Source organism: Bidens hawaiensis, unplaced genomic scaffold, assembly GCF_021521415.1.
Source record: "Bidens hawaiensis isolate Kalapana, Puna unplaced genomic scaffold, B.hawaiensis_p1.1 tig00028598_1, whole genome shotgun sequence".
NCBI lineage: Eukaryota > Viridiplantae > Streptophyta > Magnoliopsida > Asterales > Asteraceae > Bidens > Bidens hawaiensis.
Genome location: NW_027505126.1, coordinates 67,864 through 125,685, shown reverse-complemented (window position 1 = coordinate 125,685; position 57,822 = coordinate 67,864). Strand labels below are relative to the sequence as shown.

General features: G+C 35.8%; 5 protein-coding genes and 1 pseudogene across 6 annotated transcripts; 3 read left to right on the top strand and 3 right to left on the bottom strand.

The window, feature by feature from the left end:
• Positions 1-3,006: 3,006 nt before the first annotated feature.
• Positions 3,007-10,086, top strand: LOC143610892 (sodium/proton antiporter 1-like). The gene is made up of 10 exons (XM_077085247.1): positions 3,007-3,275; positions 4,076-4,249; positions 5,155-5,283; positions 5,360-5,536; positions 6,268-6,374; positions 6,533-6,653; positions 6,761-6,822; positions 7,671-7,973; positions 8,679-8,973; positions 9,708-10,086. Exons 1-10 carry the CDS (start codon positions 3,015-3,017, stop codon positions 9,822-9,824), a joined length of 1,746 nt encoding a protein of 581 aa, XP_076941362.1. The 5' UTR covers positions 3,007-3,014; the 3' UTR covers positions 9,825-10,086.
• A 104-nt stretch (positions 10,087-10,190) lies between these two features.
• Positions 10,191-18,310, bottom strand: LOC143610890 (D-3-phosphoglycerate dehydrogenase 3, chloroplastic-like; annotated as a pseudogene). Its single transcript, XR_013149668.1, has 6 exons — positions 17,774-18,310; positions 15,874-16,250; positions 15,652-15,762; positions 12,667-12,762; positions 11,417-11,880; positions 10,191-10,491 (listed from the first exon to the last, which is right to left on the bottom strand). The product of XR_013149668.1 is annotated as a D-3-phosphoglycerate dehydrogenase 3, chloroplastic-like (transcript).
• Positions 18,311-29,051: 10,741 nt separating this feature from the next.
• LOC143610901 (replication protein A 70 kDa DNA-binding subunit A-like) lies at positions 29,052-31,978 on the top strand. Its single transcript, XM_077085252.1, has 11 exons — positions 29,052-29,072; positions 29,175-29,442; positions 29,560-29,659; positions 29,736-29,852; positions 30,147-30,282; positions 30,360-30,535; positions 30,647-30,767; positions 31,125-31,304; positions 31,405-31,464; positions 31,573-31,658; positions 31,873-31,978. The coding sequence occupies exons 1-11, from the start codon at positions 29,052-29,054 to the stop codon at positions 31,976-31,978; spliced, it is 1,371 nt and encodes a 456-aa protein (XP_076941367.1).
• Positions 31,979-34,494: 2,516 nt separating this feature from the next.
• On the bottom strand, positions 34,495-39,315 carry LOC143610888 (reticulon-like protein B11). Its single transcript, XM_077085244.1, has 6 exons — positions 39,176-39,315; positions 38,870-39,050; positions 37,858-37,999; positions 37,300-37,369; positions 36,079-36,263; positions 34,495-34,732 (listed from the first exon to the last, which is right to left on the bottom strand). The coding sequence occupies exons 1-5, from the start codon at positions 39,225-39,227 to the stop codon at positions 36,103-36,105; spliced, it is 606 nt and encodes a 201-aa protein (XP_076941359.1). The 5' UTR covers positions 39,228-39,315; the 3' UTR covers positions 34,495-34,732; positions 36,079-36,102.
• Positions 39,316-40,364: 1,049 nt separating this feature from the next.
• LOC143610887 (uncharacterized) lies at positions 40,365-48,378 on the top strand. Its single transcript, XM_077085243.1, has 10 exons — positions 40,365-40,556; positions 41,875-41,942; positions 43,209-43,234; positions 43,527-43,617; positions 44,209-44,304; positions 44,763-44,831; positions 44,919-44,977; positions 45,702-45,824; positions 47,502-47,573; positions 48,101-48,378. Exons 1-10 carry the CDS (start codon positions 40,476-40,478, stop codon positions 48,157-48,159), a joined length of 744 nt encoding a protein of 247 aa, XP_076941358.1. The 5' UTR covers positions 40,365-40,475; the 3' UTR covers positions 48,160-48,378.
• A 6,035-nt stretch (positions 48,379-54,413) lies between these two features.
• Positions 54,414-56,462, bottom strand: LOC143610889 (cinnamyl alcohol dehydrogenase 1-like). The gene is made up of 5 exons (XM_077085245.1): positions 56,308-56,462; positions 56,086-56,199; positions 55,400-55,627; positions 54,872-55,311; positions 54,414-54,761 (listed from the first exon to the last, which is right to left on the bottom strand). The coding sequence occupies exons 1-5, from the start codon at positions 56,394-56,396 to the stop codon at positions 54,556-54,558; spliced, it is 1,077 nt and encodes a 358-aa protein (XP_076941360.1). The 5' UTR covers positions 56,397-56,462; the 3' UTR covers positions 54,414-54,555.
• Positions 56,463-57,822: the final 1,360 nt, after the last annotated feature.

The window sequence follows — 57,822 nt, the reverse complement described above, 5'->3', positions numbered from 1 at the left end:
CTTCATCGAATGGCACCGCAACTTGAGACTTGTTCTCACCATGGCAAAACGCCTGTATGTTCTCGATGGACCTGTTCCAACCGAGCCTGAAAACAACTCAGCCGCTGCTCGAAAAGTTCTTGAGAAGCATAAGGATGACTCGGCTGATGTCTCCTGCATTATGCTAGCCACCATGACTTCTGAGCTTTCTAAAGGCTTAGAAGACTTTGGTGCCTATGAGATGCTTGAGCAACTCAAGGGCATGTTCCAGAAACAAGCCCGTCAAGAACGTTTCGACACCATGAAACAACTCATAAGTTGCAAGATGGCAGAAGGGTCTCCCGTCAGTGCGCATGTTCTTAAGATGAAGGGGCACATCGATCAGCTCAAGAAACTTGATTATCCCATGTCCGATGAGATGGCATCTGATTTCATTATCAACTCTCTCCCCAACTCATACGACCAGTTCGTAATGAATTTCAATATGAATGGTTGGGTGAAGACAGTGTCGGAGCTTCATAACATGCTCAAGACGGCTTAGACGAACATTCCTTCTAGGACCAATCAAGTTCTGATAATTCGATCTGCTGGTGTCAAGAAACCAAAACCAAAGAATCGGGGTTTTAAGGGAAAAGGCAAGAAGAAAGTTACTGTTGTTGCCAAGGTTGCCACCAACACTAACAAGAAGGTTGCAAAGCCACCACCGCCGCCTTTTGAGGAGCGCCAGTGCTACAAATGCAACCAGATGGGGCACTGGATGCGTAACTGCCCCGAATACCTAGCTGAGATCAAGAAGAAGAGAGCCAATGGTGAAGGCTCTTCTCGAGGTATTTCCATATACGTTATTGAACTTTTCACTGTATGACGACATATACAGTTTACAACACAAAATTTTTGGCCATTTATGTTGAAATAAGTGTATTTTTATCAAAAGTACGACTATAATTTGATGCAACGACAAAATAGCAATGCCCGGCAACGAAAAACTCTGTGATGATATCGCCGGCGAGAGAGAGAGAGGGGGGGGGGGGAGTTATTCCATGGACGCTAGACCGTAATTGCTAAGATACAAGAATATAACAAGATAATCATTATTGGCTTATATATTTGTCTTAAAGATTCTAAACAATAAGTTGAACAAAACAAATGAAGCATAATAAATACAAATCATATAATTTACTGAAAACAAGAAATGCTGAAATAAACAGTTATAATTATACAAATTCACTTTTTAAAAGAAACACAAAGTACAAATTAACATCTTATTCATAGTAAGTCAAAATAAATGTGATGATTATAATTTATAAACATAAACTGAAAATCATTTTGAATATTATTTTATTAAAGTTACTTGAATTTTTGTCAATATTAACAAGTGTTTAAGTTGCTTGTTCTTTTATTTATTTATTTTAAAGTAAACTTGTAAGAGTAATTTAGTGTTTAAGTTGCTTGTTCTTTTATTTATTTATTTTTGTCAATATGTATTTTGATTTTTATACATAGTTATACATAGGATTTAAAAATATATGAAAGTGATCTAATCGTATAAATAAAAGCAAGTCAGGTAGTTTGTCGAGTTTGAAATTCAAAGTGGTTTGGTTTTAACAGTTTAATATTTAGTCCGGTTTAATTTGTTTAAACCTTAAATATATATATATATATATATATACTTTTTCACATGATTATGTAGTTAACCATAAACCATATTTAGTTCTCTTATGTTTTAAACATTACTATACATATGAATGCAATTACGCCTCCTTCACAACACCACTAGAAAATTATGCATTTTCTAACAATTTTCTAACAAAAATGTTAGTTGGAAAAACACATGTTTGAAAAATCATTTTCAACCTTTTTCCAACAACGTTTCTAATAAAATTGTTACAAAAATATGTTGTTGCAAACTTCCTACAATATTCCTACAAAAATGTTTGCTACAACATTCCAACGAAATTCCAACAAAAAAACTAATTTTAACAAAAAAAAATCAAATATGCAATATAAATTCCAAAAGAATATGATATATATATAGCTTTTATTGGATTTTGTTGGAAAGCTAGCAACAATTTTCCACCGGAAAATTGTGTTGTCACTATGTTGTTGCAAAATTGTAGCAAAACTATAGATTGTTTTTTTGTTTGTTGAAAAGTCGTTTGAAATTTGTTAAAGTTACGTGTTGTAAGAAATTTGTAAGAACTTTTTGTAGTAAAATTAATTGTTCTCTAGTAGTGCAAAACATTATTCAAAATTTCATTATAGGTGTTTCCACCAATATATTCAAATAATCAATAACAGCTGATACCTCCACTCTATAATTAAATAATTTGTAACATTTAATGAATATAAACATGACAAATAAAAATATAAATAAAAAGTTTAAACGTCTCATTTTTTTCTCATATCTATATTACGTTCTTTTTTAAATTAGAATCAAGTCGTCGCACGAAACAAACAAATGTAAATATCTTGTTTTCGATTGAACAGTCTCATCACAAACACGGGGCAGTCCTAAATACTAGTTTTAATACCTAAAACGGGGTTTAAAAACGAGCCAAATACGACCTGTATAAATCACATATATTGTATATATGGTCATCATTTTTTTTAAAAAAAAGGTGTCTATACGGCCGTATAGGCCTATACGACCCGTATAGAGCTATACGCCCCGTATAGGCCTACGAGGCACAATAAACGATGACAGACAACCTCTGACACGATTCAGGTCCTATACGACTGTATAGCCCTATACAAGCCGTATAAAACAAAAAATTGTGTATGAAGATCCATGATAGTGTGGGAGGACCCTTGCCTTTCAAAATTGTTGTCACTGGTTAGACTCAATATTTATACACTTACACGTGTCCTGTTCCTAGTCATTCATCTTCAAGGATATGATGACTTGCCATATTGGACCTGTAATAAACCATAGTTTTAACTACTACTTTATTATCCATTATCCATTATTATACTTTGAACATGCAAAAGTCTTCACTAAACAACATCTTTGTATCCACTAGCTAACAACAATCATAATGTCTACCAATATGCTGCAGCTTCCATTTAAAACTCACCACTTCACTCACTCTCTTGATACCCAGTTCAGAAAACGTGATATATTATTATTATTATCATCTCCGGTACCGGATAAGTTAACATCCGCTGGTGGTTCTAAATTATTATTGCATAGGAAGAATGGAGTGTTGGCACGTGCTGAAGATAAGGCACGTGCTCAGTCTTCTTCACTTGAACAACCCAATCATTTGGATAATAATAATAATAATAATCAGTTTCAGGTTATAAGTTTTAGTTACTAATTAAATACTTTACAAATTATGCTTGGTTGGGATGAGTCAGTACCGTACCAAAGATTTCGAACTCTTTTAATAAAGTTTGTATAGTACCTTAAACGAGCCGGCTAGTGAGTTGATTTTTCAAGCTTTATAGTTTATTAATTATTATTATTTTTGTTTTACTTTTTCAATTATTTTTATATAAAGTTTGTATAGTACCTTAAACGAGCCAGCTAGTGAGTTGATTTTTCAAGCTTTATAGTTTATTAATTATTGTTATTTTTGTTTTACTTTTTCAATTATTTTTATATAGATTTCAGAAAACCGTTAAATGAGCCTAAGCTTGGCTCAAGCTCATGTAGTACCTTAAACGAGCCAAAGCTTGGCTCGAGCTCAGCTGTACAGTGTGGACTTAAAACATAGAACTCCAAAATAGGTAAAACTTAAAAAAAATGTAAGGCTCGTTAAGACTCGACGAGCCTAAACAAGTTTCTGATACAAGGCTCGAGCTCGGGCTTGATAAATAAATGAACTTATTTGAGGCTTGACTCGTTTTGAGCTTTTTAATGATCCGATTTCGAGTAACTCGCGAGCAGCTCGGCTCGTTTACATCATAATGCTCAAAAGGGTACGGTACCGGTATTTAGTAAAAAAAGTTGTTCATCCCTAATGTTTTTTGTTGTGTAATTAATCAATTTAATTGTGAAAAATTTAATGAGTACATGACAATAAATCATAGGAGTATCAAATACTATGTTGGGTACGTAAGACAAAGTCCTAAGATGTTTTAGTTTGGTGGTTAGGATTTGACATCATCAGGAGCTTGTGATCCTTTATGTTCAGTGGATGAAACAAGCTCAGAACAATATGAAGCTAATTACCAGCCAAAAACCGATTTCTTGAAAGCTTTGGCAGTATTTGGAGCAGCTGCGACAGGAGCGGTTGCAATTAATCATTCATGGGGGGCTGCAAATCAGGTTGTTACTGTTAACTGAGTTTATTATCTATTAGACTATATGCAGTGGTTTAACTAAAAAATAGAAAGAAAAAAAAATCTAACCGCCACATCACAGCCATGTAGGCAGGGATCTCTGGCTCACTTTTTTTTCACTTTTGTGTGTAATGGTTTCACTAGTAAACTAAAAAAAAAAAGAAAGAAAAAATATGAAGTGTGTGCGTGTGATTGGTAAAAATTTGGTTGACCGCAACTTCTTTTGGCCTTGAGCCCGTTAGGCTATGCGTAATGGGGCGATTTTGAGGGGCGAATTGGGCGATTTTTGAAGGGAACACCCCCCCCCCCCTAGGTGATAAATGGGGCGATGGGGGAGGGAGCGAGTATTATTTGTCGCTGGCTTGTGTTTTTGTTTTTATTATTATTATATTGTGTGTGAGATATATATATATAGATAGATATATCACTATACCGGCTACAATACCATTACACTCCAAAAACAAAAGGCCAGTAAAGGCTAGCTGGGCGCCACATGGCACAAAGCGCCCATTTTGTAGCCCCTCCACTACACATAGCCTTACACAATAGCACCCAAAGGATCTCATGCCCTTGGCGCGCATTGAAGAAATAGCGTTTAACGCCCCTGCATGGTGATGTGGCAGGGGTGTTACTCCACAACACTTGGTCTTATAGTTACTAATATTTGATTCATCACTTATTTTTAAGTTTCTTCGTTAGTCATTATTACGTCTCTAGTTTAGATATTAGGATAGTTATTGACGATTTACCATCATTTTTTTTATTGTAACCTTTCTATATAAAGAAACTATTATTGATCACTAATATTGTTTTGTTCTTTCATTTCAATTCTATGAGTTACATTGATGAAGATAATGAATTTGACATTAATAAACTTTAATCATGGTACAGGATCTTGCAATGGCATTGTTGTTTGGAATAGGGTACGCCGGCATAGTTTTTGAAGAGTCCCTTGCCTTCAATAAAAGTGGAGTCGGTTTACTGATGGCGGTTAGCTTGTGGGTTGTTCGGAGCATTGGAGTAAGACGTTAACCTTGTTTTAGTTATTATTTAAGTTAAATTTAAAGTTAAGTCTGGGTCTTAATTTCCAATGCAGGCCCCCTCAACTGATATAGCTGTCGCAGAGTTAACGCACGCGTCAACAGAAGTTAGTGAAATAGTATTTTTCTTGCTTGGTGCAATGACAATAGTGGAGATAGTTGATGCTCATCAAGGATTTAAGCTTGTGACTGACAATATTACCACTCGCAAACCACGTACCCTTCTTTGGGTGGTTAGTGATTCATTTCAAATTCGTTAGCGGTTATAATCTCGTTCAAATAACTTTTTATTATACGAACCAACGTTCCCTTCTCCTATTGCATTAATATTTTTATGAACTTGTATACACTTTGTTATTTTCTAAAGGTGTATTGGTTTTTACTGATCCCAGCTATCATCTTTTGGTCGCTGCCAGTCCCAGCTAACGATTTGCTTGCTGACGGTCCCATCTTTTAACATATGTGTTCCCAATGGTCCGCGACTAACAGAATCCTAGCGTCCACCAGAAAAACGTTTTTGGCCTGAAAACTCACATTTTTCCTGAAAGCTCAACATTTTTGTCCCAAACATCTTCGTAACCTTGGATCAGACCTTCAGGAACCTTTTTCGAGTAAAGCCCCAATTATTGAGGTTTCCGGAATCCCAGAACCATCGTTGGAATCGGTTGGTGGTGGCAGTGTTCAGGTGGTGTTTTATGGCAAAAAAAAATGTGACTTTTCCTGCCAAAAGCGTTTTTCCGGTGACTTGCAAGTAACGGTGTTAGGATTTTGTTAGTCGTGGATCGTTGGGAACAAATACGTTAAAATATGGGACCGTGAATTCGTTAGTTGGGACCAACAACGGCCAAAAGATGATAGTTGGGATTAATAAAAACCAATATACCTTTTCTAAAATAATATTTAAATTACGTCAATGAATTATATTCCGCTATAATGATTTTTTATAAATTTATGATGATTGCAGATTGGTTTTGTGACTTTTTTCCTAAGCTCGATTCTTGACAACCTTACATCGACAATAGTTATGGTTTCCTTGTTGAGGAAACTCGTACCTCCATCAGAATACAGGAAGTAAGCATAATAGAATTGAACACGATGAAGTTCTTTAGTAAATTTTTTTTTTATGAATCATTTAATTTATTTTTAATAATATTAACACAAACCAAGCTACATCTGGATAATGGGTAAGCGAGCAACAAGCTGCGATTAAAAATTGTAGAATTTGACAGGTTACTTGGTGCAGTAGTTGTAATAGCAGCAAATGCAGGTGGAGCATGGACTCCTATTGGTGATGTAACAACTACTATGCTTTGGATACATGGCCAAATATCCACATTGCCGACAATGACGGTTTTTTCCCTCTTGTTTAATTTTTGTAGAAAGTATAAGTAGTTATTTAGTTAGTTTGGTGTCGTACATAAACGACTAGTGTTGATGATATATTCTGTTATTAACAGGGCCTATTTGTGCCTAGTGTGACTTCTCTCGCCGTGCCTTTGGCTCTCATGTCCTTCTCAAGGTAACAACTTGTGATGAAAAACAAAACAAAAACATAGATCTCTTCGGAACTCTAAAAAGTTTAAGAACTTCTAATAACAATCGTTTTATTTATTTATTTTAGATATTTGATATTGTTTTACGAAATTTTTGTTATTTATTATATGTGATTTTTTATTACATATATGTAATCACAAGTTTAGATATGTGTTATAAACAATTTGCATATATATAAGTGTTGCAAAAATCTCGACTAGTCACCGATTAATCCCCGATTAATCGCTAGTCTCCACTTAACTGATTAATTTTGGGCTAGTTGGCTAATTAATCGGTCAATGGTCAAATCCGGCCAAATCGACAGTTTCCGGACAAATCTGGCCAAATCGGCGGTTTCCGGCAAGATTCCGACCAAAATCATCGGTTTCCATCGAGATTCCGACCAAAAGCAGCGGTTTTAAGAGAGATTCCAGCCAAAATATGTATGTGTATATATAAAACTGAAAATTACATATAAAAATATGTGTGTATATAAAACTAGAAATTATACATTAAAGTCCGATCCGATTAATCCCGATTAATCGCTAGTCCCCACCCCACCGCCTGACTAGCGATTTTTACAACATTGTATATAATCATAAAACTGCATACAATAAATGACATAATCACCCTCAAATAATATTAAATGTATAATAATAAATAAAATGATAGGTTGTTAGAAGTTTTTAAAGATTTTTATGGAAAGAAGGGTGGTTTATATGTGTTAAATATAGATATTAATATTGCATACAGTTTGCAACAGAAAGTCAACTATGATTGTTTAAAAAGTCAACCACTCAACACATTCATTGACCAATGTTTTTCTTACTTCAGTGAAGTTAATGGCAAAGGACATAACACAGACAATGTTTTGGCTTCAGAACAAATGGCGCCACGCGGGCAGCTTGTTTTTGCAGTAGGAATTGGTGCATTAGTGTTTGTTCCGGTTTTCAAATCCTTAACGGGCTTGCCTCCGTATTTGGGCATGTTACTCGGTCTTGGGGTTTTGTGGATCCTAACGGATGCTATCCACTATGGGGAATCAGAAAGACAGCGGTTAAAAGTACCGCAGGCTTTATCCCGTATTGATACTCAAGGAGCTCTTTTCTTCCTTGGGATCCTTTTATCTGTTAGTAGGTACGCGTTAATATCACCTTTTTCAATGTTTTTGCTACTTAAAAAAATATCTTTTTTTTGTATAAGTGGTTAATGGGTCGATTAACATGTTAATGGTTAACCTGTACAAGTTAGGCAAAAATATAAAGAATGACTAAAAAGGACACGGGTAAAAATCGAGTATTTTTCTAGCGGGTCGAACATAAAATAGCTAAAAGGGAAACGGGTTACATGTTTATAACGAATAATCGTTTTTTTTTATGGGTAAAATGAAAAACTAGCTAAAACGGGAACGGGCCAATTGTTTAAAATAAAACATTTTTTTTCTAGTGGGTAAAAGTTAAAATGTAGCTAAAAACGGAAACGGGTCAAATGTTTGAAATAAAATAAAACGGGTTTTGTAGCGGGTAAAAACAAAACAATAGCTAAAAAGGAAACAGGTCAAATGTCATCCAACGTGTATTGTTAATACATGCAACCTACTAAATTGCTATATTCGAAAAGTTAATTTATTGTTTCGAATATGATCACATATATTTTTACATAACCATAACTAACAAAAAATATTTTTAAATATGTTTAAAATATTCGACAAAAAACGTTTCGGGTCAACCCAACCTGTTTTAAAGAAAGAACTTGCATGATTTTAATGATAAGGGTAAAATGGGAAAAGTAGCATATTATGACTTTGTCTTATTTTTCATGAAAATCTTGAAACCTTAATAGCTTGGAAGCAGCAGGGCTTCTTAAAGAACTGGCAAGTTACCTTGATGCCCATATTCCGAGTAGTGAGCTGATTGCAAGCGCGATAGGGGTAGTTTCGGCAATTATAGATAACGTTCCGTTAGTGGCTGCAACCATGGGGATGTATGATCTTTCAACTTATCCCCAAGACTCCCAGTTCTGGCAGCTGGTAGCATTTTGTGCTGGCACTGGTGGGTCCATGCTTGTTATTGGATCGGCTGCGGGTGTTGCGTTGATGGGAATGGAGAAAGTAGACTTCTTTTGGTATTTGAGAAAGGTATGTTCTTCATTTGGTTTTACTGTTTCCTTGACGGGTAATTAGTATACTGTGTTTCTTTCCAATTATCCATTTGCTAATTAGTAGGTAGATTCTGTGTGTGTTTTAATCTCAAAAGCGACAAATTGGTTAGATTAAAGTTGGTTAAAATGGAAACGTTTCAAATGTACATTGTTAAAAGTCGGCTAAAGTCTCTTTTTATTGCACAAAATCTCCTAAATCATTTAATCTAAAGTGTTAGATTGTTATTGTAAGAATATTGTAGCAGATATGATAATAACTGAACTGCAGGACACTCAAATATTCGGGCCAAAACATGTTTGAATATTGTAAAATGACAAAAACACCTTATCTTTTATATTCAATAAGGATTATTCATTTTTTACAAAAATTTTTATCAGCTTATTCTTCGTTATGCGAGATTTTGGCTGAATTTGGTATAATCGAAGACAAGAAATCTTCGATGACCTATAGGCTATATGTATGGCTTTATAAAAAAAAGGTTGAATACATCGGTGGCCTTGTATGCATTATCCTAAAATCATAATTAACATACATACTATTAACAAAACTTTTTTGTCTTCTAATATTGAATGAAAAGTTGTTTGTGGGTCGATTTGGCTGATGTGACTAGTTCGACTTCTGACAACTCGCTCATCTGACCACCTCTGATAAAACTTGTATACAAGTTTATACTTACAAATTTGTATTAACACATCTTTTTTCTGGTTCAGGTAAGTGGTTTTGCTTTTGCTGGTTATGCTGCAGGGATTGCAGCATATATAGCAACTCAGAACCTACACTTCTCTCCTACAACTATAGCCAATCTTCCATTTATCTCGGGTTCATGAGCGGTTATTACCCAGGTTTAAAACTATGATGGCTGGCTCAAATGACCATTTTAGAATATATTAAGGTGGTGGGGATAAACTTTAAAAAACCGACCATCTATAGAATCGTCGAGATGTTTATAGAACTTGAGGTTGTTGAGATTTTGCATGAATGCAGCTTTGCTCAAAACATGCAAGGGAGATTATTAAGCTTAGAGATTGGTATGTATGAGCAGCATTGTGTGTTTGTTCTGAAACATTTATTCGTCGTGTCGTGTGTAGTCCGAGGTGACAATTTTAACTTATTTACTACAATTTTAATAAGTGGTTTGGGAATAAAATGGACGAAAAATTGTTTAGGATTTAACCGAACTCTAATGTATCAAATGTACCGAAGAATTAAACCAACCCCTTTAACGTGACCATCTTACCCCTCCCCAATTGTCTGTTTGTGTTGAAACAACTCAATGCCAGTCAAGGCTATAAAGCAAGAAAAACAAACTCCTCAACAGCCGGAATATCACCAATTTTCTTCAATGCCTCTTTACTCGGTTTCTCATCAACGCCGAGTGTCATAATTGCTTGCTTTCTCCTGGCGGTTCGACCAACGCTCATAAAACTCACATTCACATTCTCTTCGCCCAATATGCTTCCAACTGCCCCGATCAATCCCGGCTGGTCAACCTGCCTGCAAAATTTAATATTTCCCACCAAATTCACAATCAGTTGCTATCACTAATAAAATGTAGCTTTGCTGATGTGGCACTAGTTGTTGTAATCCAGTCATAACAAAAACTAAGAGTAAATGCTTAAAATCTAAATAGTCGAATTCAATGCCACGTCATCAAAGTTTATAAGAATCGTCAAAATACTGAATTAGTCAACTTGGTTACTATAAACATTAAACAGTAACAAAAAAGTAGAGTAAACTACGGTTTTCGGCCCCCCGCGTTAAGTCTGATCGTTAAACCCATCAACACGCCCCTCCCGTGAGGGTCAATTTTGTCCTTTGTTTCTCCAAATACACCTCAGTCCCTCACGCGAGGGGGCTTGTGAATTAGGCTTGGGGTTTATTTGGGGAGAAAAAGGACAAAACTGCCCCTCACGTGAGAGGCACGCTGATGGATTTAACGATCTGACTTAACGGAGTTAGTGGGGTCGGATTTAATTGCAAGTGAAATAAAACCACAGGGACGGAAATCGCAGATTTAAAACTATTGGACTAAAATCGTAGATTCGGACAAACCACATGGACTAAAACCGCAATTTACTATAAAAAGTATGTTGAATTCTATTTTATGTCAAATCAAATGTCACAACTCACAAGCAATACAGGCATTAAATCACTAATGTGTCACTAGTTAGCGTCATGCGAGCGCCATCACATTAGATGCCACATGCGCAAAAATGTTAATGGAAACAAAACTATTTACGGGTTTGAAAAATGTATTTTTTTATTTTAACTCAGGTTAAGAAAAGTTATTAAAATTTAAAACCAACATGCAAAATAACAAGCCATACAGCACTTACAAAATAACGGAAAATTTTAAAAAGTTAAAAAAATCAAAATGTTTATCTAGCATACCGGTTTCCTCAAAGAAAAAAAGGTGTACCTGCAAAGTATAATATTTCCTTCCAAACTCACATCAACTCCAAAATCACCAACTTTAGTCAACCGAGGAATCCCGTCTTTAACCCGACCCTCAACTTTAATCTCTCCCAAGTCAGAAATGGCACTCGCAAATCTAGACTCGACATTAGCAATCTGGACCCGAATGGCCTCAAGCGGCTTCTCAGGGGACCCGTCTAAGATGGCTCGTTCTTCACTGATCCTTATTCCTCTTTGTTTGGCTGTGAAATCTGCATTTACTAAGTTCACGAATACACTAGAAATAGGCTCGATTAGACCTTTTGTGATCATAGCACGAAATAGTCTAGTGTCCAGGTCATCAGGAGCTCGGGCTGATGTGTATGTGACTTTTACTGATTTTACACCACTTCCTCCTGCTACTAGTTGTACAGGCAAGCGCCCAAGTTTTTCAGCCAGTGTAACATAAGGCTTTAGTTCTGTAAGCACCTGAAGCAAACAATACATGAGCATGTCAGTTATATAAATATAATAAATTAATAATACCTGAGTTTGTTCAATAAACAAACTTCAGCCCGAGCTCGATTAGACTCGCAAGCCTAAACGAGCATATTGGTTATATAAATATAATTAACATATATACCAATATATAACAACATAGTAAATATTTCTATATGTATAATTATAATATAAAATTTTAATAATAGATATTATATAAATATATCCTTCTAGTAATTATTATTATATAAAATTATCATAGAAATATGTATATATACAGAATTCGGATCAAAAAGGAACCCAAGTGGATTTAAAATTTTGTATTTGGATTCTGTAAGCCGGCAAATTCACAAAGTCTACAATCATTATATCTTCGTTTAAGTGTTTTATTAGTTTTTCGAAACGTTTTCTGTTGAAGAATGTTGACAAAAATACAGATTCAGCGAGTGTATCTGCAACTTTCGATGAAATTCTTCAATAGAAAATGTTTTGAAACCTTATGAAACACTTCAACGAAGATATACTTACTACGCACTATACACATATGTGAGCGTGCATGATCTGAATTCAGTTTGCACGTCAAATTTAAAAATCATAACAATAACTGCACCCGTTAAACTTCATAAAAAAGGCCAGTGACCTAGGTGGAATAGTGGCATTTTGCCCTTTGAACTATGTGTTCTCTGACTCTCAAATATGCCAGTTTTCAGGAAACAATAAAGCCCGTGGTAATAAATTTGTAAAAAGAAATTATGATAATAAGATCTGAGTGGGTACCTCAGAAGGAACCATGGGAGCATTTACTGCAGTCGCAGCAAGCTCGCCTCTTAATGCTCCAACGACAGCTTCAGCAATTTCTATAGCCACTCCTTCCTGCAAAAAGTTTGAATGTGAGAGCTAATCATCATAAATCCAATGGGTGCAAATCTCTTATACGGGACAAAGCAGGTAGGATTGTGAAGAATTAATCTTGATAAAGGTTTAAAGTTTAAAGAGTTTGAATTTGAGTCGGTTTAGTTTATTAAATTAGGAATAAGTTTTGGTTATTATTATTAATTTATTTAGTTTCCTAGTTTGAGTCTAATTAGGTTTCTTGGTGAGTAAGTTAAGGTTTTAGTATAAATAGATGGTTTAGGGTTATTGTATTTTGTGTGGTTTTCGTTCTTAATAATATTGAAAGAGTCGTGAGGAGTTCTCACAAAATATCGGTGTTGTTCGTGTTGCTCGATCCAATTAAGTCCAACAATTGGCACCAGAGCTAAAGTTGGAGTTGGTGGATTGAAAACCAGAGACGCAAAAGAGTGGTCGGCTGCTTTTGATCGAGAAAAAAAAACACAGTAGCAGGTCACCATAGTGTTTTGGATGTGAGTTGTAATATATTACATGTAGGTAGAATCAATATTGAAGCAAAGAAATATATTAGTGGTGGGGTATCAATTTTAAGAAGTTCAAGGAATTAATTCGTTCTGCATAAAAGAGTAAAATTAATTCTTGTAAAGAATTAAGTTGTTACGTTCAACAACAATATTTCCACCGACCTACTGATCCAAGAAAAAGAACTATACCTGGTCGATCAACAACAGTAAGAATAAACAAGATAGAGCAGCAAGGAAAAATAATAAGAAAGTGATCAAGAAGCAGAAGAGTTAGGCAACCGAACCGAAGACGAGAGAAACAAGGAATAAGATCGAACCCACCTGAGAAGACGGATTGCAATAGTGTAGCAATCAAAAAGTGAAGAAGACGATCGTATCTGTGTGAACGATCAAGAAGACAAAGACGGTCGTATCTGTGTGAACGATCGAGAAGAAAAATCAACGTCAATCTGTGTGATTCGTTGAAAGAAGAAGACACAACGTTAATCTATGTGATTCGTTGAAAGAAGAAGACACAACGTTAATCTGTGTGATTCGTTGAAAGAAGAAGTAGCGTAAATCTGTGTGATTCGTTGTGATCGTATCTGTGTGAGCGATCAAAGAGGACGATTTGTGTGACGTTAAGAAGATCTGAAGAAAGAATGGGTGATAATGCAAACAATGCAGGGAATGTCCCGGTTCGAGAAAATAACAACACCTCGTTTCAAGTACCAAGGTTGACAACAACGAACTACAACACTTGGACAATTCTTATGGAGTCAGTTTTGGATGCACAAGGGTTGTGGGAGACAATTAAGCCGGTAACCGGTGGAGCCGTTGATGAAAAGAAGAACAAGATTGCAAGGGCGATTCTCTATCAAGCTTTACCAGAGGATATACTTCTTCAAGTTGCTAGGAACCGAAGTGTGAAAGACATATGGGAAGCTTTACGTGTAAGGTTTCTTGGTGCTGACAGGGTACAAAGGGCACGTTTAGCAAGTTTAAGAAGAGAATTTGAGCAACTCCGAATGAAGGAGACAGATACAATTGAAAACTTTGCCGGAAAGTTAGCCGGATTTGTATCAAGATATACTAGTCTTGGTTCAAATCTCGAAGATGAAGTGTTAGTGCGAAAGCTGTTAGATTCAGTGCCAAAGAAATATCTTCAGATTATTGCTTCTATTGAACAATATTCAGATCTTGACACCATGCCATTCGAAGAAGCAATAGGCAGGTTGAAGGCTTATGAGGAACGAATCAGAGAGCAAGATGAGACGGGTGATAGCGGTCAAAGTAAGTTGTTGCTAACTAAAACTGATGGACAGGAAAGTTCGAAGAATGAAGAGGATGTTTGTGAATGTTGTGGACGAGGGAAAAGTGACCATGGGCGTGGCCGAGGTAGAGGACGTGGCGTTGGACGAGGTAGAGGAGGTCGATTCCAACCCAGTGAAAATCAAAAGGAGAAAGGTATGGGTCGAGGTAAAGCTCATATCAGATGCAATAATTGTCTTGAGTATGGTCATTTTGCATATTAGTGCCCCGGGCCAAAACCGAAAGAAGAAGCTACTAATTTGGTTCGTGAAGATTTGGATCCAACACTATTTTGAAGAGTAACGAGTTCATATCAAGATTAAGGGGGGTGAATGAAGAATTAATCTTGATAAAGGTTTAAAGTTTAAAGAGTTTGAATTTGAGTCGGTTTAGTTTATTAAATTAGGAATAAGTTTTGGTTATTATTATTAATTTATTTAGTTTCCTAGTTTGAGTCTAATTAGGTTTCTTGGTGAGTAAGTTAAGGTTTTAGTATAAATAGATGGTTTAGGGTTATTGTATTTTGTGTGGTTTTCGTTCTTAATAATATTGAAAGAGTCGTGAGGAGTTCTCACAAAATATGGGTTGGTTCGTGTTGCTCGATCCAATTAAGTCCAACAGATTGGGCCAATTTACAATAAAAAGAAATATAAATACTTAATATGTTACATATGCTTACGGCTTACAAAACTGTATGATTACAGGGGGACAGGTCAAATAAAATAGGGGAACGGGTCAAATAAAATAGCTAACAGGATTATAGGGGAACGGGTCACACAGGCTACCAAGCTACTTTAATGCACACAATCTTTGGTCACCATTGTAAAACACTGCTTTGTAATCATATTAACAAGTAACTAAACAGAATTAGAAAATGCCCAAATAAACGTTTGCAGGTCAACCGAACATGCCATCTTTCAACCAAACTCAAAATGACTACCTGGCCCGACTCAACCCAAATCCATTTTGACCCGTTACCCAACCCAACCAATCCATCCATCTTGCCACCTCTAAACATAATGCAAATCGAACCATTTGCATGCAAATATATTAATGTAAGCAAACAAAAGCCACACTCTGATAGTTATTCACAAACCTGAGCTTCTGTTGTACTAGCACCAAGATGAGGAGTAACAGTGACATTTTCATGATTAACCAACTTGCTATCACTCGGCGGTGGTTCTACAGTGAAAACATCAAGTGCAGCCTGCAAGTACACCACAGTTTAATCACACTTTTGAAACCACCCTAACCCATTCAATTCATTTCATGTCAATAACTTCCACAGTTCCACCCCCTAACACAAATACACAAGTACCTGTGCTACAATGCCAGCGTCTAATGCTCTAACCAAAGCATCTTCATCTATCACTCCACCACGAGCAACATTTATTATTCTAACACCTTTTTTTCATCTTTGCAAAGTTCTCATCATTCAGAATCTTTGATGTAGCAGGGTGAGAGGCATATGAAGTGTGATGAAATCAGCGGTTGCAATAGCTTCATCAAAACTTACTAAATCCACACCAATTGCATGTGCACGATCTGCTGGAGCATAAGGATCGTGTGCAATTATATTCATACCAAGCCCCTTTGCATGCCTGGCAACTTCGGTACCAACTTTCCCAAACCCCATCACTGCAAGAATCTTGCCAACAAGTCATACTCCCACATATTTGTTCCTCTGCCATTTTCCTATAGCGTTTGCATTGCCATGGATTTATATTATTAGTTAAAATTTATTAAAACAAAACATTAAAATAAAAAATTGTGAACAAAAATTATATGATAAATAAAGATTTGGTTTGTTTGCATAAGCTACAAATGTACTTACACATTTGTCCTAATTTAGTCCTAAAGACACATGAAAATTAACAACTTTTTCGACAAGAATAATAAGCACCGGATAGTGATTAACAAACACATAAGAATCATGAGCAACAATGTTTTACAGAAACTGTATTTGAATAGGCAATATACATAATTTGGTACATTAAACATATTAGCTAGCATAAAGCAATACTTAAGTCTTCAACAAGTTCTGCTCAAATAAAATCAACTAACAGAAAACTCTAACATGAACTTCACACTTTTATAGAACGAAAAGTCGAAAACCATAGCATGACCAAACAGAAATGCTCAGACCAATTGGAATTAGGGCAAAATAAAGGAATGACTAGTCTGCTTACAAATTTACAAGCTAATCGTAGTAGGTGAAACACTGAAACAGGAATGTTAATCACATTTCATTTCATTTAATGTTGAACTGAATTTCACATCTTATCGGTTACTAAACAGCATAATATTCAATCCATTTAAAAATAAGATGAACTAAATTACTGGGCATTAGCATATCATATCTATTGTATTTATTACAAAATATTTGATAGTCAATTGAAATATTCGCCAAATATTGAGTAGGACGGCCAATTGCACTCTAATATTAACAGTTTATCACCTAATTGAACAACCATTAAATTATCATAAATTTACAAGGTATTCATAGTATGTGAAACAGAAATACTAATCACATTTCATCTAGTTTTAAACAGAATTTCACACCTTATCGATTACTAAACAGCATAATCATATTCAATCTATTTGGAAATAAGATGACCTAAATTACTGAAGAATCAGAGCTTATATGTCTAAATTATAACAGAGTTTCGCATATTATCATTCTAAACAGCATAATCACTTATGAATCAGAACCTATGTGCCGCGCCTATCATCTAATAAGAGTAGTAATGTTGTATCCTAACCTAAAATGTCTTCAAGCAATATAAACAGTTTATCACCTAATTCAACCACCTTTAAATTATTACAAGTGTATAAGATGAACTAAATTACCGAGGAATCAGAACTTATATGTCTATCATCTAATTAAGAGTGCTACACTAACCTAAAATATCTTCCAGCAATATAAACAGTTTATCACCTAATTAAACAACCATTAATTTATTACAAGTGTATATCTGCAAATTTACTAGCTATTCATAGTATGTGAAACAGGAATATTAATCACATATTCACATTTCATCTAATTTTAATCAGAAGTTCACATCTTATCGTGCAAAACCGCATAATCACATTCATTCCATTTCGAACTAAGATAACCTAAATCACTTACGAATCAAAGCTTATATGTCTATTATCTAATCTAATAAGAGCAATATATCCTAATTCAACAACAGTTAAGCTAACTATAAACTACAAACCAGCTTTAATCGAGGCATCCGCCTGCGCAACATTCCTCGCCATCGCCGTAAGCAGCGTAATCCCATGCTCCGCAGCCGCAACCGTATTCGCCGTGGGCGCATTCACCACCAGACACCCGTGCTCGGTCGCCGCAGCCAAATCCACATTATCAATCCCCACTCCAGCTCGTCCAACGACCTTCAACCGTCCACCGGACGACTCGAATACCTCTCGGCTCACTTTCGTTCCACTCCGTACAATCAACGCGTCACATAACGATATCTTCGTGCACAGCTCTTCAGTACTCAGCTCGTACGAGCAGTCAACGTTCGCGAACTGTTTTAACACGTCTAGGCCTGAATCGCCTAGCTTCTCGGTTACGAGGATTGTAGGTTTTGCGGTTGGTGAGATGCTGACGGCGAGGATGGGAGGTACGCGCCGGCGGTGGTGGCGCGTGAGGGAAATGTGGAGTGGAAGTGACGGTAGGATGGATTTGGTGAGTGGTGGTAATGAGAGGATGAGTGATGAAGATGAAGGTGTAACCGCCATTGTTATTGTTGCTTGATTACTTATAACGTCTGAAGTGAGAGTGTGAAATGATTCTGTTAGGGTTGTTACAAGAAGGACAAGTCATTAATAATTATTAATATTAAATTTAAATTAATGTATTTTAATACGGGTAGAATGAAAAGATTTGTTGCTTATCAGGCTATGTGTGATGGAGGGGCTATAATTGAGGACGAATTGTGACACGTGGCGCCCAGTCAGCGAAAGGGGCGAATTTGTTTTTGGGGTGTAAGGGCTACAAGTTGGGCTCACAGTATATTTTCTTTTTAGAATTAAACTAATCAAATAAAAACCAATTTCTTCAAATAATTAAAAAAAATGCATTAAAATTAAAAAAAATACATAAAAATACATAACTAAAAAAAATACAAAACTAAAAATATAAAAAAAACATATATTGTAGCTCGGTTGGCGTACATGTTTAGGTTCGGGTCGGAAAATTGAAACGGATAGCTCGGTTGGTACATATACATATACATATACATACACACACAACATATATACATATACATATACATATATATACACACACAACATATATACATATATATACACACATACACAACATATATACATGTATATACACACACAACATATACACATATATACATATCACACAACATATATACATATACATATATATATATCACACACACAACATATATACATATACATATACATATATACACACACACAACATGTAATAAAATAATAATATTTCTTCTTCTTCCACGGCGACAAAAACAACCCACCCCCGCCCCTTTTCACCCACATATCGCCCGGGGGGTGGTGTTTGCGCCCAATTTCGCCCCTTTGTCGCCCGAGCCCACGCCCACTACACTCAGCCTTATAATAAGAGTATTCACATCCCATCCCCCATAATTATGTGAGGGGGATTGGTAAATTATAGGGTGAGGTTTTGAATGATTGTGAGTGTAAATTATAGGACGGAGAGAGAAATGTAGTGAGTTTTTGTAAATTTGGGGAAACATTTGGGGAACATTGTTTGCCCCTATTTATTTTTTAATATTTGTTGGATTGGTTGTGAGTAGAGGAGAGAGAAAACCGTAATGATAAAAATATTATTTAATTAAACAGGAAAGAGAAATGTAGTGTTTTGTAGTGTAATTATAGAGATGGGGATGGAGAATGGGATGTGAATGCTCTAATTCACAACGATTGTGTACTGAAGGTTCGTGTGACATCTGCCCCGATCCGACCCGACCCAGGTACCCGTTTCTCTGACCCGATCTCTTCCTTTTATGATTTAATATTTACTTATATTTTACTTTTAATAATAATATATATTTTCCTTCCCGCCTCTTTCTCTCTCTTTCTTTCCGCCGTCCCGTCCCTCTCCTTCTCTCTTTCCGCCTTCTTTTCCCTCTTGTCGCCGTCCCGCCCTTACGCCTTGTTTCCCTCTTTTTCTTCTAACTCTTTGCTTGTCCTTTGTTCCTTCCCGCCTAAGGTTATCTGCGCAGCTCCACGCGCCAGACCCCTTACAAGGAATCCTGCGTGAAGACCACCTGTTTCAGCGATACGCGAGACGAACTCTTCTCGCAGCGCGCTAAGAATTGTAATTCTTCTCGCAGCGCGCTAAGAACGGTAGTTCTTCCCGCGACGCGCTAAGGATTTGTAGTTCTTCTCGCAGCGCGCTAAGAATCGTAGTTCATCCCTCGACGCGCGAAGAATTATAGTTCTTCCCGCGGCGCGCTAGGAATTTTAGTTCCTCCCGCGGCGCGCTAAGAAATGTGATTCTTCCCGCGGCGCGCTTAGAAATGTAGTTCTTTCCGCGACGCGTTAAGGTTGGTTCTGTCTGCCTTCGCGCTCGCGCTCTCTTGACCTTCTGTGTCTGCCTTCGCGCTCGAGCCTTCTCGCGCTAAACCCTTTGAGTTTTCTTCTGTTTAATCTAGCCGTTGCTTTTGTGTTGTCTTATCTTTTGTGCTGTTGACCTAATCTGCTTTATGTCTGAAAAGTTACTTTCGGCGCAGCATGCGCGCCAACCCCATTGGTTGGCAGATAAAGTGACTGACATAATCTTTTGAGATCTGCTTTTTCCATGCTTGACCAGTACCTTTTTCTGAACCGCCCATGCCTTTTTACTGTTCCCTGACAGCTTTATCTTGCCCCCTGCAGCTGCCATATCTTTTGATATCTTCTACTTGCTTTTGATATCTTTTGTTTTGTCTTGTTCTGTTTGTCTTGGAACCTTTTCCCCTTTTTCTGGATTTATGTCTCCTAGGGTTTTCCTATAAATAATAATCTTATTTTTCTTAACACTACACACACAAACACTTAATCTCTCCTGTTCTCCTTGCTCTCTCTGCCGCCCCCCTCTCTGCCTCCGTCTTCCTCCCTGTTCTGCCCTGCTTTTCCGGTAATATATATATATTATATATAATAATTTACTTATTAATTATGCTAACTTATAATCAAGACTTAAAACAAATCATTAAAACAATAATCTTTAATTATAGGTTAACTTGTGCTTGTTTAAAGTTGGTTCTTGCTTTATCTTACACCGCATCGTTTATCAAGTGAGTAATCTCGTACCTAATCCCTTTTTATTTTTAATGTTTTGGGATGTTCATGTGTTCATACAAACTTAGAGTCTTAAACTTGTTTATGAACTTTAGTCGCGCAGTATCCCATGTGTTGAGGACGTTTACTTGGCTGTTTATTTGTATGTGTGTATCATTAACCGCTTTGTTCGGCCTATTCCGAAGTTTTCATGGATCCATTAGATGAACACGGGAGACCTATCGTTTACGGTTTTCTTTGTTTACACTTGCACAGATGTTTTCTCGTTTTTGTGCTCAATTGGGAGCACGGATTGAACTATGAACTATGAGCTATGATCTATCTAGGCTTGATCACAATCTGATTGCACCCTTGTTAAACACCAGACATACACGTGTTGCGCGCAGATTTATTGTTATCTATGTATTGTATTAAACTTGATTTCTCACCAACACGCAAGTGTTTGACGTTTATTTTAACACATGTTCAGGTTTGCAGTAGCTGTTTTGGAGCTTGTGGACACATAGGACGTTTTTACTTTTGGACCTAGATTAAAATGTATCAAGACAAGTTATTGCTGTTCGAATATTTTGATTTATAATATATTGATTTATGTTGGTTTATTTATATCTTATGTATACGTTGCGCATGCGTGAATGAATATATTTATTAAATATTGACACCCAATAGTGTCACGAGTAATGAAACAATATGTGGCGCCCCGATGTATAATCCGCCTTTGGTCGGGGTGTTACAGATTGGTATCAGAGCTCGTTGACTTTAGGATAGGTGGTTAGACGTAACGGCCTAGAATACCTAAGAGTCCCTTCTCGCGCATGAGAGAATTCTCATGTTTGCGCGCTTATTGTTAATTACTCGTTGTTTATGAATATGCTCGCGCTTGCGCAGTATATGATTTTATGTTTTATTCCGCGATATTTCGATTTTTGTTGAATTTCGATTTTTATTGATTTTACTTACATATTCGTTTGTTGGATTTGAAAATCCGAAAAGTCATGGTGATACATGAATAGTTGATTTTCAATTTCCATTTACGATTATGTTCTGAGGTTGGAGACTTGAAAAGTCATGGTGATACATGAATTGTCGACCTCCAATACTCATTTTCTTGTATATTTTGTATTGAAGATTGAAAAGTCATGGTGATACATGAATCGTCAATCCCCAATACTCGTTTGCTCGTATATTTTAAAATTGGGAATTCGGAAAGTCATGGTGATACATGAATTGTCGATTCTTGATTCGAGTTTGTTACCTTTATTAAGTCTGCATTTAGGGTCATTTATTTTACTTTAACTTTTGATAGTATCTAACTCCGTGAAACCAAGCTTTTCGAGGTTATACCTTGTGCTAAAACCAAGATATTAACTAAAATTAAAAACTTTTATAGAATGCCTCCGCTATCTCGCCGATTTCAGAGAAGAGAAGCCTCGCGCATGCGTAGACAGCAACGTTCCCAGGAAATGGCCGCCGCAATAGCCCAAGCTTTGAGCCAAAACAATACCAACACCTCTGGTTACAACATTAAATCCTTCAACGCGGGTAACCCTCCGAAGTTCACAGGTCTTGAAGGAGCCACCGTGATGCTTCAGTGGCTGGAGAAAATAGAAAACACTTTCCTCCACACCCAATGCCCCTCAGACAGACGAACCCTGTATGCTTCCAGTGTCCTGGAATCTAGAGCGCTTACATGGTGGAATGGAGTAGCTCATGCGCGTGGCGCAGAGGCTGCTTCTAGCATGACATGGGAGGAATTCAAGGAAATTCTGACGCGAGAATTCTGCCCTCCCAACGAAATTAAGCGCCTAGAGGAGGAATTCTGGAACTTGAAGCAATACAGCGGTGAAGCGCGCGAGTACGCGACGCGCTTCCACGAGCTAAGCTTACTGGTCCCTCACCTTGTTACCCCTTCCCGCCGAGCCATAGAGAAATTTCTTGGGGGTCTCCCCATGGAAATTCAAGATTCTGTATGGGCTAGAAACCCAGTTACCCTCTCTGACGCCATCGAGTTGGCCGCTGTGCTCAGCGACAACCATGTCAGAGCAGGAACCCTGTTCCTGCGGGGAGCTGAGAAGACCAAACCCACCAAAACTGTCTCTGAACCCGCAGAAACCAAACCAGAACCCTCAAACCATAACCAGAAACGTAGGCGCAGACAAGCCTATGCGCTTACCAACCCGCCCATTTCCCAGCAACCCATCTACCAACACCCAGTTTATGCGCCTAACCCACTGTCAACCTACCCAACACCTCCTGTAGTCCATAACTATGCCTTAACCAATCCCGCACTCCCTGCCCCGCCACCTAAGAAACCTTACACAGGAAACCAACCCTTTTGCCCAACCTGTAGACTTCACCACCCAACCCAAACCCCGTGTCGACAATGTAACCGATGTGGCCGCGTTGGTCACTCTGCCGAATACTGTAGAGTCCCTCTAGCCAACTCAATTGCGCCAACACCACCAGTCTACCCGCAGAATCCACAACCAACCTACCAAAACCCACGACCCAGGTCGTGCTTTAACTGCGGTGATCCCAGTCATTTCCGGAACGCGTGCCCGAGACTACAAGTGCAAATCACACAAGCGAATCCGGTGAACCAGATTTCGAACCAAGTGACGCGTGGACGAACTTTTAACATAACCGCGCACCAAGCGCAAGCGAATAATGACGTAGTTAATGGTACATTTTTGCTTAACGGAATTTATGCTTCTGTACTTTTTGATACTGGCGCCGATCGAAGTTTTATCTCTCGCGCCTTCGAGCAGAAGCTTGCGCGACCGCGCAGCGATTTAAAAGAAGATTTTTCAGTTGAATTGGCTAACGGTGAAACTGTTTTAATTAACTCGGTGATTAAAGATTGCACGCTTAACCTTAACAAAAACGATTTCCTGATCGACCTCATCCCCATGCCTCTTGGAAGCTTTGATGTTATCATTGGTATGGACTGGCTCTTGAATAATCGCGCCGAAGTTATTTGCGCCAAGAAGTTGATTCGCATTCCTCGAGAAAATGGTGATCTTCACATCTACGGCGAAAAACCCTCCAGTGGTCTTAAGCTTATGTCTTGCGCCGAAGCCCAAAGACTCATGCGGAAGAAGTGTGTTGCATTCTTAGCCCATGTGGTTAAACCTGCTGATGAAAAGAAGAAGCTTCGCGATATCCCTGTTGTGCGTGATTTCCCTGAAGTTTTTCCTGATGATCTTCCTGGTATCCCTCCCGCTCGTGAAGTCGAGTTCCGTATTGATCTTGTCCCTGGTGCTTCCCCCGTAGCTAAATCTCCTTATCGTCTTGCACCCGCTGAGATGCAAGAATTGGCAAGCCAACTTCAAGAGTTGACCGCTAAAGGATTCATTCGCCCTAGCTCTTCGCCCTGGGGTGCTCCGGTGTTGTTCGTTAAAAAGAAAGATGGATCGTTTCGCATGTGTATTGATTACCGCGAGTTGAACAAACTCACCATTAAAAACCGGTATCCCTTACCGCGTATTGACGACCTCTTTGATCAACTCCAAGGTGCCTCTTGTTTTTCCAAGATTGATCTCCGCTCTGGCTATCACCAGTTGCGCATCCGCGATGAAGATGTTCCGAAGACTGCTTTTCGAACTCGTTATGGCCACTTTGAATTCTTGGTCATGTCCTTCGGTTTAACCAACGCACCCGCCGTTTTCATGGATCTAATGAATCGGGTGTGTAGGCCTTTCTTGGATAAATTCGTGATTGTGTTTATCGATGATGTTCTGGTGTATTCTAAGACCAAGGCCGAGCATGAGCAACATCTCCGGTTGGTGTTGCAGAAGCTTCGAACCGAGCAGCTCTATGCTAAGCTTTCCAAGTGTGAATTCTGGTCTGATGAAGTACAGTTTCTTGGCCATGTTGTGAACAAGATGGGTATTCATGTCGACCCATCCAAAATTGAAGCAATCAAGAACTGGATTACGCCATCCTCTCCTTCTGAGATCCGTTCCTTTCTGGGCTTAGCTGGTTATTACCGGCGTTTCATTTCGAACTTCTCAAAGATCGCTTTGCCTTTAACAGCTCTAACGCACAAAGGTAAACCATATATTTGGGGCTCGAAGCAAGAAGAAGCCTTTCTGACGCTCAAGCGTTTGTTGTGTGAAGCTCCTGTTCTTGCGCTACCTGAGGGTAATGATGATTTTGTCGTGTATTGCGATGCATCCAACCAAGGTCTCGGTTGTGTTCTTATGCAACGAGGCAAGGTTATCGCTTACGCATCAAGGCAACTTAAGGTTCATGAAAAGAATTATACAACTCACGATCTCGAACTTGGTGCAGTTGTTTTTGCCTTGAAGATCTGGAGACACTACCTTTATGGCACTAAGTGTATCCTTTACACTGACCATAAAAGCCTTCAGCATATCTTTGATCAGAAGGAACTTAACATGAGACAACGCCGATGGAACGAACTCATCAGCGATTACGATTGTGAGATCCGGTATCATCCTGATAAGGCTAATGTGGTAGCCGATGCGCTCAGCCGAAAACCCTGCCAGCTTAACTGTATTTTGCCGCGCACGCATCTTCACTTTGCGCCGATTCAAAGCAACCTTGAATCGCGTATTCGTGACGCGCAGCGCGCATCCATCAGTAATGGTAACCTTCGCGCCGAGTTAGCGTGTGGCGCGGAAGCACACTTTGTCCCTAATCTGAGTGGAATTCTCTGCTATCTTAATCGCATCTGGATTCCCTTTGATGAGAATCTTCGCGCTGATATCCTGAGTGAAGCGCATAAATCTCGGTATTCTATTCATCCCGGCGCTGATAAGATGTACAAGGATTTGCGCATTACTTATTGGTGGCCCGGTATGAAAAAGGATATTGCTGTGTTCGTAGCTAAATGTCTGACTTGTTCTAAAGTGAAAGCTGAACACCAACGCCCATCTGGTTTGCTCGAACAACCAGAAATTCCTACGTGGAAATGGGAATGTGTAGCGATGGACTTTATTACCAAGTTACCTTTGACAGCAAGCAAACATGATAGCATTTGGGTAATAGTGGATCGATTGACTAAGTCTGCTCACTTTCTGCCCATTCGTGAAAACTACCGTGTTGAGCAGCTCGCGCAGCTTTATGTCAAGGAAATTGTCTGCCGTCATGGTACTCCTTTGAGCATCATATCCGATCGCGATGGCCGTTTTATATCCCGCTTTTGGAAATCTCTCCAATCTGCGCTAGGAACTCGCTTGGACATGAGTACGGCATATCATCCTCAGACTGACGGTCAGTCTGAGCGAACTATTCAAACTCTTGAGGATATGCTCCGATCTTGTGTTCTTGATTTTGGAGGTAATTGGGATTCGCACCTGCCTTTGATCGAGTTCTCTTATAATAACAGCTATCATTCCAGTATTGGTATGGCCCCATTTGAAGCACTTTACGGTCGTAAGTGCCGCTCCCCGATCTGTTGGAGCGAAGTGGGTGAAACTCAAATCACAGGACCCGAACTTGTTCAAGAGACAACCGATAAAATCGCCAAGATCCGTGATCATCTGCTGACTGCCCGAAGCCGACAGAAGAGTTACGCAGATCGCAGGCGAAAGCCTCTCGAATTTCAAGTTGGTGATCTTGTTCTCCTCAAAGTGTCGCCTTGGAAAGGTGTTGTCCGCTTTGGGAAGAAAGGTAAGCTTGCTCCTCGATATGTTGGACCATTTAAGATTCTCGCGCGTGTAGGAAAAGTTGCCTACAGACTTGACCTGCCGCCCGCGCTCAGTAATGTGCATCCAACGTTCCATGTATCCAATCTCAAGAAGTGTTTAGCTGACGAGAACCTTCACATTCCACTTGATGAAGTTCAAGTTGATGAAACTATGCATTTCGTTGAGAAGCCTGTTGAGATTATGGATCGCGAGGTAAAGCAAACCAAGCGCAGTCGTATCCCTATCGTGAAAGTTCGCTGGGAGTCCAAGCGCGGAGCCGAGTTTACATGGGAAAGGGAAGATCAAATGAAGATCAAGTACCCGCACCTGTTCTCTGCGCAACCTACTTCGAGATAAATTTCGGGACGAAATTTCTTAAAGTAGGGGAGACTGTGACATCTGCCCCGATCCGACCCGACCCAGGTACCCGTTTCTCTGACCCGATCTCTTCCTTTTATGATTTAATATTTACTTATATTTTACTTTTAATAATAATAAATATTTTCCTTCCCGCCTCTTTCTCTCTCTTTCTTTCCGCCGTCCCGTCCCTCTCCTTCTCTCTTTCCGCCTTCTTTTCCCTCTTGTCGCCGTCCCGCCCTTACGCCTTGTTTCCCTCTTTTTCTTCTAACTCTTTGCTTGTCCTTTGTTCCTTCCCGCCTAAGGTTATCTGCGCAGCTCCACGCGCCAGACCCCTTACAAGGAATCCTGCGTGAAGACCACCTGTTTCAGCGATATGCGAGACGAACTCTTCTCGCAGCGCGCTAAGAATTGTAATTCTTCTCGCAGCGCGCTAAGAACGGTAGTTCTTCCCGCGACGCGCTAAGGATTTGTAGTTCTTCTCGCAGCGCGCTAAGAATCGTAGTTCATCCCTCGACGCGCGAAGAATTATAGTTCTTCCCGCGGCGCGCTAGGAATTTTAGTTCCTCCCGCGGCGCGCTAAGAAATGTGATTCTTCCCGCGGCGCGCTTAGAAATGTAGTTCTTTCCGCGACGCGTTAAGGTTGGTTCTGTCTGCCTTCGCGCTCGCGCTCTCTTGACCTTCTGTGTCTGCCTTCGCGCTCGAGCCTTCTCGCGCTAAACCCTTTGAGTTTTCTTCTGTTTAATCTAGCCGTTGCTTTTGTGTTGTCTTATCTTTTGTGCTGTTGACCTAATCTGCTTTATGTCTGAAAAGTTACTTTCGGCGCAGCATGCGCGCCAACCCCATTGGTTGGCAGATAAAGTGACTGACATAATCTTTTGAGATCTGCTTTTTCTATGCTTGACCAGTACCTTTTTCTGAACCGCCCATGCCTTTTTACTGTTCCCTGACAGCTTTATCTTGCCCCCTGCAGCTGCCATATCTTTTGATATCTTCTACTTGCTTTTGATATCTTTTGTTTTGTCTTGTTCTGTTTGTCTTGGAACCTTTTCCCCTTTTTCTGGATTTATGTCTCCTAGGGTTTTCCTATAAATAATAATCTTATTTTTCTTAACACTACACACACAAACACTTAATCTCTCCTGTTCTCCTTGCTCTCTCTGCCGCCCCCCTCTCTGCCTCCGTCTTCCTCCCTGTTCTGCCCTGCTTTTCCGGTAATATATATATATTATATATAATAATTTACTTATTAATTATGCTAACTTATAATCAAGACTTAAAACAAATCATTAAAACAATAATCTTTAATTATAGGTTAACTTGTGCTTGTTTAAAGTTGGTTCTTGCTTTATCTTACACCGCATCGTTTATCAAGTGAGTAATCTCGTACCTAATCCCTTTTTATTTTTAATGTTTTGGGATGTTCATGTGTTCATACAAACTTAGAGTCTTAAACTTGTTTATGAACTTTAGTCGCGCAGTATCCCATGTGTTGAGGACGTTTACTTGGCTGTTTATTTGTATGTGTGTATCATTAACCGCTTTGTTCGGCCTATTCCGAAGTTTTCATGGATCCATTAGATGAACACGGGAGACCTATCGTTTACGGTTTTCTTTGTTTACACTTGCACAGATGTTTTCTCGTTTTTGTGCTCAATTGGGAGCACGGATTGAACTATGAACTATGAGCTATGATCTATCTAGGCTTGATCACAATCTGATTGCACCCTTGTTAAACACCAGACATACACGTGTTGCGCGCAGATTTATTGTTATCTATGTATTGTATTAAACTTGATTTCTCACCAACACGCAAGTGTTTGACGTTTATTTTAACACATGTTCAGGTTTGCAGTAGCTGTTTTGGAGCTTGTGGACACATAGGACGTTTTTACTTTTGGACCTAGATTAAAATGTATCAAGACAAGTTATTGCTGTTCGAATATTTTGATTTATAATATATTGATTTATGTTGGTTTATTTATATCTTATGTATACGTTGCGCATGCGTGAATGAATATATTTATTAAATATTGACACCCAATAGTGTCACGAGTAATGAAACAATATGTGGCGCCCCGATGTATAATCCGCCTTTGGTCGGGGTGTTACAGTTCGTATACTTAGACTGTGGCGTTTGAAGGACAACATTAAACCAGGAGAGGACTGGTCCATCGAAATGATTTTACAAGATGAAACGGTATGCAAACTATGCATACAATAATTGTTTATATTTTTGGTATTTCTTTCTTATTATATAAAATTAATTATTATAATGTTTGTCTTATTAATAATGTAACAGGGTCATCGAATGCAGGTGTATGTAAGGAAACCTTGCATACCGAAACATGATGTTTGGCTGGCTGAGAATCGGTCATTGATTGTTCGAAAAGCTTCCCTTGGTGCAAATCTGTCAACATACCGTTATGTTGACAACCCACATAAGCTATGTTTCACGTCAGAAACTCGACTTTCGATTTGTGATGAGTTTAAATGTCACATTTATGGATTTTCGTTTGCTACCTTTGATGATATCAAAGCCAAGAACATAACTCAGAATGGAACAATAGGTTTCCTGTTTTGCATCTTTTAAATAAATTTCGTTTTAAATTCTATACATTGTATTACGACAGTTAAATAGGATCGTTTAATATATCTTTCATTTCTCATTATAAATTATTTCTCAGATGTAATCGGTCATGTCAGTAAGTTTTTTACCAATAAAAACTCATTCTTCCTAGAGGCACAACACCAGAATCGAAGAACCATGGAATTTGCTGATTTGAGGTATTCTAAATAATATATATTATCATGTATAATTAAATAATTCATTTTTGTTAACTTCTAATTTTTGATGAACCAGTGGCAAAACGATTTATCTCACCTTATGGGATGACTATCTTAAACAACTTATCAAATATGTTGCTGACAACCCGAATGAGGAGTATCTCATTATCGTCCTCCAATTCGCACGAGTCAAGTACTATGGAGGTATCATTATAAATTAAATATTTTATTTTTTATCCTTAAAATTCTTTATTGTTAATAATTCTAATTTTACATACGTGTATATGGTTTTGCCAAAAAATATATATGTTCAAAACTCGTATGGTAACCAAGTGTCAAGGTTGATGATCAATTATTACTTGTATGAAGTGACTGATTACAAGAAACGGTAATTTATTATAACTATTTACCTATAATTTAATTTTAATACACGTATACATTATTGTTTATTTTAAACACCTTATGACTTATTTTTTTGAAATAATAGGTTGCTTGAAATATCCTCTCAAGTCGATGTCGAAGTACCTAAACTGGTTGGTTCATCTATGCTGCTAACTGTTAAGGATGAGTTTTTGAAGAAGTTTCCGTTCTATTCAATCAGTGATCTTTGTACCATTTTGGAGGTATGTAACCATTTGTATTTGTAAAGACTCATGTTGAGTTAATTTTTACTAAAAAGTTGACCATGTTATTATTGTAGGCTAAAAACGTCATCATAATTGGTACAGTTAAAGCAATAGTGGGTAACAAGGAATGGTACTATAATGGATGTAAACGTTGTAGTCGTAAGGTTACTTCTGCTTTTGTTGATGGAGTGAAGGTTTATGAATGTAAGAATTCAAGTTGTAATTCTCTAGGCGTAAATGCTGGACCAAGGTACTATTTTATAAATTTAAAATATATAATATTATTACCTTTTCATTTAATAATATTAAATTTAACAGGTGTTTTACAATACTTTTTTAAATAATCCTCTTTATTTTACAGATTCCGTATTCCAATTCGTGTCCAAGATACCACCGGTGTTGTTTCGCTTACGTTGTTTGATCGTGATGCTAGACAGTTGTTCAATAAGCCTGCTGATGAATTTGTTACCACTGATGTTGAGGTATGACTTTCTTAGATAAAAAGTCAACTTATATTTTGTTATATCATCCATGCTTTGTTAAAACTCCACGTTTGTACCATTCTCCGATACAATATCGTTTTTGTGTTTTCTTTGAGTCATCTACACTGTTGAGTTCAATATATTACTTTTCATATTATTATATTGTTTTTTTGTTTCATTATTTTAAAACATCAATTTTCTAATATCTTATAAACATAAAATAAAACGCAAACAACTTTTATCCTATTTAACTTGATTTTCAAATCGTTGACTTTTCTTTTGTTAAAATTTTGAACTTCATTAAATGATTTTTGATTATGTTTAGTTACAATCATTTCCTTAATTGTTATGTTGAAGCTTGATCCGATGCATACGTTTCCTGAAGAACACAACACTATATTAGAGAAAAAATTTGCTTTTATTGTTGAGGTTAGTGACTACAATATCAGAAACTCATATGACGTCTACGGTGTCAGCAAGTTAACAGATGACGAGGACGTTCTTAATGATCTTGATAAACAGCTTGCTCATGGTCAGGTATGATTATTGTTTCCGTTATTAAAAATACTCAAATGTACATAACCAAACTGTGTATTTATTTCATTTTTAATATAATTCAATTTAACTTCATGTGCAGCCTAATGACAATCAGTCTTTAACAGTTGGATCAACCTCTGGCCTGAAATCAACCGAAAAGGTAACACCTTTAACCTAATTATGGATTGTTAATATGTTGCTGTTAATATAATAACTTTATAAATCTAAATGTTTATACTAAAAACATGAATGATAAACTGATTCGTAGGAGTTGTTGACGCCTTCGTCCGACCACTTCACTCCTATTTCAAATTCTGAAGATGTAATTCCTGATCGTCTTTCATCGCTTGATGGGTACAAACATTGGTCATCGCACTTACTTAACTAGAAGTACACTAACTCCTACAGATAAAAAATTGCCATTCAAGTTGAAAAAAAGACAGTTCCCTATAGCGGTTTGTTTTGCAATGACAATTAACAAAAGTCAAGGTCAATCCCTAGCAAGAGTTGGAATATATCTTCGACATCTGGTGTTTACACATGGTCAGTTATATGTGGCTTTATCCAGAGTGAAGAGTAGAGCCGGAGTTAAAATGCTTATCTTAGACAAGGAGGGTAAAGTTACAAATCAAACTACAAATGTGGTTTATAAGGAACTGTTTAATAATATATGAAGTTGTTATTTTTTATCGACGGAGTTATTGTAAAAATCGTTTTATTTTCTTTGGAAAGTTATCTTTAATAAAGATTTAATTTTGATACAAAAGATATTATCAATTGTATATTCTATTATCCCCGCAATATGTATGTATGAATTTTGTTTTTGACTTTCAAATTATCGTTTGATGTTACAAGATTTAATTATTTTCACCCGTGGCGCCCACAGGTCAATAACCTAGTAAGTGTATAAATAATTTAAGAGTCAGACTGATATTATAACCATTTTATTTTTTATTTTTAAAATTTATGTTAAAAAGTTAAAATAGTTTTGATACTTACCTTAAATAGTGTAACAAACACAAATGTTGTTTGAAAGTGCGTACTTTTCAAAATGTTATCTTAATGTAGTTTCAAAAATTTATAACTTAATATTTATTTTGTCTTTTACCAATTAAATGTATTTTAAGCATCTGTTAACAATGAACTACACAGTTCAATTCATTCATATTTTAATATTTAATTTTGACCCGTTAACCTTTTTTTCTTTTTCTTTTTTTAATTTCAAGAAATGTGTTAACTAACATCAAAAAGTTCCTTGGGCCATCTTCAATTTGGTGGGATGGTAAATGCTTTGGTCTTTGGGTGAGAGGTTCAGAGTTCAATTCTTGGCAAGGGCGGTATAATGTAAATAGTAGGAGGAAACTTTAACATTCAAAAAAAAAAATTCCTTGGAGTAAAAGCCATAAAAAAAAGTAAAATTTAATATTTTGTTGTGCTGCTTTTGGTTGTTTGTGAAGGTAAGAACTGGACTACAACATTCCCTTTTCAAATGTTCTTTTATTTATTGGTTTCACTTAAATATTATTAAAGTAGTGATTAATCCTTGAAAAAAAATATACATATATTCTTTGTTACATATATTTAGTATATATATAGTTTTATAATTACTTAATCTTTTAAGTTAAAATGAAAATAAATTGAGAGTAAATAATTATGTTATTTTAAATTCTCATAATATTATGTCACATGTTTATTAAGAATAACAACTGTATGTAAATGTTGAGTAACTAATCAAGCTAATGCTCGCTATCTATTTGAGGACTTGCTAAAAGCTTGAATCAGTTAGAGCTTAAACGAGTTATCTATTTGAGGGCTTGCTAAAAGCATGAATCAGTTCGAGCTTAAACGAGTTCGAGCCTAAATTAAAACTCACTTGATAATCAAGTTTGTTTGGACAGGTAAAATTAAACAAGTCTATTATTTATATAAATATAGTATTTTATTCATTTAATAAAATAAATATATAATAATACAATTATAATAAAAACAACTAATTAATATATGCCACGTTATATATAAGCAAAATAATTAATAAACAATAAATGAGCCAAGCTCGCAATTTAAAAATTACATAGAGTCTGAGCTTTAAACATAGAGCTTGATTCATTATTGACATCCCAATCCCAATGACTAGAGATACTTCTTAAAAACATTTTTACAATTTTCAGTTGCTTTTACTGATATACAAAGTCATATAACATCTTGATCGTTTAAACCATTAGTTTATCATTTACGTCAAATCAGTTCGATTAAAATGTAAGAAAATTATGTGATTGTTGGCAACCTTTTTTAAAATTTCAAATTTAAAAGAAGGATAAATCAGATTATTAAGAAGTAATCTTTGTTTTGTCTTATTATTAAGCTACATTACATGTCTCACCTGCTTTGGACGTAAAGGATGCCACACTGTAATTTATAAGGTGAGTAAATTTATAGATAAATATTATAATGGTTAACAAGGGAGGATGTGATACAACATTTAAAACCTTAAATTAAAGGGGATTCTTTACAAAAATTAATTATTCATCAGTGCATTTTGATTCAACAAGAAGCTGTTTTAATTGATATTCTTTTTTGAATATTGAGATTGCCTATTCGATTTATTTATTTGAATATTTGCAAATGATGTAAAAATATAAATTGTTGATATAAATAACTTTAATCATTGATCTCAAGTAGAGGTGCACAAACCGAGTATGGTCAACAAAAGTTAAAACCGGGTCGGGTAGAAACCAGTTCCAGACATAATCGGGTATTTAACCAGATTTTTTTCGGGTTTCGGGTCGGGTCAGGTTTAACCCGGTAAAGGTGGAACCGGTTCCAGTGGGTCCGGGTCGGGTACATGTCCGGGAGAGAAACCCAATACAAGGTCGTACCCACGAGTCGGGTACGGGTAGGAGCCTGTTCGGGTCGGGTACACCAGGTCGGGTCCGGAACCAAGTATATCACAAATTAACACAAACTATGTAAAGCTTATGTTGAAACAAATAAATAAATACATAATCATAAAATGAAATTTACCCCAAACATAATTTGGTAACTAAAATGCAATTTACCATTGAATAAAAAAAAGTACACACAAAAACATGAATCGAGCTTCCACTGGCGCCTAACGCAAGGCTGCAAGCTGCGTTTTGCCTTATATTGACTAGCAGGTTTTTGGTGGGATCCATGAGTTAGCAGTAACGGGTTCTCATGACCACAAAAGAAATTTGAAAAAGAATATTATTCCAAGAAAACCGTAAACATGTCTTGTAATCAAACTTTTCACGCGCTTAAATACTACCATCGCTACAAACGGCTACTCTAAAGATTGCAACAACCTAAAAAAATAAGTGATCGGGGCCCACACACCCGAACCAACAGCAATTTTGCTAGACGTGTGCCAAGATATTAGGCATGGATATCAAGCAGCCACAGCAAGAAACCTGCAAAGGTGCCGTGTTACGAATAATGTTAAATATTGGGTGTTTCGGACAAATGTGTATTACACGTGTATCGGATGTGTGTTCGTGTCTCTTTGCCTTTCAGAAAAACAAAAGAACTTATGATTATTCTTATAAGCAGAAGTGGATAACTTATCAAAAACAGTTTATTTCACCCGAAAGTTAACTTGTAATTAATTGATCCAACAAACACAGTGGGTATGAGATAAGAAATCTCAAAACTATTTATTGAAATCAACTTATATCATCCAAATGAAACGGAAAAAGTTAGCTAAAAAACAAAAGTGTCAAATGAGTCAACGGGCCAAAATTATTGAAATGTTTACATGTCCTGTATCTTTAAAAGAAATTATTATTGCAATAATATAGTTTTGTTGCATCAAGTGTTTACAGAATTTAAAGAAATAGACCAGAAAGTCATGACGGGCCAGCCTGAACTATTAATATGGAGAAGTGTTGTATTTGATTGGTAACGGGTCAAAAGGGTTGAAATAAAAAATTAGCTACATGTGAGAAGTGTCAAATGGGTCAAAAATCACAAAAAGATAAAATGTATGTACAACGTCCTGAGTTGTTTAAATTCAAAGAATCTATTATTATTGTAATAATATATGTTTGTAATCATAATCAATGGATTAAAAATTTATTAAATCTAATAAGAAATGAATGAAAAAGTGTTTGCGAGTTTTGACCCAAACCCACATGACCCGTTACTCGGCCCGCCCGTTTTTCCAACTCTACCTACCATTATCCTAAAAGGAACAAGACCTAGTAAAACAAAAACAGGACTTCTTGTGTAAAAAAAATGGAGCAGCTATTGATGCAATAGGTGCATATATTTACATATTTCGATTATTAATAACTAGGTAATTTAGACTTTCGGATTAAATTCTTTCAGTTTAATGATTTTACTTACCGAATAAAAAAATTAAAAAAACAAGCAATCTAATTGTAATTTAATATGTTCCTAATAAAAATTTTATTATCTAGTGTCTAGGGAACTTGTTAATAACAGTTATAAATAGATAATAAAAGAAACTTTAAGCCCATGTTTAACATGTAACTCATTAAAAAGGTATCAACACGAAACTCATTAAATATCATGAGTTTACCTTTAGGAAAATAAGTTATTTTCAGTAAGCTGATTATGTTTCTGCTTACAAGTTTGACCCAGGGTGAAATTACTTTTAAGTCTAATGTGTTCTTTTAGTATTAGAAGAAACAAGCATAGGTGTTTTAATTATAGAAACGCCCCTACTATAACCTATTAATGGATAATGTGCAGCATGAACATGTCAAGAGTGGATAAAACAGAAGAATCTTCTTACCTTCTTAAAAAATCAATGGATTAGCTACTGTGTTTTTTGCTTGTGTGTTGATGGGATCATCTGTAAGATGACGTTTGCTTTCCTGGAGATAAAATTGGTGATTTTATGCACTATAACTAACTTCGAATCAACTTGGGCTTGAAACTTGTCGTATAGAAAAGGTATCGATAAACTCAAAAGTATCCCTGAGAAGAAATTAAGAATTATACCATGTCAAGTTTTCAGTAGGCACAAAACAACTAAAAAGAAGAATTAACTTCATATGCATGCGTAGGTATACATCCTTCTAAATTTCATGATATCATATTTTACCTTTTTAAATCACTAAACATATCACATCTACACGTTTCATAGTAAATTGAATAAAATCAGTTAAATGTAACTTATTTATACTGAATAAACAAATAGGAAAACAGCCTGTAATTCTCAGCTAGGCTTGTAAACGAACCGAACGTTCAGTGAATTGTTCGTGAACCGTTCAGAGGAAGTTCATTTATTTAATGAATGAACGAACATGAACAAATTTTTTTGTTCATTTTGTTGAACGAATGAACATGAACACATGTCCTATTTGTTCATTTATGTTAATGAATGTCCGTTTATGTTTGTTCTTTTATGTCCATTTATCTTCGTTCGTTTACGCTCATATATGCTAGACTGCTAGTTAGTTTACGTTTATTTAAGTTCATTTATTTACGTAGGCATCTAAATTTTTAGGCCTATAACAACATAGTCTAATTTTAATAAATACTTAGGACCAACAATCCAACACATTTATGTTCATGTTTACTTTGATCTGTGTTCGCATAATTATGTTTGTTTATCTATATTAGTTATGTTTGTTTGTTTACATTCGTTAACAATCGTTTATTCTATTAACAAATGAGCATAAACGAACACAAAGACAGTTAAATTCATAATGAAAAAACAAGGAAACTCCGTTCATTTAATTGTTCGTGTAAGATCACTTGTTCAGTTAAGTTTATTTAACAAACACGAACACGCTCTGTTCGTGTATGTTCGATTCGTCTACAGACCTATTATCAGCCATAATATTCTCTTCACTCATTCAGTTAAACAGGTTGTTATAAGTAACTCACTTTATTTAATTTACTATGAAATTGGTAAATATGATATTAAACACTTAAAAGAATAAAAATATGAAATTGTGAACTTTTAGGAAGATGTATACAAAATGGCCCATTATAGAAACTAGCTCACCAATATAGACCAGCGTAAGGAAGTTAAAAAAGCTACCAACATAAGAAATCAGCCACAAGCTAGAAACAACCTGAAGAATCAACCACAAATTACATGGTTTTATAATCCCATGTTTGCATGATGGTGCAAAACGGAAGGGCAAAGCATAAACCAGAAACCAACTGTCTATTACCAGTTTTACCAACCAACTTACAATATATTTCCGATTGCAAAAACGAATGACCTGTTCAGCCACTTGTTTCTGGTCATTGTTTTTGTTCAGAAAATACTGATGTGACATTCTATTTGCTATGTTAATGTAATATATTGCCGTGTGGCATCTAATGTGATATTTAATAACAGTTTTTAAAAGATATATGTAAAGAAAAATATCCATTTTCTAAGGCTTGTAAAGAGAAAATATGCCAGTGTCACATCAGAACTTTAAAGATGAGACCAGTTAAAAATTAAATTTGTTGCTAAAACGGGCTAAACATGTGAAGTTCATTTGTATTTACTGCACTTTGGCCAAAACAAAATTTTCAAGAAAGCAATAAGAATAGTGTCAGGAAATGTTACCGCAATCAAAGTTTTCAAGTTTCCAGAAACTGCAATGTCATGTGCAACTGAAAAGGCGTGATTTATCCACACTTGCATCTCATCGGCAGCAATAAGAACCGATTCCTCTGATATGTCCAGTTCAGGAATTGGAGGCAGGGGTCTACATACAGGTACAAATAATAATCATTTGCTATCTACTTCTAAGAGAGTGTTTGGAATTGCTCACTAAAACTGCTCATTGTGTTTTAAAACTAGCACAAACAATATTGCTTCTACAGATAAATCAAATAAGAAGTTATATTGGCTAGTATTTCAAGCATATAGTGTATCTATGGGATTGATTATTTAAACAACTTATGTTTATACTTATAAGCAGAAGCGCACAATCAGCTTACTGATAGAACTTATTTCATCCGAATTTACCTTTGATTATGCCAAGAATTATCATTATTCAGTTTGAAATAATCAATCTTAATCTGCTTATTGAACAGCTTATTTCACCCTAAACAAAGAGCATATTTCTTCATCCAAACACTCAAATGTAATTATCTACTTTCTAAAACCTCAATAATCAGATACATAAACAAAACGAAAGAACACGAACAAGGGCATGTTAGTTCATTTAACTTTAATCAAACACATTAAAAAAATGAACATTTTGGTGTTCGATTCTGTTCGTTCATTAAAAACTAAACGAACATGTATGACCAGTCGTAAACGAACGCATTCAAGCATAAAATGAACATATGCTTCAATGAATACAAAGGATCAAATATAAAACATTAAATTCATAAACAAACAAAAAGGCACGTATGAAGCATGTGTTCATGTTCGTTGGTTTAATTAAACAAAAATTGTTTTTGTACATGTTCTTTCGCTTATTGAATAAATGAACTTCCAACTGAACGGTTCACTCAGTTATCGGTTACAGGTAAAAACCTAACCTAACATAACAGTTATCAGTTATTCATAATAATCAATCTCAATAAACAATAGCTATAAAACAGTAATAACAAACAAACAAATCTACCTATTGAGAAGCGTTGCAGATTTAGCCCAAAAGAAGAGTATAACAACCAACAGCAGCAGATTATTCGCCACAAATGCCACAATATTATAACCGCCTCTTTCAAACAGAAACCAGAAGACTGTTGAAACGATTAACACAACTACTCCTCCGTAAACGTTCTTCCATAATAATATATCAGCAACTGTAACACCACACAACATTATTATTATTATTATTACAGATCACGATCTTAATCATTATTAAGTTTATAACGGAAATGAATAATTTGTTAAATTAAATCATAATAATAATAATAATAATAGAGACCTGCACCAGCTCCAAGAGCGTTGTGAACGGAAGTACGACCGAAATCGCCCATGACAACCAAATAAGCTTTCAGACGAATAAACGGACTGATGTGATGGAATGGATGAGATCAGGCAAAGTTGGGAGAGAAGATGGAAATAATATGTTTTGGAGGGGTGGATGTGTAAAAACCAAAACGTGAATTCGGTCGGTTTCGGTTTAAGTGTGATATGATCAGTGTTGCAAAAAATCATGACTAGGCACCAATTAATCGCTAGTCCCCACTACATCGATTAAATCTAGACTAGTCGGTCAATTAATCGATAGTCCCCACTACACTGATAAAATCTGGGCTAGTCGTGCCAATTAATCGGTCAACGGTCAAATCCAGCTCAAATCAGTGGTTCCGGCAAGATTCCAACAAAATCAGCGATTTCCGGCGAGATTTCAGCAAAAACCAGCGGTTTTCAGCGGAATTTCAATCAATTTCTGATCAATATATTTTTGTGTATGTATAAAAGTGAAAACTACATATAAAAATGTGTGCAAGTATATATAAAACTGACAAAAATACATTAAAGCCTGATCAAATTAATCTCGATTAATCGTTAGTCCCAACCTCACCGCCCGATTAGCGATTTTTGCAACATTGGTTATGATATAATAACTAAAACCAAAAAATAAACAAAAAGAACAGGAACAAAAATGAGGTGGACTTACGGGTGACGTCGGTTGGTAAAACTCGGGTGTTGGTAAAACCATAATCTAAGGTTGCGTGTCTACTTAAATTCAGTCAATAAAACTCGGGTATTTTTCAGGTATAGATTGGATTTTAAAGGGGCTGTACTTTTCTTGGGGGTACTATTGGGTATTTGAAAACCCGGTTTCAGGTAATGGAAAAACCAGATTCTGGGTATGAAACGCTCTGGTTTTCGGGTATTATCCGGTACAAATCGGGTCCGATACGGGTACGAGTTTTGGCACAGAAATGGATACCCTATCCGAGTCGGGTACGGGTTCAAGTAGTAAAAACCCATTCCCGGGTTTGTTTTTCTGGTTTGGTTTCAGGTTCAGCGCCCCTAATTTGTTACAAACACCCAGCCCAGTTAAATAAGCCCAACCCAATAATAAAATTTCCATTTTTATTGACCCAATTCAAATTTAATACGTAATATTATTATTATTGTCAAGGGGATCTATAGCAGAGTCACCGGAGATTGAACAAACAAACAGTTGATCGGAATTGACGCCGGAGCTGTGCGTTACGGTGGATCTCAATCGGAATTGACGTCACTGAATCACAACAGTTACTGAGCACAACATGTTGCCTACGTCATCCAAAGGACGAATGCCTTCGCGTGCTAATCCTATTTTCCCTCAGTACTTGCGTAGGATAATCAAGGTTTAATTATTTATTTATATGAATTTGAATTGTGTACATTGATGTAGATGAGTAGATCTGATCTGATTGTGCTGTATTTGTAGCTTTAACCTAATTTGTTACAGTTTAGGGTTTTGTATGTTAATTGGTTAATGGAGAGTATTGAAGTTAATCAATTCTGTTATTGTAGCTGAAACAAATGAAAATAATTAATTTTTTATTTAAGTTTAATTATGTGTTTCGGATTAAACTTGGGAAATTTGAAGATTATGTGCTTGGATTTAGTAACAAGTAGTCATTGTGAAAGTCAACACAGTCCATTTAGTTATTAGTTACTGCATTTTGATCCGTTAAACTCAGTTTTTTAGTTTTAGTATCATTAGACTGCCTTCATAGTAGCGACTGTAGCACAGCCCGTACTCTTCATTACCACCATGGATGAGAGATATTGAGATTGTGTGAGGGGAGGGTGGGCCATGGCTGCTTCGATTGTTGCAGAGCATCAGTTGGCAGTGCGGGCAAGACGATGTGGCGCTGGGCAGCAGGGAGGAAGGGCATTTCTCAATGATGGAGGCAGTCTTATAAAACCTAGAAATGGCATAGGCTGATATAGAATCTATAAATTTTTAGATTTCAAGAGGCTCGGTGAAACTACTAAATTTAAAATTCTTATCAGTTTCTGGATTTGGTTATAAACAAAAGGTTATTATTTAGTTTCGGAACAGTGTGACTAGCAGTTTGCTGGATGTAAGATTACAAGTTTACCATTAAGGTGAAGTAAAGATGTTATTAATAAGATGATTATCTGCTTCTGCATGTTTTGCCCATTTACCACTTAATTTTGGGCAGCCACTAGCCACAGAAGTGTATGGTTAATCTTTGAAACAAGAGAGTAACATTTAGTGTATGTATTTTCTTTCACATGTTATTCATGTTCAATAAAAGGTTCCATCATCATAATACTAAACTATAAGTCTACAACAAATTATCAACTGTTGTAATACATTCCTCCAGAATGTTTTCTTTTGTTTTGAATTTCTATGGTAGCTCGGATTTGTATAAACTATTCTACGGCCAATGGTATCTGTGTCTGTTAGCACTTAGCAGTTATATGACATTTGTGGAATAGTGAGTGGTAAAAGATCAATCTGATTGATCTAGGGAGGGATTAGTAGCTTTGCTTTTTGTGGAATGGGGTACATGGATGCTATATCACTATAAAAATGTTGTCTTCTGAAAGTTGGTAGTAAAACGTTTTAGAGCTGCAGCCATTTGATACATATTTGAAATGCTTTGTTGTTTTATCTTTCTTTAATACCTTTTATGTTTTTTTTTCTAGTGGCAACAAATGGACATTGAATACACTTTCTGGCAAATGCTTCATTTATGCACCTCACCAAAAGTTGTGTAAGTCTCTTCTTCTTGCTTCTTTATGCTATTATAATGTACATGCATTTTAATGCAGTATATATGTTAGCTCTACACTTTAGTTTCACAAAAGTAAGTTTAGATTTATATGAGCTTGTAATTGTTGAAGTTGTGTCACTGTGTGTGTGCTTCTGCAGTTTTAAGAAAAACAGGGTTTTCACCTAAGGATTTGATTTTGCTTTTACTTTAAGTATAAGGAAATGCTTATTTTTGGTATATAGGTTACAGGATATCATTTTATTATGCTTGATTTACCTTAAAGTTAGGGTTCATATTGATTCGCCCAAACGAACCAAAACCAGTTTGGTTAGGTGGGCTTGACAATTATGCCTTATTTTTTTATGTTCGTTTTTTCACAGAGAAAGTTGTAAGCAATAACCTTTAAAAATAAAATTTAATTATTGATGTTAAACAACATATTCATAACCTAGGAACTTACGAAAGTGGCTTTAAAATTTGAATATAAGAATTAGAAGGAATTAAATAAAGGAAAGAAAACAAAAGTAAAGGTCTCCAACTAGTGTTTTTTAGAAACTTCATGCTCAGTCAGCTGAACTAAACATATATATTTAGATATATGTGCCAATTGTTATATAATGTTATATGTTTCATGTCCTGGTCTTAACAAATTTACATAATGTTTAAAATTCCACCTTAAAACTCACTTTTATTTTGAGACATATTTTCACGCCTTGATTTTAGGAAACTAGTCTTCGCATATTCTTATCCATTTAAGAAACCAGGCTTTCTGTGTGGAGGTATTCATTTCATTTAGACTTTTTTCCATCACTTGTACTTTGAGGGAGATTATTATCGCTAATAGTACTATATGGTTGGACAATGCCTATTTGGGGCTTTGAGCTTTGTATATAAAAATAATAGCCTGCATTATTGAGAAACTAAAATCAGATTAAGTTGTTGGTGATCTCTGAGTTGTTTCTGCAGACCTGCATACACATCATTTTCTCTATAACTGGAAGTGTTAATGCTCAATATGATAACTTGCTTTCAGTTTTGTTCTGTTTTAGTCATTGTAATATGATCTTGTCGATTTTAGTGATTGAAGTTGCAAAATGTGCTTCATTTTTGCCTTTTATTGAGATAATATATGTGAAGTTGCATAACTACCATTTACTTTTGCTCATTTATTAAATGTTGCAAAGTAAAATGGATATTTCATTTGTGCAACTTTCTGATGGTAATGATTCAATGTTTTTGGCATGTGGAATTCTGAACTGGATGCAGCTATCAGCATACCAAGTACCATAAGCGTAAGCCAACATTCTTTTAAAGTGGTTTTAGTTTTAATATTAATTTAATAATGGGTATAAAATGATTATTCTGTGCGGATATGACATGGTTGTCACATACTTGATGAATTTAATGCTGTTTAAAAAAAACTTGATGAATTTAATAGAAAGAACAGATAGCATGTAACTAAACTTTTCACTCTTTGTGTATGTGGCATCTGATGTGGAGGCTGACATGGTCTTAACCGGTGCAGCATACACAAGCTACAGGTAAAAGGGTTTTTAATTTCTAATTGTACCTTTTTATCCGCAGAAACAAAAAATCAGTGGGCACGTGATGATCCTGCTTTTGTTGTAATTTGCATTCTTCTTTTGGCAGTTTCAGCTGTTGCGTATTCTGCTGCGTAAGTTATCTACATTCTTGTTATAGTGGAGAAATGTATATAACTTTAACATTCCTATTAGTTATGCATTTAGTGAATTACACACGTATTATTATTTTATGCTCACAAACACGTAGCTGAAGCTAAGCCATGCATTATTGTTGTACACATCCTATTGATAAGGGCAAACTACAAGAAATCGATGCCACATCATCAATTTTACAGATGAAGGTGGTTAAAACGAGGTTGGTTGCTAAAATCAGTAATAAGTTGTAAGGTGATTTTAATTTGCGGTTAGTTTAAAATTTGTTTATAAAACCAGAAAAACTCAGAAAGTTTTTTCTATTTCGTGTGGTTTGCCCTATTAATAAATTGTAAAGTTGGTTTCTTTTGTGTTTTTACTTATATCACCCAGTCTCAATAATAAGATGTCAACACAAGTGAACAGTTTAAAAAATTATTCTTATCAAACATTTCCCCTTAAAGTTATTCTTGGCTGAACAAACTGTTTTTAATGATTCATTTTTGTGGAAAATGATTGTTGCCTCGAGTTGCTTATGCATTGATCATTATAACTATGGTTTACTATATTGCCATGATTTTTGGTTTTAGGTATGATCATAGCATTGGACATGCTGTTTATGTGGTATTATCCGTGATATGTTTTCATTTTCTGTTAACGGGAGCAGTTTTGGCTACTATTTGTTGGTAAGCATCGTCACTAGTTATATCAAGAGTCATATATGCAACTAAAAGTTTGAAATGTCATATATATCTTTCTGATTTTCATAATACCATATTCGCCCTAAGGCCCTAATTTCATTAATAATACTTCAGTTTTATTTCCCTCATGAGTTTTTGACTCAACTGAGTTACGAGTTAGATACTTTTTAAACATTTTTTTAAAACATAAAAGAGTTATAGTTTAACTTTATATCTTTCTCCATCTCTATTCACAGTCTTCAAGTTTTATGGGAAATAAATAGTAAAAACTCTATATTTGAGCAAGTCACCTTTTTTAGGGGTCCATCTCGTCAAAAAAATGTTTTATGCTTTTGAAAGGGTAAATATGGCATTATGAAAATTTTGAACTTCTGGAAGGATATATATGAAGTCAGGTACACTAATTTACTGACCTTATTGTTTGCTTTAATTATCTTTGAAAGGTTTTTGACAAACACTTATCTTCGGGAAGAAACCTCAAACAGTCATGTGGTTGAGCAACGGGTTGAATGGCAAGTTCATTGAACCATATATGCTTATCAAATGATTTAAATAACATTTCTTAGTTTGTTAAAATTTCTATATTGCTTGTTGTGCAGGTTATATGCATTCGATGTGCACTGTAACTCCTTTTTCCCTCTGTTTATTGTGCTGTATGGTATGTACAATACATGAAATGCTTCCAAAAAAATCTCTTAATAAGGCCACCCATGTATATCAACTCTAGCACCAAAAAAACTTTCAAACGGTGAAAGTGTTCTATTTTTTTGGGAAAGGGAAAAAATTACCTTTGATGAGGTGTCAACAAGTTATATGTTTACAGTATTATCCTTTCAAGTCGTTAACGGTATTTTCATCCTTTGCCATGTTTTTGAACATGAATAGTATATTTGACAAAAGTTATGTTAACGTGTTTGTAAAGAAAAACATACCATTGTTTCAATCTATTGGAAAAAGAATGATACGATGTTAATAACTATTTTCATAGATTAAATTTTACTGTACGAGCCACCCAGTTATGTATATTCTAGCGAAGAGGATGCCATATGAATTGCCCATATTTTTTTTTATTGAAAGACAACTTTTGTTGACAAATATAAGTTAAGAAAAGTTATAAAGGCATTTTGTCATTTGACATGCCTTGAATTGGTATCATGACGAGTTTCCCGTCAATTCTTTTGAATAACATTAACTCTTGGATCGATTTATCAGAAAGCAAATCCTTTTATGTAAAACATATGACTAAGAGTATACATACTTGGGTGAGTATTTCCAATAAATGGCTGGAGTTGTTGAATTAGAAGTTGAATACTTGGGTAGTTTTGACATACATTATCCTTTAAATTATATATAATCACATTATTCTTTTGGTTTTGTGACAGTGATACATTTTTTCATATCACCTCTTCTGGTGGCACATGGTTTTGTTCCCCTTCTGCTGTCGAATCTGATTTTTATGGTTGCCATATCTTATTATCACTACCTCAACTTTTTAGGTTATGATGGTAAGTAATCTCTTATTTCTTTAGCCCTAATATAAAAAAACATGCAGACTGCATGTAATGGAAACATGTTTTACACTTTTTTCGAATTTTTGCAACCAACTTCAAATTAGGCATAAACTAGACACCAGTTTGAACTTCTCTAGTGGTTTTAGTAACCAAGTTACATTTTTATTACCTAAAAATGGTATGGTATGCTCAACCTGTAGTTGGTACGTCTTTTTCTGTTGTGGTATTTTATTTGTCGTTTTAGTGCCTACACATATGCCACATGACATTGATTTGAATTTTAATATCTTTTCAAATATAAGTTAAAAGTTCATTTTTTTAAATTTATTTACTTATGAATATTGCATGTAAGCATTTTTTTTTTGCATATGTGCATCTGCTGTGGTGGCTCTGCCATGGTGTTAATGAGGCTGGTTGCTAAAATCACTCAACTGGTGGTCATTATTTTGGCTGTTTTTAAATAACTGCTGACGTGGCATCATATTTTAATTTTAGTGCAATGTATATATGCCACATGACATTTGATTTGATACTTAATTGTTTTTAATTATAAAATTTTAAGAAGGAGCATTTTTTCAAACATGCAAATACGGGTTTTTTTCTTTTTCTTTTTGTTTTTTAAACCGTTTTCGCAAGCATTTTTTTTTTCATATTTGGCATGTCAAAACCAGTGCCACATTGGCAATTTACTGGTAAAGTCTGTTTAAAAAACGAGGTTGGCTGTCAAAGTAATTTATAGGTTGGTTTTTGTTTTACGCCTAATCTAAAGTTGGTTGCTAAAATTTATAAAAAAAGTTTGAAGTTTGTTTCTATTTCTTGTGATTTTCATATAAAAGAAACTTCAAATTAGGATACAGCTTCTTAAACTGAAAATTGTTACTTAGGAACACTGTAATAAAATTAATTGGTAAACTAAGTGGATCTTCTATAATAAAACGAATTAGATGCACTTTCCGTACCTTTTCAGTTCGTTATTTTTCTTTACTTTATTCATTCAAAGTGAATGCAAATCAGTTTTGAAATTTGTAAACTAATGATTCTGTAACGATTTTACCAAACTTTTGAATTGATTTATCTAAATATCTTGCTTTTACACACGTTTTTGAATCCGAAAAGATTTGATGTCAACTACTTGCTAATATAAACCCACTAGCCCACTACATTCTTTCTACTGTTCACTTACACCACAAAAAGAGCACAACTTTTGCTTTTTAGATATTCAAACTAATTATCAGAGTCTTGACATCAGTATCTTTAGGTTTGTTTATTGTATGCATTCTGTCCTAAACATCCTTTGTGTGATTGATTAAATATAAATGTTACCTAACAAAATTTTCAAATATATAGCCACTTTTAAATTTGCGAAAACTTTTACGTAACATACGTATGCATGTATGTGCGCGTATGTTATTATGAAAGTTTAAAATTATCCTTTAAAACATGATAATATTAGATTATTATCCTTTTTAATATGAATCATTTCAGCGTATAATATTAACTTCGTTTATTTAGTGAGCTGTCTTTTATCCACCTTTAAGTGGGTAAGTTTGATATTATTTTTTTTACCAAATGGTAAATGTGAAACTATGCAATTTTGTTATCCTCGTCCGTTTTTCTGTGTTGCAGAAAATGTATTGCAGATTAATCTTACTAGCTTTATATGTATTGCAGTGCTTCCGTTTTTAGAGAAGACCACTTTCTTCTTATACCCAATCGGCATCGTGATCATATTTACACCCATTTGTAAGTCGTGCATTCATCATGTTTCTCGAATCTCTCAATGTAGATGCAATTAGGCCTGTAAAGTGTAAACGAACCGAACGAACACAAACACTTAATCGACCACATATTTTGTGATCGTGTTCGTTTATTTAAAAAAAATGAACATGCTCGTGTTCGTTTATGTTCGTTTATTTAAGTTCTAAACGAACAGTTTGCGAACATAACTGAACAAAGATAAACAAACATAAATGAACACAAACATAAGCGAACATAAATGAACAAATATAAAACCATTATAAGCAGATTACCCTTCAAGATAATGTTTAATTATTTTCTATTTATACGTAAACGAACATAAATTAACGAACGTTCACGAACATAAATGAATGAACGAAACATGCGTTCGTTTATTAATCAAACACAAAAAGATTGTTCATGTTTGTTCGTTTATTATAAACGAACTTCCCGCCGAACAGCCACCGAACGCTCGGTTCATTTACAAGCCTAGATGCGATAAACATAAATTAAGAATTGTGTTTGTTTTGCAGTGATCTTAAGTGGGTTCAACCCTTCAAGATACGTGATGAACATTTACTTTAGTCAATGATCATGATTTAATGTTTGATTCGAAAGATTATATGAATACTAGAGAGACCGAACAGTAGTGTCGATTTCGCTTATTGTATACAGAGAGGAAACCTAGGATGTGTAAATGCACCTAACGCCATTTGGACTGAAATTATGTGGTGATATCAAGGTCAAAAATGTCTTCATACATTTGTGGAAGAAATTTGGTTTTAATGTGACAGTTTTTGTCTATTACAAAGTTTTTTTTTAGATTAATCATCCATATATTATTAAAGAAAATATTGATCCTTTTATATATAACACAAGCTGAACTACATCTGGATAATGGGCAAGCGAGCAACAAGCTGCGTCGCTATCCCCTTTTGAATCGCAAAGTCTATTGTACTAAATATAAATCCTTGGTTCCTCGGGCTCTGCGAGTCACTGTGGACCACCTTCTGCACCCGCTCCAAGAAGCGAACCGCCTCGGGAGCTAGGGATCCAAAAGTGTCGAAGGCAAATGGAATGAACACGTGCTGAATCTCCAAACATAATGTCTCATGCTTAGCAACCTTCCTAGACTCCGCTCACAAAACCGCCTGTCCCGGTACGAAGCCACTGTCTCTCAGCCCCACCAACGGGGACACCCCAGTGAGGTCAACACACGCATGCTTACCCCCTGCCCAGCCAAACACAAGAACATCCGCAGGACGCAGGGTAGATCTTCCCTCACGCGGATCAGTCAAAAAGTTAACAGGTGCCTCTTTCTTGGCTGAGATCCCGGCACATCTAAGCACATCCAAAAGGTTAACAGGTGCCTCTTTTTTTGTTTTTTTTTTGTTTTTTTTTTTTTTTGAGTATTCATATCTGTTGAAAATAAAGACACCAATTATGTTTAAGGTTCACCACATGTTGGAAAATTGTAAAAGGTTTTTGCCTCAATTGTCATGTTTACACATACACCTGTCTCCACATGACTATTTTTATGAGCGAGAGTTGGGTTGAAACTAGGGACGTAAACGAGACGATTTGGGCCTGAGGTCAACTTGTTTCGAGCTCTTATTTTAAACTTAAGCTTGGCTTGTTTATTTTTAAATAATGTGTACGCTTTTAGTTGTATTTTATTTTGAGAAAAATTTAAACGAGTCAAAGCTAGGGTCATGGCCGTGTGTACCTTAAATGAACCAAAGCTCGTCTTGAGCTCCGTTGAGCAACATAATATTAATACATAGAAATCAAAAATAGTTCAAACTTAAGGCTTGACGAACGTAAACGATCTTCATATAGAAAGCTTGAGCTCATACTGGATAACTAAACTGTTATTTGATATTTTGATGTGTGGGCTCAGCTGGGGTTAAGGGATGAGAAAATGATACCAGGTACTGGTAGCGGTACCGAATTGGGCATTGTCAGTGTCAATTGGGTACCAACTTTTTGACGTATTGGGCTCGATAATGATTGGTCTGTTTTAAGTATTTTATATACCCGACTAACCCGAACCTATTAACCCGAAATCTGAAGAGGTTGACCCGATTAACAATCCTAAATCTATCCATATATTTTTAAAAACAGAATAACCAGTTTTAACAATTATTAAACGCCTCCTGTGTCATAGTACACATCTAAGATAAAGATAAAAACTTTAGACGCAATGTTAAATCAATATGATAGAAGTTCTGACTTTTGAATAGACCCTTTCTTGTACAATAATATCGATGACGTGAAATATAATAATAATAATAATAATAATAATAATAATAATAATAATAATAATAATAATAATATAATTAGTTAAAAAATATGTTACAACTTTTCTTCAACTCATGACATGTAATTTAACCGACACATAAATTTACCACCAGAACAATACATATTTTTTTGTTTTACTCTGCCTATTAAAATATATTTATATAAAAAGTTCTTTTTTAAATAAATTTGAAGGCCTCAATTAAATATGAGCTTAAAGCCCTTACTTGGTTTCGGCTAAGATCACGAATAGAGTCTAAATTTAATATGGAAGTTAGAAGGATATTAAAAGTTAATTTTGTACACATAGAAGACATTCTAATAAAAAAATAGAATGTTTTTAATACATATAGAAGACATTCTAATTATAAAAAAACAATTTTGTACATTTTTTTACCCTTTTTAATTATTTTTTATATGAAAACAGCTTCTACATGTGTTTATATGTAAAAGCTCTAACAAGATTATGTAAAAAAGTTTATTTAACATGAAAAATGATTTTTTTAGTATTTTTATACATGTAAAATGAAGAATTATTCAGTTTCTTACTTTTTTTGAGTCCCCTCTTGAACACACTTGCACACACATACACACATATATATATATATATAAATGTAAAGATAATGCCACGGCATATGTCATAATTATATTTACTTATTTTGTGGGTGCAAGCCGCAAGGGCACTTTTTACAATGGAAAATAAGCATGTATATCACTTTCTTGATAAGTCTTTTTATCTCATGTTTTATAGGGTGGTATGGACCACAATATTTTATGGTGAATCCAATTTTAAAATGCAAGTCATATTGAGGAGTCTATAAATATTTAATTTCAATGATTTAGAGTATTGGTGAGCATGTGAGTCTTGGTGACTTGGTCCATCATGTGATCCATATGCAATATGATATCCCATTTGTTGTAATATGAAGAAAAATATTATATTTAAAATATATTTAAATGAGTTTAGACAATTTGTATACACATATATTATTGCAACTATTGTACCAATATATTGGAGATGCAGATTCGATTCACACTTCGACCAATTTGAAGAAATATGGGTAAAGGGATGAATGATGACTTTAATCTCAGTTTATTCGACATGGGGCAAGGGTGTACGGATTCCATCCAGTTCCCATGCATCAAGGGATATGGTCCCGTGGCGAGAAGTCAACCTTGGACATAGCCTCAAAAAATTAGTTTACATGTGAGATTTTTGCCGTTAAAAAAATCAAACTATAAATATGTAATATATATTAAGAATGCAATATAAAATATATGATTAATAATTAAGTTATCTGCACAACAAAGCAAGAAGGTTCGAAAAACTATGATGTCATAAATATTTTGTAAAATATATTTAATTTATTGATAAGTTTCCAGAACAATTTAAATAGTCAAATATGAACCTTATAATTCCTTTTTTTTTACCGAAAAGATTGGATTGTTTTTGTCATTGATGAAGAAAAAAAACAGTAGATAAAAATGACAACAATTAAATGGATTATTATATAAGCAAACGAGACGAACCGAGCTTAGACTGGGCTAGGTCGAGCTTGGTCCGACATGCTTACATATGATTTGATTTCGAGCGAGGTATTTTCTAACAAACCTTCAAGCATTAAGCAATTTAAAAAGTTCTATCAGATATCATATTTTTTGGATAGAAGTAAAATAAACCATATCTTAATATTAGTTTGTCGTATATATTATTGATGGGAAATCAAACATGCCAAAAGCATGTATTGTTTTTGCGAGAGAACTTGGTTTCTATGCTTTGCTGATTATAATTGTTTTGGTTCAATCGATAAACTTTTATAACAGTTTGAGTCATTAAAGTTTCATATTGTAAAAGTTTCAATCCAATTGATTAGTAGAGTCATACTTCTCTGTTGAACCCCATCAAAGTGATGGATATTTTGTCAATACATAATTCTTTTAAATCCTCTTTTTTTAATTAGACAGAATTACAAATTTTGTCCTTTAAAAAAAGCCAAAAACCGGTTCGTGTCCTTTTCTAAGTTTCCTTGCAGGCGGTGTACTTTAAACATTTTTTTTCTACACGTTATGTCCTTTACGCTAACTGGGTTAGAAAAACTCAGTTAAATGCCCTCACGTGAGACGCATGTGAGGGCATTTTTGTCTTTTTGCCTACCCCTGCAAACACCATCATCAATCACCATCATCAATCACCAACCAATTCTCCATCACCTGTACATATCAGTTCTCTCTCTCGATCTGCAAGATCTTCTTCTTCTTGGTCTTTCAACACACTTTCTTCTCTCATCAATTCTGCTCAACATCATTCAGCTTCTTTCTATTTCTATTTCATTTCATTTCGTTATGCATATGTCTATATTATTCATCGCAGTATACACATACTACCGGAATTAGGGTTTTTTGATTTGTCACCGGAATCAAACCCGGAAAAAAAGCCCCAAATTTCAAACCCTAGTTCCGATTAAGCGGAACCCTAGTGACAAATCTACAGAATCCACAACCTTTAACAGAAAAAAATAAAATCAAACAACAAAAACCATTGTGATTTGTTTGGAAATTTGTTGTCTTGAATCCAAAAGGGTTTATTTTCTTGAATCTAAACCATGGCTATTGTCGGTTTTCCGGCCACCAGCATCTACGGCGGGGGTGTTTAGGGGGTGTACAGCAGCGGCTACAGTCGGTTTTCCGGCCACCACTCATGGCTATTGATTCCGGTGGTGGTGGTGGTGAGTCCGGCGGGGGTGTTTAGGGTGGATTTTTCTTAGCCTGTGATGGAGAATTGGTTGGTGATTGATGATGGTGATTGATGATGGTGTTTGAAATATTGGGTGAATTTGAGGACTAGAGGTGGGTGTGAGCGGAGATTGTGAAGGGTGGTGGAGATTGTGGTGGGTGTGAGGGTGTCTGCCAAGTGTTCGACGAAATGCCACTGAGAAGAAGTGATGGATTCGTGAAGGGATAACGGGGTTATGTGTGGCGACTGTAGGGTGGACTGACCTCGAGTGGTTTGGTGATTCAGTGTTCGGAGATTAGGGATCTTGAAGAGCCTCATGATGTGATGCCGGCAGCTCACGTGTATTTCGGGTTTGATTCCGGTGAATGACATGAAGAAGAAGAAGAAGAAGGGTAGGGAAAAAGACAAAAATGCCCTCACATGCGTCTCACGTGAGGGCATTTAACTGAGTTTTTCTAACCCAGTTAGCGTAAAGGACATAACGTGTAGAAAAAAAAAGTTTAAAGGACACCGCCTGCAAGGAAAGGACACGAACCGTAATTTGGCTTTTTTTAAAGGACAAAATTTGTAATTGGGTCTTTTAATTAACAATTATCACAGTTTTTATTAAGTTGAAAAGGATAGGGGGATAAAAAGGGGATTTAAAATAACAATGAATTGACGAAAATAACCCTCATCTGGATATGGTTTAATGGAGAAATATGATTCCGTTAATTAATTGGACTGAAACTATTACAATATAAAACTTAATTATTTGAATTATTAAAGATTTGTCGATTAAACCAAAACAGTTAAAAACAACAAACCTTATGGACTAAAATAATAGTTATCTCTATTTCTATTTTTGTAATAGGAAATATATTTTTTTTATTAATAATGAATTTGAAAATATTAAATACAAACATATGACGTCGTGTCCATGTCATGCGAATGTCAATTCTCAATATTATGAAACTATTATTGTTTCATGTTATGTATTACACCCTGGGTAGTGGGTATGATGATTTTTTCACTAAAATTTAATAGAAAATTATGCAATTTTAAATACAAACATATGGACTTACCATAAAAACTATCCGTATAATTCTTTCTATAAATTTATGCAATTTTCCTTTTAACTTCATAATTAAGATCTTAACCTTGTCAAGTTTAGAAATTTCTACTTCATAGTATTTATTTTTATGCACGTATATACTTTAAATTATTTTTAACTTTTACCAATAGTAAGTTATAATTATCATTTATTCGTTTTATTTTAGGCATTATTTTTTACATTATTACACACAATTTTGGTAGACATGTCAATGCACAATTGGTGGCTTCTATTTTAACAGTTTACTCAAATAGTCAAATAGAAAATACTTCGATTGTGGTAGTGGATATAAACTTTAAAATTTTCATATCATGATGTCATGTTATTGTCACACTTACAATTTATTATGGACCTTCAAATTATTATTTATTTACATAATTGAATATTCCATGATCGCTTTGGTTGCCAATGTTCTTTAGACTACTCGTAAGGATGGATAGCGTTCCTACAACAGCCCTGAGTATTATAGAGGTGTGAAGAGGCATAAACGTTTCTACAATAAAGACATATGTGTTTTAAGAACGCAACGGTTGAAATGGGGCATTAACGAACATTAACAATTATACATGTTTTTTTTAAATGATAATGATGTAATGAAAATGTCTCATTAACAAATATTAACCGTTATCTATAATTAAAGTACAACACATCGTCAACCATGCCACCTCACATAAACAATATAACAAAATCATTAAAATATTGTATATTAATTCATCATCCATTAGATTTAAAATATTAAAGTTACATCAAACAATAGAAATTTATAGCATTTGTCACTCTCATTTGTCAACGAATACAAGATAAAAAATACATATGTTTTTTTTTATATATTTATATTCTTTTACATAAAACACATTGTTTTGTTACTCATTCTCAAGATTGCTACCAGCAACATCCACAACAAACCGGTATCTAACATCGTTCTTCTCCAACCTTTCCATCGCGGTGTTGATATAATCCATCTTCACGACCTCAATTGTCGATCTCACCCCTTTCTCCTTGCAGAATTCGAGCATCTCTTGAGTCTCTTTCATGCTACCGATGAAGGTTCCCGTGATCGTCTTCCTCCCTTATAGAACACACAAATATAAAAGTTAGAACCATATGTTTACTTAAATATACTATAAACAAATCATTAAACACAAATATGACTTATACTAAGAAAATAAAGTAGCTAACCAAGCATGAGGAGAGGGGAGACGAATTGCAACGGGACATTGATCACGCCCATGATGATTAATTTTCCGTCAAGTTTTAGTAAAGACAGACTAGGCTCCAGAGGATGGTGAACTGGTACTGTATCAATAATATAGTCAAAAGAGTCAGCTAACTCTTGCATCCGGTTAACATCAGAGCTGATTAGGTAATCATCGGCTCCAAGGACATCGAGAGCCTCTTCTTTCTTCTTATCCGAAGAAGAAATAACAGTCACATAATGTCCCATAGCTTTAGCTATTAAAACGCCCATGTGTCCCACACCACCGAGCCCAAGTATCCCTCCTTTTAACCCACTCCCCTTTAGTCCGAAGTGGTTCAATGGGCTATACACTGTCACCCCTGCGCATAACAGTGGCGCCACCTGCTCCGGTGACATCCCCTCTGGTATCTTAACCACAAACCTATTTTCATTTAAAAAAAATAAACTAATTAAATATATTATAAATTTTATTTATTGATTCGAGGAAAAGCACGATGAATAAAAATTACTTTTGGTGGACGACCATGGAGCCAGCGAAACCGCCTTGAGTGGGTTTGCCATCGGTATAAACATCGTTGTACGACCAAATCTTTTTGTTGCAGTACTGTTCAACATCCGCGTTACAAGGTCGACAAGTATTGCAACAACCAACCAAACACCCAACTCCAACAGTGTCCCCTACCTTAAATTTGGTAACTTCTGGTCCCACCTCAGTTACCTCACCCACAACTTCATGTCTACATCCACCAACAACAAAACAAAACATTAGAAAAAAAAAACAATATTATCAACTTATCTTCACAATAATTATTTACCTTATTGAAAATCATACCACATACAATAAAGTTAATATAATCCCATCCATCCCTACCATAGGAACCTTTTAGCTTATTATTATTAACAGGTTATTTATGATTATAATAATTATTATTGGTTTAAAATAATTTAAGGGAGGGTGAAAAGTGATGGAAATAAAGACAGAAAGTGTGTTGTTGAATGGGTTAAATTAATACACTCCACTCTTATATTCTATGTTTAAATAAAAACTTTTTCAATAAAGGGTGTTTGTGCTTGTTATAATATGTATGTAACTAAACATACTGTATGGGATTAATTTTGTGATAATTGGCTAACAATAAATTAAAACTTTATGCACTAAAAGTTAAGGATAAAATCATGAAATCATAAAACTAACCCAGGAACCATGGGATAATTCGACATTCCAAGGTCGTTTTTGATCTGATGAAGATCGGTATGACAAACACCGCAACATATCACCTTAATCAACACGTCTTCAGCTCCGGTATTTCTACACATAAATAAATTTCAATTAAGTAACATGTTACTGATCAGTGCTATAACAACGTCTCATTTATATCATATCATATCATATATACATATATGGGAGAAAGAGTACCGGAGAGGGTAGGTGTAGGGGGACAGAACACCCGAGGGATCTCTGGCGGCCCATCCGGTAGTCTTTCTCTCCTCTTTCAAGCTTCCCATAATTTTTGGATACGATTTCTATAGAGAGAAAGTGTGTGTGAATTTTTGATGGCATGAACAAATGACAAAGGTGGTTTATATATATGTGTAGATAGCCAAAGAGGGCTGCTTTCTTATAAAGTCAACATGTTTTTTGTTTACTGAAGAAACACTAAGTGACCCGGTACAGATTATAGATAATCTGGGGGTTAAGTAATGTTTCCCACGAATGAGATCTAGCTGAGAAGGCTGTTCTTCAGGAGACCTGCAAAACAAACACCGTAAGCTCGTCACTGAGAAGGGGGGGTTCCTCCTTGTGACCACCCTCCGGCGTGAGAATCAGACTAGGTTGCTCTGAATATAAGTGTATATTAAGAGATTGCTAGATAACTGGATAGCAGATGATCTTACCATTCCAAGATGTTGGAGTATTTATAGCCGAAGGTAGGTTCCCTAGAAGGTACAGCCGGCTGAACAGTATTCCTGTTCAATCACCAGTAGACTATGCACAGGCCATACTGGTTGGTGGGTAGGTTACGGCCAACAGTAACAAAGTCGGCTGCACTATTCCACCAACTGTAGATTATGTACGTCCCACTTACTGTGGATTGTACGCAGGCCATGCTGGTTGGTGAATAGGTTACGGCCAACAGTAACACTATTCCACCAACTGTAGGCTGCGCATGCCCCACAGTAAGGGTTGGTGAGTAGGCAGCGGCTAATAGTGACAAACAGTACTAGAGGGTGTTCCTCCTCGCACTGTTGTCGGTGAGCTGTCACCCTGTGATTGGCTCATGGGCTGTTCTGGTCAGATCGTCTGTCCTATCCATACCTTGGTAAGTATAGTACAAAAGATCTTTCAGAATCAGACTGGCTCATTTAGGCGGGATTGTTCCCGCCTTGCTCATTCCTTCATGTGACTACTGAAGTAGCTAGTGTCTTGTGCGTGTAGCCCTGCTGTCTGCGGGTAGCCTTCCCTGATGGCTTGTATCCGCAACTGCGGGAACAGGCGGGGTACTTCACCATTGGGAGGCTTTTCCTGCGTGTACAGCTTGTGTACTGCGCGTAAGATTCTATGAGCATGGTGGGTCCTGTGGGAGCAGATGGCCTTTGCGCAGACGTCCCTGTTCAAGGTGAGTCTTGCGGGACCAACTGGTCTCTGCTGGGACCTACCTCTTCAAGTCCCCCCAGTCCAATGTTCTTCTCATGAATGTTTAATAAAGTGAGGTGAACTTTTGGACTTTAAGCAAGGGGTTTTGAAAAGGGTTTTTAGTTTTAAGGTTCTCCGTGGGGATTCTTCCCGCGGGTTTCCTAATGTCACTTGCAAAAATTCCCGATTTTTTTGCTTTGATCTTTGGGTATGATGCGGGTAGGTATGTAACCTTCTCGCAAGTCAGGAGCGTTGAGTCTCACTTGTGTGGATTCTCCTTGAGGTTTTAGTGGTTTT

Coding starts and splice junctions, on each gene's coding strand:
- LOC143610892 (XM_077085247.1), top strand. CDS start 3,015: ATGTCTACCAATATGCTGCAGCTTCCATTTAAAACTCACCACTTCACT. Junction 5,537..6,267: donor CACGTACCCTTCTTTGGGTG/GTTAGTGATTCA, acceptor TGATGATTGCAG/ATTGGTTTTGTGACTTTTTT. Junction 7,974..8,678: donor ATCCTTTTATCTGTTAGTAG/GTACGCGTTAAT, acceptor AAACCTTAATAG/CTTGGAAGCAGCAGGGCTTC.
- LOC143610901 (XM_077085252.1), top strand. CDS start 29,052: ATGATTTTACAAGATGAAACG. Junction 29,073..29,174: donor TGATTTTACAAGATGAAACG/GTATGCAAACTA, acceptor ATAATGTAACAG/GGTCATCGAATGCAGGTGTA. Junction 31,465..31,572: donor GCCTGAAATCAACCGAAAAG/GTAACACCTTTA, acceptor ACTGATTCGTAG/GAGTTGTTGACGCCTTCGTC.
- LOC143610888 (XM_077085244.1), bottom strand. CDS start 39,227: ATGGGCGATTTCGGTCGTACTTCCGTTCACAACGCTCTTGGAGCTGGT. Junction 38,000..38,869: donor TCTGCAACGCTTCTCAATAG/GTAGATTTGTTT, acceptor ACCTGTATGTAG/ACCCCTGCCTCCAATTCCTG. Junction 36,264..37,299: donor CCTTACGCTGGTCTATATTG/GTGAGCTAGTTT, acceptor ATTTCTTCTCAG/GGATACTTTTGAGTTTATCG.
- LOC143610887 (XM_077085243.1), top strand. CDS start 40,476: ATGTTGCCTACGTCATCCAAAGGACGAATGCCTTCGCGTGCTAATCCT. Junction 43,618..44,208: donor GCTGTTGCGTATTCTGCTGC/GTAAGTTATCTA, acceptor TTTTGGTTTTAG/GTATGATCATAGCATTGGAC. Junction 45,825..47,501: donor CAACTTTTTAGGTTATGATG/GTAAGTAATCTC, acceptor TATGTATTGCAG/TGCTTCCGTTTTTAGAGAAG.
- LOC143610889 (XM_077085245.1), bottom strand. CDS start 56,396: ATGGGAAGCTTGAAAGAGGAGAGAAAGACTACCGGATGGGCCGCCAGA. Junction 55,628..56,085: donor AATTATCCCATGGTTCCTGG/GTTAGTTTTATG, acceptor TGGTGGATGTAG/ACATGAAGTTGTGGGTGAGG. Junction 55,312..55,399: donor TCCATGGTCGTCCACCAAAA/GTAATTTTTATT, acceptor AAATGAAAATAG/GTTTGTGGTTAAGATACCAG.